The sequence below is a fragment of the Fundulus heteroclitus genome, unplaced genomic scaffold (genome assembly GCF_011125445.2).
Source record: "Fundulus heteroclitus isolate FHET01 unplaced genomic scaffold, MU-UCD_Fhet_4.1 scaffold_656, whole genome shotgun sequence".
NCBI lineage: Eukaryota > Metazoa > Chordata > Actinopteri > Cyprinodontiformes > Fundulidae > Fundulus > Fundulus heteroclitus.
The window spans coordinates 4,425-66,398 of record NW_023397095.1 but is presented as its reverse complement, the minus strand read 5'-3'; the positions used below and the strand labels follow the sequence as shown (position 1 = coordinate 66,398).

The 61,974-nt window shown below is 40.6% G+C and overlaps 1 protein-coding gene and 2 long non-coding RNA genes across 3 annotated transcripts; all 3 read left to right on the top strand.

Moving 5' to 3' along the window:
• The first annotated feature begins 3,094 nt into the window (after positions 1 to 3,094).
• LOC118561529 (polyunsaturated fatty acid lipoxygenase ALOX12-like) lies at positions 3,095 to 32,529 on the top strand. The gene is made up of 4 exons (XM_036133657.1): positions 3,095 to 3,259; positions 14,185 to 14,285; positions 14,426 to 14,596; positions 31,295 to 32,529. The coding sequence occupies exons 1-4, from the start codon at positions 3,112 to 3,114 to the stop codon at positions 31,472 to 31,474; spliced, it is 600 nt and encodes a 199-aa protein (XP_035989550.1). The 5' UTR covers positions 3,095 to 3,111; the 3' UTR covers positions 31,475 to 32,529.
• A 5,930-nt stretch (positions 32,530 to 38,459) lies between these two features.
• On the top strand, positions 38,460 to 38,870 carry LOC118561530. The gene is made up of 2 exons (XR_004930109.1): positions 38,460 to 38,522; positions 38,771 to 38,870. It is a non-coding gene; the product is annotated as an uncharacterized LOC118561530 (long non-coding RNA).
• Positions 38,871 to 57,849: 18,979 nt separating this feature from the next.
• Positions 57,850 to 59,033, top strand: LOC110367205. The gene is made up of 3 exons (XR_002427306.2): positions 57,850 to 57,941; positions 58,043 to 58,091; positions 58,200 to 59,033. It is a non-coding gene; the product is annotated as an uncharacterized LOC110367205 (long non-coding RNA).
• The last annotated feature ends 2,941 nt before the right edge of the window (positions 59,034 to 61,974 follow it).

Here is a 61,974-nt window from a genome sequence, read left to right as displayed (position 1 = left end):
GTCCAGATGGATTTTCCAGCTGAGTTTTACAAAATTCTGGAATATTCTGGCACCAACCTTCCACAAATGTTGCAGGAAAATCAATGCCCGGCTAATATGAATTCTACTACCATTAGTCTCCTGCTTAAGCCAGGCAAAGATCTTGTGTTTTCTACCTACATCCCTTATTAATGCTGATATTAAAATAATCTGTAAAGCTCTTGCAAAGCGATGAGATAAAGTCACTCCTCTCATGATACACCCTGATCTACTTCTCTCCTGATCGACTTCTCCAAATTGACTGGTTAATAGTTTTCAGCTTGTTAAACTAAAAAGACTCAATTTATATCAGATTTAAATGGGAGAAGTTAGAGCATTCACAAGGTTCCCAATCCAATAGTGATTCACAAAAACAGCAAACAGCACAGGGAAGCCAACAGTGTTGACTGTTCAAACGCAGCTCCATTAATGTGGCTTTCAGAGAGTCTTTTAAAGGGTTGAAGAAGGTCTTTATTGGTCCGTGGCTTTTGAAAATGGTCCACACAAGAGCTCATTATGTTGGAGGCGGGTCCAGTGTCCTTACAGCCAATCCCCAGGCACATGCTGCCACAGTCATTTCTGCATGATTAAAGTAGAGCCCGGTCTGCACTACTTGCTGAAAATCGACAGCCGTAACAGTCACACACAATCTCTCTATATTGTTTTCCAGTCTCTTGTTTCACATAGCCTGGCAGGCTGCGCATGCACATATGTGCACGTGAATAGCTGCCACTCAGGGCTTAGCCCCTCCCTGCCCATAAAATGCCACCGGCCGGGCACAAATGGTGGAGAGCACGCCCAGCGGATAAAATTGTTCTCTTGCTAACAGCGTTAAAAAGTTATGAGTTACTTACTACTTCATCAATCAATCAATCCATCAATTTTATTAGTCAACTGCAATTGCATTACAATCGAAATTTCAGTTCCAGTACAACCGTCCATCACATACACTTAACAAACATTTTGGGGGAACGATTGACTGAGGCCTTGCGTTGCCAGGAACACACCCAGTAGGCCGCTGCTAAATAGCGCAGCCGTGAGGTGCGTTCCCCAAACTGCCCAGACCCCGCTTTAACACGGGGTCCCTAGGCGCTGCCTTGAGATCTGTTGAAAAAAGATTTACACTGGGCGAGTGGAGGGAAAGAAAAAAGACAGGTGCTGCACAATTTGTGTTTCCACACAAAATGTGAAGCATCCGACAAAAAAAACTCATTTGCACAAAAAGCACAATCAATGACGAGACACATAAGGCCCGTTTACACTACACTTTTTTAACCGAGCCGAGACCAGTCCGAGCTCGGTAACCGAGATAACTCTTGTGTGTAAATGGTCAGCAAACTGAACCAGACCGCGCTAACGATAACCGGACCGCGCTAACTGCAGACCAGTTCATCAGTAGGTCTCGGACTGGTTTTTTTTATCCCGGTTCCCTGAGAACGAGGAGCGCATGAGCAGACCGCGTCATGCCCTTACAGTCAGCTGACTGTCCGCGGGTTTCCCGGCGTGTCTGGCAGCACGTCCCGATTCACACTCCATTCAGACAAATTTCAGACATTCATAATAATACTAGCTTCCTTACCGTGCCACACGGTTTCCAGAGATGATTCTGCTTATGAACCTCAGCGTCTGTTGTTGTTTCCCGCGTCTGTAAATCCTTATTAGACGTTAATTTGTCTTATCCACGTCCCAAAAGCCGAATCTGTCTAACAATAACATCCTGAATGTGAAGGGTGCCGCCATTTTTGATTTGCTCGGTCCCGCCTTCAATCCCAGAGAGCGGTAGTAACGCAGATCGCCACTAGGAGGCGAGGAGCAACCAAGGAACCATAACCGAGATAACTCCTGTGTGTGTAAACGGCTGCATTTATCTCAGTTAACTGGACCAAGCTAGGACCGGTCTCGGCATGGCTCGGTTTTTAGGTGTAGTGTAAACGGGCCTATATATGCAGAAGGTAAACATTTGAGTTCTGGTCGGGTAAAGTCATCTGTATTTGTGAGCATATGTGTGTCTGGGTGCATGTTGTGTGGAAATCTGTATGTCCATGAAGGCCGTCCTCCGGCAGGCAAGTGTCCTTGATGGAAAGTCTTATCACTCTGCCGCTCCGGCTTGAATCCTCCACTAGACATGTTCCTCCAAAAGGTGATGCTGTTCTGCTGTGTGTTTATCCTTTGCACATATGAGCCCTGCCCTGGGGACAACTGACAGAGGTCATACAAACAGCACCACTGGACCCTCTGACCACCGACAGCAGGCAATTCGGGAGAAGTGTCTTGTTCAAGGACACAACAATTGAGATGGTTAAAGCGCGGAATTGAACCAGCACCTGCCAATTGCAGGAAAAATTTCCTAACGTCTGTGTCACTGTCACCCTTATCTATACTTATAATCAATCACATGATTGTCATAAAGTTTATGTGCTGTTCAGGTGGTGGATCAACAAAACAGCTCTCTCTGTTTCCACCATCTTCCTTGCAAAAGACATTCTTAGACCCATTAAAAGTCCTCCTCACTACTCTTAAACATTTTTTCACTTTCAGAGTTCTTTTAAGGTCACATGTGCTTTGTAAGTAAGGTTTATCTTACCAGAGGTAAAAGTCCGCGAAAAAAATTACATATTTTTCTTAAAATTATGTCGCCAAGAGTTACTTTTAGTCTTAGGATTCTTTGTGAATACGGGGCACTGATGTTTTTTTCTTGTGGAATTACTCAGGGGTTCAAGGGAGTTTAGGGTGTGTAACTTTCTTTCTGGATCTAGAGAAGGTCTATAACTGTATTTCATAACTCTTGAAGGCCTTCACGTGGAGCTGATCACAGCTGAGTGTGAAGTTGCCAGGATCAGAATCACTTCCTGAAATGACTCTATGGTCCTTTTGAAGGTCACAGTTTCTCAATAAGACAAGGGTTTAATGATCCATATGGGACACGGGGGTTGACTACACATAAAGATATTTAATTCCCTCTCATATTTATTTGATGTTGGGGTTTTGGTTAACTTCACCAGATTACCTCCAAATACTATGTTTTTTGAACCCTTGTGTATTATCATACAGAAAATATGTGTAAAGCAGTCTCCAGTTTATTATATCTCAATAATGAATAACTGTAGGGCTCTGTTCAGTTTTGTCTCAGATGTGGTGAGCCTGTACTATCACTCAGACCAAGATGTTCAGAAGGACCCAGAGCTACAAGCATGGACCAAAGATATATCACAGGAAGGTTTCGCTGAGCTTCCCGACTTTGGTAAGTAATTTGTAATTCATTTTAGAGGGAGACTTCTTTTTTTAAATTTACTTTTTCAGAGTATATAAATAAGGTTCATGTCCAGTTAATAGGTGTAAAAACAGCATGTTAATTACAATAGAAATAGCCATCCATAAATCCATTTTCCAACACGCTTATCCCTATTGGTGTCACGAGGGGTGCTGGTGCCTATCTCCAGCTGTCAATGGGCGAGAGGCAGGGTATAATAGCAATAGCACATTTTATATTAGATTTTAGGTGAGAAACTTTTAATTTTCTCGCCAAGATAGCGCTGCGGGAAGCCTGATGTTCATACTTTCACTGTGTTAGTCATTGTTTGTACTGACGTATTTTTAATTTTCGTGGCGTTCGCCTGTCTGCTAAGCTCAAAAACAACCGCGCCTGGCTTGACGGAGAAACCAGAACAGCTGAGCATCTTTATGGTCAGGGCACTTTTACCTTTGGCCCTCTGGGGGGAGCCTCGCTGGAAAATCAACCCCGGTTGCATAGTATACCTTTAAGGACTTGCATTGAAGACCCCTGCTATAGAGCATGGTATGCTTTTGTCTTTCAAATTCTTTTCCCACTGATTTATAAATATAATTATCTGTCACTGGTAGCTTTAAATAATATAAAAATACACATACTTTAATTTTTTTTTTTAATTAATTTCCCAAAGAATTGTGTAGTTAAGATGATGTCAGCACTTTGATATATGGTCACTTTTGACACAACCAGGACACTATTAGTCTTAATTATTACAAACCCAGTCACCTCTACCACACCTCCACCACCATTCCACTGACTACATATTCCTTCAAATACCCTAAAGGTAAGACCACCTTTGTGTCGAAAAGAATAAAGAGAATGAGTAGGTCCTCTGGATGGGTTCTTCTTAGTTGAAACATTTGTCTCATCTCTGACAGACTTCTTCAGTCTGAAGAGTTATAGGAAAAAAACTCAGCCTTATAAGCAGTACCTTTGCATAGTGGATCAAAAAGTTTAAGTAGGGGGCCACTCTTGCACACGGAAGGGATGTGTCATGAACCCAAAATTGACACCACACACACGGGGCAATTTACTGAGAGTTTATTGAAAGGTAGATGAGCAGTGAATGATGAAACCAGAGAGGCAGGACTGGACTGGAACAGGGGTGTAGATGTGAGCAGGAGCTGATGGGACCGGAGAGAGTTCTTGGGAGCAGGGCTGCTGGAGAACAGAGGCAGTAGGAGATCCGGGCGACGAGGCAGTGAGCAAACTAGGAGCTCAGAGGTGGCAGGATAATCAGCAGCTAGCAAAAGTCTGTTGAAACTCAGAGGTGACAGGAAAATCCACAGTTAAACAGGCCTTACTTGAAGCAGTGGGGTAGCAGTTAAATCCAGCAGCAAGCACAGATGAGGCAGGTAAATCCAGCAGCAAGCACAGATGAGGCAGGTAAACCCAACAGCAAGCACAGATGAGGCAGGTAAACCCAACAGCAAGCACAGATGAAGCAGGTAAATCCAACAGCAGGCAGAGGTCTGTTGAAGCTCAGAGGTGACAGGAAAATCCACAGTTAAAAAGGCCTTACTTGAAGCAGAGGGATGGCAGGTAAATCCAGCAGCAAGCACAGATGAGGCAGGTAAATCTAACAGCAGGCTAAGGTAGAGACACAAAGGTGGCAGAGTTACAGTAGCAAGCAGGGGCAAACCAGGCTGACAGGCGTGGAGAGAGTAGAGTCTGATGACGAACCGGCAGGGAAGAGAAGACTGAGGGGGGCTTTTGTAGGGAGGCTGGCAGGTGGAGTGAGTTCTGACTAATTAGTGACCAACAGGTGAGACTGATAGCTGGGGGAGTGGATGGTGAGCTGAATGGGAGGAGGAGGGACTCAAAACTAACAGGCAAAAAGCCAGACTAAAAACTAAACCATGACAGGATGTAGATGTGTTTTTGTCAGTGCTCCTCTCCGTGACCTACAAAATCATCTTTATACTGTGCTTGTTTGTTGAATACATCATGTGATGCTATACATACATCCACTCCCTAAAGTGACTGTGGGTGGCTTTTGGCCTGGAGCTGATGTCATCAGATGTTGCCCAACCTTCACGGGGTGTTTCTACCCTTAACCGCTACACTCTCCAGCTGGCGGGTCAGCAGTGGTGGCCAGGTCACTGCCCCATCATCTTGGTCATGCTGCCCACCTTTATCTCCCCTGAGCCAGAGCAATTTAGCACCCTGCTAGAATGTGGGCCAGTGTCTCCCTCTTCCCGCACAACTTGCAGAGCGGGTCCTCCCTCAAGCCCCACCTGGCTAGGTTCGATGGTGACAATCAGGGAGATTGGTTTTTCCTGATTGCAGGGATCTGCTCGCCTTGGACATGCAGTTTGAAAGCCTCTGTTAGTTTCCCCTGCCTTATCACCATGCTCCGTGACCTCTTGGCCTTAAAGCCATTCTCGCCCATGATGCTAAAGCCCCGAGAGTCTTCAGGATCCACCTTGCCTGCACATGTGCTGTGGTTGTTATGGTGAGGTCATCCATGAATCTTTTCAGTGGGGGTTGTCTGCTCCCTGCTGCTGTAACTGGTGCTGCTGTAATCAGGAGGTTCATCCCCATGATGAACAGAATGGGGGATACTGTGCGTCCTGTTTGACTATAGACCACAAAGGTGTGAGTAGATATCGCCCTAAGAACTTTATCAACTTGAAAATTCCAAAATGCTGAAGCCAACATCTCCAGCAAAGACAAATCCACCTACAGCCAAGCTACTGAAGCTGGAGCTAGTACCACAGATAGTTGCGGTCCTTGTAGCGACCCTCCCTCTAGGCAAGCCTCCAGATAAAACTTACGAAATGTTTAAGGAACTGTGCAAAGAAGTGTTATAGTTAATCTTGCGCTGCATTAATGAGCATTTCGAGTTTCAGTAACTCCCAGACTCACAGACTGAATTACAGACTATTGTGGCAAACCAGGATCAAGCTACTAGTGACCTAGACATCTGCGTGCTTGAAGGTAAATGCACTGAGCTGGCAGGACGCAACACTGAACTTCATACCAGATACTTGACCAGGAGGCATGCTCTCAAAGTGGTGTTTCGGGCTATAAGGTGAATTTGGAAAAGAGCAAAATTATTTAATTGACAAATTTTGATCACTCTGAACTCCAGCACACAACTCGATTTAGGTGGCCTATGACTTGGTATAAAATTATTTGGGGAATTTGTGGACAACAACCTCAAAAACCTGTACCTGTCCACTGCTCAGTAAGATTGAGGATGATTTGCGTACATGGATGGGCTTGCCTCTCATCTTGATGGGAAGAGTTAATTGTATAAAAATTGATATACAACCAAGGTTGCGATATTTGTTTCAATCCAAGCCCATTCCATCACCACAGTCGTTCTTCAAAGCTCTCAATTGATATGTCAAACAATTTTATGGAATTGTAAGGTACCCCCCGGATATCCATGGTAAAGCTAACATGGGATTATGGTTTAGGGAGACTTCGACAACCAAGGTCTAAAAACTCATCCCTTTTTGAGGGCAGGGATGCTTCCTCCTAGATACAAAACAGATTGCAACCTACTGGAAGAAAGGGTCCACAGTGACTTTATTTATAAGCATAATCCTTTGATTGTAAACAGATAATCCCATATTGAGGCATCTGATAAAAATCTGGTATGAGATTCACAAAAGTCTTAGATTGAAGGTGCGAATGTCACCTAAAACACCTTTAAAAAGCAAAATTAACTCATACCCATGACTCTTGATAATAAGATTCTGGACTTATGTCATCATAAGGGAAACCAACATTTGGAGGATTGCTTCGATAAAGGACTTATCTCGTCATTTGAACACCTGAAGAGGAAATATAAATTGCTTAATCAAACCTTTTTTCTGTTATCTCCAATAAGATCCTTTTTGAGAGCTAGTTGGTGTCCTGAAATGACTCTGTCTATCATGAATGAAGTTGAAAGGGTTCTTTATGTTGGGACCACACACATATTTATTTCTAAATGTATTTCCTGTTGTTGGATGAAGGCCCCCAAACCAGGTTTGCCTAAGTTTGAAATTAAATAGGAGTTAGACCTCAACGTTAAAATTGATAAGCAAATTTGGACAGAATTTTGTAAAAACAGCCTTTCAGGTATTATCAACCGGTATAGATTTGTTACTGTTTGTTGACCATGCTGCGGTCACCCCTGGTCCTTTATTGAATAATGTGGTGTTTCTACTGTATACTTCTGTAGCAGTAAATGAAACCATAATTATAATTACCATATTTAATCTAAAATGCAGAGAAAGGCTTCGGTTCACTACTGATCTTTTACACAACAATGCTGACATTAGTTAAGAGAGAGAGAGAGAGAGTGTGTCCTGATTGATTCCCCACAGGCCTTTTAAAGGATCAGATGTGTTCGCCCATTCAGGGGCATGATAACAGTCTTTCTTTCATCACATTGGTGGAGAGGACTTATAATGCATACATGTCCCAGCCGACACGTTTATCCAATCAGTCATTCCGTCCAATCTAAGTATGTCAACTTCTGGCCTCCAGAGTTCGTTTATCTGTGATCTCCATGGTAACCGATAGTGCAGTCCAGTCTCTGGAGTCACATAATCTCTTACCATTCCCCCTGTTGATGTGTCCCAAAAACATATCATAAAAAACTGTCCAAATGTTCGTTTGAGAAAGAACTGACGCCCTCCTCCTGGTCTCGGCTCCTTAAGTAGGTGCCTTAATCAGCCAAGACGCAAAACACCTGCACGTCACACACCCTGTAGCAGAGAGAGAGGGAGAGAGACCCACACTTAGACAAGCAGCATGACAGCACCTCCCCTCTAACGAACGCCCCCTGGCGACCGTCCCAAGGACGATGCCTCGAAGGCCGAGATGAGGTCGGGATCTAAAATGAAGGAGCGCGGAACCCAGGAACGTTCCTCAGGGCCGTAACCAGCCCAGTCGACCAGATACTGGAGGCCACGACCCCGTGGTCTGGACGCCACAATACGGTCCACCGTAAAGGCGGGATGCCCGTCCACGATCCGGGCGGGTGGAGGGGGTCTGGACAGTGGGCACAACGGGCTAGAAGTGACAGGTTTAATCTGGGACACATGGAAGGTTGGGTGAACACGGAGGTGAGGCGGGGAGCTTGAGCCTGACTGCAGTGGGACTGATGATACGGTCGATCTGTAAGGGACCGAGGAACTTGGGACCAAGTTTCTTCGTCACAGCTTTCAATGGGAAGTCACGGGACGACAGCCATACCTGCTGTCCGGGAGTGTAAGCAGGTGCCGGTAAGCGTTTGCGATCGGCATATCTTTTGTTTTGGGCTGAGGTGTGTTCGAGGGTGGCTTTGGTCCGGTCCCAAGCCTTACGGCAGTGATGGAGGTGTGACCTGACTGAGGGGAGGACTGAATCCGGGAAAGAGGAGGGTAGGAGGGAGGGCTGGTAGCCAAGGGAGGCTTCGAAAGGGGACAATCCAGTGGCGGCAGAGATCCAGGACATGGGAACGATGGGTTCTGGACCTATGGGTTCGGAGATGGTGGAGAACTGTCGGGACAAGGCATTGGTTTGACATTCTTGGAGCCCGGGCGGTAGGTAATAGTAAAATGAAAGCGTGAGAAAATAATGCCCAGCGGCTTGCCGGGAATTGAATCATTTGGCTGACTGAATGTAAGAAAGGTTTTTATGGTCAGTCCAGATTATGATGGGCAACTCCGTTCCCTCTAGCCAATGACGCCATTCTTCTAGGGCCAGCTTGATGGCGAGAAGTTCTCGGTCTCCACATCATAGTTTCTCTTAGCTGGGGAAAAACGCCTAGAAAAGAAGGCACAAGGGTGGAGCTTCCCATCAGAAGAAGACATCTGCGACAGAATTGGCCCCGGTTCCGGAATCCGTGGCGTCGACCTCCAAGTGAATTGGGCCGTAGGGTCGGGGTAGGTGAGAATGGGAGCCTGAGTGAACCTCTTCTTGAGGAGTTGGAAAGCTTGATCAGCAGCTGGTGTCCAGGTAAAAGCTAGCTTAGTGGAGGTGAGGGCAGAAAGGGGTGATGCAATGACATTGAAGTTCTTAATAAACACCCGGTAAAAGTTGGCGAACCCCAGGAAGCGTTGGAGATCCTTCCGGGACTTGGGTGTGGGCCAGTCCTCCACTGCCTTAACCTTGGCCGGGTCGGTCTTCACCTGTCCACCCTCGAAGATGTAGCCAGGAAACCGATGGACTTGCGGTGGAACTCACATTTCTCAGCCTTGATGAACAGGTGATTCTCGAGGAGTCGTTGGAGGACCTGACGGACGTGCTGTAGGTGTTGGCTGGGATCTTTTGAGAAAATAAGAATGTCATCAAGGTAAACGAAAACAAAGTGGTTGATGAAGTCCCTGAGAACATCATTTATAAGGGCCTGGAAAACGACGGGTGCATTGGTAAGGCCGAAGGACATGACTAGATACTCAAAATGGCCCGAGCGGGGTCTTGAAGGCTGTCTTCCATTCGTCTCCTTCACGAAAACGGACGAGATGTTAGGCATTGCGGAGATCCAGTTTAGTGAAGACAGTTGCGCCCCTAACCGTCTCAAAGGCGGAAGCCAACAGGGGTAAGGAATACTTGTTTTTGACTGTTATCTGGTTTAGGCCTCGGTAATCTATACAGGGACACAATTATAAATCTCCATGGGGCCCTGTTCAGACTGAGAAAGTTTATACAGGCATGCAGATGGTAAAGGAGCTCCAGGGAGAAGGTTTATTGAACAATTATAAGGACGGTGAGGCGGTAGGCTGAGGGCCAGATCCTTACTGAATACCCACTGGAGGTCATGATACTCGGGGGGGGGGACCTGGGATAGATCAGGAGAAGCCTCAAGACAGGCAGAGCCAGCCGAAGAACGAGGAAGGGCTGACTGTAAACATGAGGCCAGGCAACTGGTGCTCCATGTCTCAAATCGTGACTCCCTCCAATTAATATGGGGGTTGTGCACAGCCAACCATGGATGCCCTAAAACTACAGGCCAGTGTTTAGTGGGGAAGACAAGAAACGAGATGTTCTCGTGATGATTACCGGAAGAAATAAATTTCAGTGGAACGGTCTGGTGCGTAATAGTGGATAAGGGCCTGCCATCCAAGGCAGCGACCGAAATGGGGGAAGGTAGTAAACGAACAGGGACGCGCAATTTATTACTAAGCTAGGATCTATTAGACTTTGCTCAGAACCAGAATCAACAAGGGCTGTGACTAGATGTTGAGCGTCTAGGAAGCAGATAACGGCTTGTAACGCTAACCAGGGGGCCGGGTTTTTAGAGCATACGCCCGCCAGTATCCCCTGGATTACTGGCGGACGGGATCTTTTGGGCGAACAGGACAGTTTAACCTAAAATGCCCTAAAGCGCCACAGTAAAGGTATAGTCTTGCCCTCATACGCCTATCCTTTTCTTGGGGGGTTAAATTGGCGTTTCCTAATTGCATAGGCTCTTCCAACCGGCGTCATCAGGAAAAGACTGAGGTGACCCATTAAACACCAAGGAGCACTGCAGGTAGAAAACCCCTGGATTTATTTAACTCACCGAAGAAGGGTTCGGGGGTAGGGGTGGAAACCCCGACACCGGGGACTGTAAGCGACGCGGGATCAGCGGGAGGCTGGGCTGCCGGTGGAGGAGTGGAGGTAGGCTGAATCACGCTTAAATGGTTTCTTAGGTCCTGAAAACCATGGGTCAAAACATTCATCATCTGCACGAGTTGGTTCTGTTGTTGGCTCATAGACTGAAGAAGGGTCTCATGTTGCCCTAACAATTGTCCTTGATGAGTGACCGCGCTCCGTAGTTGCTCCCCAGAGTCGGGATAGTAAGTTCTTTCTGTCATATTTGAAAGAAACAACTCTGAATCAGGCAACAACGGAGTCAGTCAGTTCCAATAAGAAAATGATTCTTTATTGAGCAAAGGGGGTAATGCTTCTGGCCGGATTGTTTCTTGGTTCTGCTGGGAAGATGAGGGCAGTGGTAAATGACAGGGCTGAGATTGATGGGAAGGTGGAGAGGGCTGAACTCACGGAGGCTGGTGCTTGGCAGGGGTCCGGGGGGAAGTGTGTCTTTGGTCCAGGTGTTATCCAGTGACTCTCTCCAGTGTTGTTAGAGATGGAGGGTGGTCAGGCAGGTGAGTGCAAAGAGGAGGACCCAAGCAGACTGACAGTCAGAGGGCTCCAGGCCTCGAAGAGAGTCCAGGCTTGGAAGCTTCTAGGATTCTTGGTCGATTTTCTGGAAGAGATCGAAAGCACAGGGTTAGGGTTGGCTTGGAAGAACTCGGGACGGAGTTTAAAGTCGGTCATGTACCACGCTGGTAGCAAGAAAGAACTGACGCCCTCCTCCTGGTCTCGGCTCCTTAAGTAGGTGCCTTAATCAGCCGAGACGCAAAACACCTGCACGTCACACAATGTAGCAGAGAGAGAGGGAGAGAGACCCACACCTAGACCAGCAGCATGACATGATTGCTCAAAAGAATGTTCCAGTGGACCCTGAACTTTGTTTATTGGGGAACTTTACAAGTATACGCCTTTTTCTAAACAAAGCACAACTCAAATTCATTGAAGTTATTCTATGTGTGGCTAAGAAGTACATTGCAGCATCATGGAAACCTGACTCCCCTCTTCCCATTGGCAGGTGGTCTGTTGAGATGAAGAGTTGCATCCCTCTGGAAAAAAACTTACAAATTGTCTCAAAAAACGATATAAAACGTTTTGTTTTTTTTTAATTTGGCAGACATATTTAGACCATATTGGTACATCTCTCACACAAAGTACCTAATGTAATTACTTGTATTAATCTTATACACTGACCTTTTTTTCCTCATGAGTGCTTTTTCCTTTCTTGCATTATGTTATGTTAGTATACTGATGTGTTTATATACATTGAATATATTAAAAAAAGTGAAAATAAAATATAAAAAACAAGTTTAAGTGTGACAATCAAAACTAGTTGATCGTATCCAGAAGAGCACAATCGGTTTACCAACCGATCGTTAGTGCTACGATAGCCGCTAATTGTTCCTAGGGCGCTGAGTCATGCAATAACAGCATTGTAAGAGGGGGAAAGTTGGACCCGGAGGCCACCCCTCCTGTTTAACAACAGGTGGTTTCTCTTCACAAAAATGGCTCCCTTTACTCCTCTTTAAAACCAATGTTCCTCTCTATCCAAGATGTGAACATCTTCATCCCTACCCGTACTTGCGGTTTGACTTCCATCACCCCTAGAGCACAAGTTAAACACAGATTACTGGATAAATGTGTGCTTCTGTGCTTTTTGTCTGTCTTGTTGTGTCTCTGCTCTATCTTCTGTAACCCCCAGTCGGTCGAGGCAGATGACCGTTCATATTGAGCCTGGTTCTGCTGGAGGTTTTTCCTTTCCGTTGATGGGGAGTTTTTCTTTCCGCTATCATTTCATGCTTGCTCAGTATGAGGGATTGCAGCAAAGCCATGGGCAATGCAGACGACTCTCCCTGTACGCTTCTCCAGGAGTGAATGCTGCTTGTTGGGACTTTGATGCAATCAACTGGTTCCATTATATAGGAAATTTTTGACCAATCTGAATAATATGATTGAATTTGACTTTGTAAAGTGCCTTAAGATGACATGAATTGGCGCTATATAAATAAAATTGAATTGAATTTAATCGAATTGAAAGTTAGGAGGAGAAACTGAGTAGGACCTACTGTATTTTTTGGACTATAAGACTCACCTAAAATCCTTAAATTTTATAATCCGGTGCATTTCATATATGATTACCGTACTTGTTGAGATGCATCAGGACATCTTTGTGTCATTTTACATCTTTTACTTAAAGGAGCAATAAGAATTTCATTATTTTAGATAGAAAGAATTAAAAAATTGTTTTGTGAAGAACTAAAGGTGTGTTTTTAGATGGACTATGGAATGACATCACACACACTCTCTCTGTGTTCTCCAGTCTCTAGTTTACATATCCGGGCCAGCCGTGCGAGCATGTACGTGCATGTGAACAGCTGCGCAGGGCTTAGTGCTCCCTGCTCATAAAATACTATAGCACCCTCAGAGCAGAGAGCACATCCAGGGGACTCAAATTTTCACTCAAAACAGCATTATAACGTTTTGAGTTACTTACTTCTTCACTAGACATATTCCTCTGAAATTCTGTGCATTTATCCTTTGCAAATATGTCCATACGAAGTGACGGATCAGAAGGGGAAGTGGGAGTGGTTTGCAGCTGGAGTGAAGATAGAGAAAGGCGTGACTTATCACACATCTTGTTTTGGTCTACAGTCAGTGCCAAAGCCCCACCTAGTGGTGAAATATCACTTAATGACACAACAACAGTCATGGACTTTCACCTTACCAATCTTGTAAATTTTCCATTTTCATTTCTCAGATTTTGTAATTCAAGCTGAAGGATGCCGAAGCTATAAGTAAATAAATCATCGGTTGTTCATCACACCGTGCCCCAGCATGATACAAAAATGGCCAAACAGGGTGAAGTTGAACAAGCTGGTCTGATGTGCCTTCTTAATAATTAAAGAGACCGGACCAAAGCGAGTTGCTCTCCGAAACACCTTAACACAGAGTTGAAAAAGGGGGAACTTAAACTCTTGCCATTATTTGTATATTAACAAGGAATTTAGACTAATCCACTTTATATGTAGCATAGCTGAATGATTTGTCCCCTTTATATCATCGTCTTACATTCTACCTGAATACATGTTTTGGAAAGACTACACTTTTCACTAATATTGCTGTATTTTGGATGAAACCTAAAATATTAACTGGATTTTTTTTTCAATTTACCATTAGCCTATGTAATCTGAAGCTTATCTGATCTCACTTAAGCAATATAATAACTCCCCTCTTCAGTGGAGGAGCAAAAGAAGAGAGGAGGATCATAGTAACATAGAATTTTCTTTCTTCTGTGTTATGTGTTATGGTTACATTTTTAGGTATGCCAAATAAGCTCAGCACCAAAGAGGAACTCTCCACTCTGTTGACTGTGGCCATCTTCACCAGCACAGCTCAGCATGCTGCAACTAACAATGGACAGGTAACGAAAATTAACTCAACACAACAAGCTCTGTATTTTCCAAACCTAAGACACAGCTTTAAACCATTTAATGATGTATTGGAACTGAAATGCTGCTCCATCTACAGTCTCCACTACAACCAGTGTTTTGTTGTCTTTAGTTTGATTGGTGTGCCTGGGTACCCAATACCCCATGCACCATGAGACTACCGCCGCCATCAAACAAAGATGCTGTGACTATGGAAATGATCATGGCCACGCTTCCTGATGTGGGTCAATCTTGTGTGCAGATGGCTATCACATGGCACCTGGGACGAGCACAACCAGATGCAGTGAGTTTTCAACCATGTTATACAATTACACCTGAAGATTATTATTAATTATAATTGGCAATTATAATTCAATAATATATCATTCAAAATCAAAGGATAGCTATAACGAAAGTTAATTCAAATGGTTGTGATCAAGGTTTATGAGCCTGTAATGAATAGCACTAACAATTGGTTTATTAATTAGCAGTTATGAACTTATTTATGTCATGATTTTGTCTTGGATGAACCCGAGCACAGCACACACACATACACAGAGCTGGTTTCCAGAGTTTATTGAAGCAGCAGGAAGTGGACGATGAAAGCCAGATTCATTTTACCAGACGGAGGTTGCAGGGGTACAGGAAATGGCAGACGAGAACAGACTGGAGCAGACAGGAACAGGACCAGGAGACGAGCAGGAACAGGACAGGCATGGTGTTCAGGAGTCTGCAGACGAACCGGTGATCAGGGAGAGACTAAGGTGAGTATATATACTGGTGAGAGCAGGTGGAGTGAGTCCAAGATGATTGCAGCCTGCCTGGTGCTCCCAATCAGGGCTGCACTGGGGAAGGAGCCAGAAAATTTTCAGAATGCAGCCTTCAAGCTGCATCGTGACATCCCCCCCCCCTCAAGTTCGGCTTCCAGACGACCAATAACCACCTTGCCTGGGCGGGAGGAGGGGGTATCCAGATGGGGGCAAAAACAAAACAAAAAGCTGGAACCTTTCAGGCCCAGGTACCTCTCGGGCGCAGTAACCTCGGGAGCGCAGGATCCCTTGTCGCCGCAGGAACCAAGTGGACGCGGGGAAGGCGTCGGAACCCATGAGTGCAGGACCCTTGAGAGCGCCGGAACCCTTGAGAGCGCCGGAACCAGACGAACCATAGGCGGGCGTCGCAGCAACGACCCCGGCAAGACGAACCAGAGGCGGGGCATCGTGGACTACAATCCCAGCGAGACGAACCAGAAGCGAGACGTCGCAGAACAGTGACCCAGGTGAGACGAAACCAGAGGCGAGGCGTTGCGGCACAGCGACCCAGGCGAGACGAACCAAAGGCGGGGCATCGTGGACTACGATCCCGGCGAGACGAACCAGAGGCGAAGGCACCCATGGAGATCTTGGGCTGAAGCGGAGACAAATACAGAGTCCTGCCAGCTCCTGAAACAAGCTCTGTGTGTGACGGGGTTCATCCTTTGACCGGTTCGTTCTGTCATGATTTTGTCTTGGATGAACCCGGACACAGCACACACACACACACAGACCTGGTTTCCAGAGTTTATTGAAGCAGCAGGAAGTGGACGATGAAAGCCAGAGTCATTTTACCAGACGGAGGTTGCAGGGGTACAGGAACTGGCAGACGAGAACAGACCGGAGCAGACAGGAACAGGACCAGGAGATGAGCAGAAACAGGACAGGCATGGTGTTCAGGAGACTGCAGACAAACCGGTGATCAGGGAAAGACTAAGGTGAGTATATATAGTGGTGAGAGCAGGTGGAGTGAGTCCAAGATGATTGCATGCTGCCAGGTGTTCCCAATCAGGGCTGCACTGGGGAAGGAGCCAGAAAATGTTCAGAATGCAGCCTTCAGGTTGCATCATGACAATTTATAGCAGAAAAGTGTTATATAATCAGTTGTTGACTGGTTAGACAACGTTGATAACTTTAATTAGGCCCGAGCAGCGAAGCGCTGCGAAGGCCTATTGTTTCTGTGTTGTTTCTTATTAGGCCCGAGCAGCGAAGCGCTGCGAAGGCCTATTGTTTCTGTGTTGTTTCTTATTATTAGGCCCGAGCAGCGAAGCGCTGCGAAGGCCTATTGTTTTTTCTGTGTTGTTTCTTATTATTATTTTTATTCTGCCCCCCTAAAGAGGGGCCTTTTTGGGGGCTTTATCATACTCAAAAACTCACCAAACTTTGCAGATGCATGGTGACTGTTTAAAAATTTTGTATTTTAAGGTCGTCACAAAAATCAAAAGAAAAATGCCTCAACGGCGCCACCTAGCAATTTTCAAAGGACCCTTTGCTATTCACTTACTTCATCGTAGAGACATGTGATTTGGTACAGTGGTAGAGCTCACCAAGACGCTCAGAATTTACAATTAATGTCATTGTGCAAATATCACAGGAAGTCGGCCATTTTAGATTGAATGTCTGATTTTGACCCCATTTTTGACGTGTACAGCAGTGGTATTTGATCGAACTCCTCCTAGAGATTTTGAGCGAGTGGCTTGAAACTCGGTCAGTCTGATCATAAGGCATGGCCAATTAAAAGTTATCAAAAAGGTGAGTTTTTGAGCTTGTTGAAGGGGCATTAGCAGGGGTCAAAGTTCACCTACTCGCCACAAAAAATAAAACTATTATATCTCCTACACAGAAACACACAGAGGCACCAAACGTTCTGTGATTGATCATCATCGGGTCTTCTTTAATATCCAATGGTCAAATGATGACATCACTTAGGCCACGCCCCCTGACAACAGGAAGTGTCATGTTTTGCTGTAAACTGTCGCTATGTTACCCCTCTGAGCGACACCTAGCAATTTTCAAAGGACCCTTTGCTATTCACTTACTTCATCGTAGAGACATGAGATTTGGTACAGTGGTAGAGCTCACCAAGACGCTCAGAATTTACAATTAATGTCATAGTGTAAATATCACAGGAAGTCGGCCATTTTAGATTGAAGGTCTGATTTTGACCCCATTTCTGACGTTTACAGCATTGGTATTTGATCAAACTCCTCCTAGAGATTTTGAGCGAGCGGCTTGAAACTCGGGCAGTCTGATCATAAGGCATCGCCAATTAAAAGTTATCAAAATGGTGAGTTTTTGAGCATGCTGAAGGGGCGTGAGCAGGGGTCAAAGTTCACCTACTCGCCATGAAACACAAAACTGTTATATTTCATACACAAAAACTCACAAAGCCACCAAACTTTCAGTAGTTGATCACCACTAGGTCTCCTACAATATCCAATGGTCAAATGATGACATTGCGTAGGCCACGCCCCCTGACAACAGGAAGTGTCATGTTTTATTGTTAACAGTCGCTATGTTACCCCTCTGAGCTAATCAACATGAAACTGTGTCCACAGACAGAAGACATGTTGCTGTGTTGTAGATTGCAGGTCCAACTGGATTCCATGTAGCAGTGCGGCGTGGCGGTGTGGCGAAGTCACCTGAAACACCGCTGCCATATGTCCAGACTTCCATAGGATATTGACAAATTTAATAAAAAGTAACTTAAAATTACCTTAAAAGGACAACATTTTTAAAAGTCAAAAGGCTTATTTAATGCTTTGAGAACATCTCTTCTATTCGGCTACAAAATCAACCAAAACAGGATGATCTTTTAAGCTATAAGACCATTTTTAAGATGTCAATACATAGATTTTAAGATGGTGGGTCGCCACTGCCTCCGGTGGCCAAATGCATCGCTGCATCAACTGATCTGCACCAGTTTAATCTCGTCATGGCAAAATTATTTTTTCTCTTCATGTGTGGCCCTAATACTCCATCGTAAGAACACCGCTGTCGTTACCGCGGGTCCTGGGGGGAATTTTTTAATAATGCTCACGCATAGATGTGTAATACTTCTCATTGCAATTCAGACAGGCGCAGACTGCACCGTGCAGTTCATTTTAAAGAGGCAGTTTTGGCGCATATTCCGATAGAAATGGGCTGCGGGGAGCCTAAGTGTGTTGTCGTGGGTGTGTTTACCCGCTGCAGGTAACCGCTGTGAAACAATCAGAAAGATTTCCTTGATTAATAACATCTTTATGGAGCGCTGGACTTATTGTTACTATGTGCTGCTTTACCAGTTCTCTCTCTCTCTCTCTCGCTCGCTCGTCATCGGACAAAAATCAAACTGCTTCGTGTTTGTATTTGAAATTGTGCGTCAGACTCAGATTTAGAAGTGTTGTTACGACGTTTGAGCTGTAACTGCAACTGTTATATATATCTTGTAACTTTACTGAATTTTCAGCTTAAGAAGATTGGGTTTGACAGACAACACCAACTGTCCCCTGAATCCAGTGCACACAATACCACAACAGACCTCATCACGCTCTACAGTACATCAAGAAAACTAAATCAACTAAAACAAGTTCACGAGTGCACTTGTAATTAAGTTAATCCATATTTGTGTGTCAGGGTGTCTAAGCACTCTCCAGAATTTGACATCTCAGCAGAACCTGTAATAATTATAGAAAGTAACGTTATAGTTGTTCTGCCTTTTGTTAAGACAGCAAGGAATTCATGTCGTGAATACATTACATAAATAAGATATTAATTAATTCTTAGTCAGAGGAAATCCATGGTAAAAACTGTTAGAAACGTTTTGGGTTCATATTTAATCAGAGTGAGACAACACAACTTTGTTAGATCTCTATGTGAATTACATGAGATAGTGAGTGCTCTCACCTTAAATCAGTGCTTCTCAATTATTTTCTGTTACGCCCCCCCTAGCAAGAAGAAAACTGTTCGCGCCCCCCCACTCCCCACCGTGACTATCCATCGCTGCATAACATTTTATCCTTATTAACATTAAAGAAAAACAGAAAGACATATGGTCAAACTTACAAAGAATAACTTTATTAAATTGTGTTTTAAGAAATTAAAAATAAATAAATCCTCGTTTAAACTGTAAACATGTTTGACCAACTAATTGCACCATTGCAAAATTAAATCAGATCAATAAATATTTAATTATTATAATAACTAATAAACTACAAAAACGATATACTATATATATATACTATATATAGTATATACTATATACTATAAACTATAAAAATAATAACTAATATATATTCAGTTCAGCAACATTAACTCAGGAGCACAATATATAAAACAGTTGAACCTACAAAACCAAAATGAATTAAACAATTTGTGCTCATTTTTTCTTTCTTTTTTTGATCAAAATGAGGAGGCAGTATCAGCTCCTCTGCTATGGTGTGGGGCTTTTTGCACTGCGCAATTTGGTACGCCACCTTATATGATGCTAACAGCGCTCGATTGTTTACTGAAGTAGCCTTCACAAAGCGGGATGACTGTTGGCAATATTCAGCACGTTTTCGCTGAAAAAACTCTAGTGGCTTATCGGCGTGATTGGGGTGTAACGTACTTAGGTGACGCGCTAATTTATTTGGCCTCATGCTGTCCGCTGCGAGCATTTTTAGACACACCAAACACAGCGGTCTTTCCTCTTCTCCAACTGTAGTCACCGTGAAGCCAAGCGCTAAATACGCTTCGTCGTATTTCCTCGTCTTAGCTTTCGGGTGACTTTCTTTTGTCTCATTATCTTTGTCTCTCTCCGCTTTCCCTTTCATCCCTGTTAAAAACTTTTTCATGTTGGGGGTTGTTATGTTGAATAACGGAGGCTGTAGACAGAACGCAGACGGAGCTTTCTGTTGACTCAACATTGGTAACCAAGGCAAACCTGTAAGTCGTAAAATGTTGCACTGTCGCAAACGTGACAAAGTAACAATGAGAGCGCCACTGCCCCTACTGTAGTGGATGCGTAATTACACTTTATGGCCAAAAAAAAAAAAAAAAAAAAAAAAAAAAAAAAGCCTGTTCCCCAGGGTCACACGCGCCCCCCCAGGTATTGCACCGCGCCCCCCCTAGGGGGCGCGCCCCACCATTTGAGAAGCACTGCCTTAAATAAAAGATCTTTGACGTATTTTGCTCTGGTAAAAGCTGCTTTTCAGCGATGAAGCTAGGGAAACTGCTAATGTTGAAGTTGAATTTGTTCTACACGCTTCTGCCTTGGAAAATATTCGTCTTTTTACAAAAAGAATGTTTAAAGCCAGATTTGTGAATAAAGGTTATTCAGAGAACGCAAGAAAAGGAAGCTTTGTGTGGGGAACTTTTGTCCCAGCTGTCTAGCTGCATATGGCCCCAGGACAGCACAATAGTTTTCTTGAGGTATAATTTTGGAGAAGTAGAAACAAGTATTAATTTCAAAAGGTAGGTAAAAGAGGAAAAAGGTTTTTACAAAATCTTAAAATGTTGGATAGTTGTTATTTCCATCTTGCTGTGAAAATTGGTGAAATCATTTTTAATGCTTAGATATAAAATTGCAAGGTAATTACTAAAATTGCAGTTTCTTGAAAATGTTTTTTGGCATGCCATACTTTATATTTATAGGTAGCCTAGATGTGCATAATAAAAGAGTGGAACTAAAAGCTGGTCTAAAATTTTTATGGAGCTTTAACTTGCTAAGAGTAATAACGTTAGATGATTATATCTTTAAAATGAGATAACTGTCTCATAAAATGTGATAGTTTACTTGGTCTAAAGAGATGATTCAATTCAATGTTATTTATATAGCGCCAATTCATGAAATATATCATCTCAAGGCACTTTACAAAGTCAAAATCAATCAGATTATACAGATTGGGTCAGATTATACACATTGGTCAAAAAAATTCCTATACAAGGGAACCAGTTCATTGCATCAAAGTCTTGACAAGTAGCATTCTCTCTTGAAGAAGCGTAGAGCCACAGGGAGAGTCATCTACATTCTCCATGGCTTTGCAGCAATCCTACCTACTTAACAAGCATGAAGCAACAGCGGGGAAAAAAACTCCCCATTAACGTGATAGAAAAACCTCCAGCAGAACCGGGCTCAGTATGAACGGTCATCTGCCTCGACAGACTGGGGGTTACAGAAGACAGAGCAGAGACACAACAAGAGAGACAAAAAAGCACAGAAGTTCTACATTAGATGGTAGTAGCGGGTGATCTGTCTTCCCTGGATGATGCCACAGCTAACAGAACGCCGGACCAGGTGTACCTACTATGAAGAAAAAACAAAAATCAAAAAGTTAAAAGCTGAAATGACAACAGTCATTCAAAATTGAAGAACAATAGATCCTGATGTCCTGCAGTAGCCTAAACGTATAGCAGCATAACTATAGAGGTAGCTCAGGGTAACATGAGCCACTCTAACTATAAGCTTTTTAAAAAAGGAAAGTCCAAAGAGCCAGCTTCTAGTGGAGAAGATCAAGTATCTTGGGGTCTTTTTCATGAATGAGGGGAAGATGGAGCGGGAGATCGACAGGCGGATTGGTGCAGCATCTGCTGTGAAGCGGGCGCTGTACCGGTTCGTTGTGGTGAAGAGAGAGCTGAGCCAAAAGGCGAAGCTCTCGATTTACCGGTCGATCTACGTTCCTACCTTCATCTATGGTCACGAGCTTTGGGTCGTGACCGAAAGAACGAGATCCTGGATACAAGATCCCGAAATGAGTTTTCTCCATAGTGTGTGTGAGCTCTCCCTTAGAGATAAGGTGAGTAGCTCAGTCATCCGGGGAGGACTCAGAGTAGAGCCACTGCTTCTTCACGCCCAGAGGAGCCAGTTTAGGTGGCTCGGGCATCTGGTCAGGATGCCTCCTGGACGCCTCCCTGGTGAGGTGTTCCGGGCACGTCCCACCGGGAGGAGGCCCAGGGGAAGCCCCAGGACACGCTGGAGGGACTATGTCTCTCGGCTGGCCTGGGAACGCCTTGGGATTCCCCCAGAGAAGCTGGCCCAAGTGGCTGGGGAGAGGGACGTCTGGGCCTCCTTTATAAAGCTGCTACCCCCGCGATATTGCTAAAGTGTTCCTTTGGCAATAGTCCAATTGCTAAAGTGTTACTTTTACATTACTTTTGGGTGTGTATCCACCAATTTAGATGTTAAACTTTCATAAAAGCTGTCTTAATGCAAGAAACAAAACCCTTAGACACATGAAATAGCAAGTAACTTTAAAAAACTAAAATGGTTTTGTTAACTTTTCACATTAAGATGGATTAACAGCTAGTAAGATACCTTTGATTAAATTGGTATACTAATGTTTAAACCAGGGGTGTCAAAGCTACGGCCCGCGGGCCGAATTTGGCCCGCCGAATGATTTAGTCCGGTCCGGTGGCCAAATGCATTATCATTATTCAACGGCTGTATCTCCTCGCTGCATCGAGCGATCTGCACCAGATTTTTTGTGAGTCGTGGGGGAGCGCTGCCGAACACGTTCGTGTGAATCGCCCAGTGGACGGGCGGGCAAAATGCGTGACAGCATCTGCGGTGGCGGCCGGCCGGCGGTGCGCAAATCCTAGCTGTGGCCAATAGGCCAGAGCGGCGCTTTGCTGCGAGGGCCGCTCATCACCGCTTGCGGTTTTAATTGTAATTGTAATTTAATCCTTACCCCTTCACCACAAGCCAATGAAAATGTCTGTTTCTTTGGTTATTAACTCGAAAGGAGAAAAATTGGTAACTCTTAGCGCCCATTCAGTTTCTGACTCAAAATAATCACAAACACCTACGATTTCACAACTGTTATTTATTACACTGATGATTCCCTGTTACAGCAATTATTCTGCTTAATAAAAACACTACAAAACACTACTCTCTACTTGATAGAACATGCAAAGAAAACAAATGAGCTAAAGGTCTTTTCAACAAGCAACGAGGCAAACTGCCAGAAAAGAAGACCAAGAATGGGACATCTTCACCTTTTTATAGTCAGTCTCCATGGTGACCAGATAAGGCTTCCATTAGGGCGGCCATATCAACTGTGTTGCATGCTGGAGTTGCAGTTTGTCACGTCATAATGGCATAACAACCATTAAAATCAAGTGAAAAAAACACCCTTATATTGCTTCAAACATATTTGGACATATAAAATAAATGTTAACAATACTGAAGAATATAAATGCTGTACATTTAACTGAATAAAAGACCTTGTAAATATTTGCAATGTAAAATGCAATTTTAAAACCTCAATTTCTGGTGAGGAATAAATTAGGACATACCCACATTTAATCCTATTTACAATTGCATATCACAATAAGACACATGAAAACAGTCTTATTAAAAAAAAGGTTTGCACCATTTAAACTTTAGATACCAGTTTGATATGCTCTTCACTGTTGGAAGGAGGAGCAATGTTAAAATCGAAAGGGCTGGGAGTTACTTAACTTGGGATGTGGCCAGCTCCAAAACACATAACCCACCATGAGTTATATCATGTATAATAAGTGTGACCAAGAAAAAATTGAGACAATCTGTAAAAAAAAGAATAAAAGTTGAAGAAGAACTGGGCCCAGCAACATGGCAATTGCCCAGAAAAACCCAATGAAAATCCACTAATGGTTGGGTGAGAATGAGGAAATTAAAAGTGTGTAAGTAGCCCCTATGAAATTTTAAGGCTGTACATGAAAGAAATACTCAAAACATCTCACAGCTGAAAGTGACAAGTGAGGCAAACTCGAGAGCTATTAGGTGGCTGGCTGTCCTAACATTAGACATCAATTAGATGTAATGGGATGCTCATGACTATACAGTTCAGTACAAACCGATTCACACCCCGTTTAGATCTCAGTTTTTTTTAATCATCAAAGAACTTTGTGCATGACCAGACATCTCCAAAAATTTTGCCCCAACATTGGATGAACCTCTTTGTCTAAATTTCCCTCCACAAGCATTAGATTAAAATTGGGACTCCAGCTGACGCACGCCAAATGTTGGTCAGATTTAGAACAAATTTAAATCTAAATCTTCCAGCAATATGGATAATTATGAGCTTAACTGTATATATAAATTGCTTGGCAGAGATTGATTCATACTACTTGCAAATATGTCTGACCTTTTTAAATGGCTGATTTATTCATAATTCATTATTCATAAGCAAAATAATGATTATTTTTCACATAGAGGCATTTGAATCCCTCATTATTGAAACATTGTATACTTTTATCTGCTGGAAAAGCCTGCAGGTGACCAAAGATAAAGTGTAAGTGTAAGCAGAACCTGAAGCTATGACTTTTAGAGCATGTAGGAAACCAGTTTTTTCAGTGCTTTTCTCTTTTTTCAGAGAGAAAAAGGTAAACTCTGGACATCAAATCCTAGACTGGGATTTGAAAAAAATAACCTTTTTATTGTTTGGCAAGAACTTTTAATTTGGCAAGAACTAAAATTTTAGCTTCATCTAAACCTTCTACCTGTATGTTAAACCCAATCCCAACCAAGTTGTTTAAGGAGATTTTCCCTTTGATCAGTGGCCCTATTTTAGACATGATTAATCTATCGTTGGTAAATGGATGTGTACAACAGGTTTTTAAAGTAGCTGTTATTAAACCCTTACTTAAGAAACTATCTCTTCATCAAGATGAGTTAGTAAATTATAGACCTATATCTAATCTTCCTTTCTTATCTACAATTCTTGAGAAAGTACAGGGGTTGGACAATGAAACTGAAACACCTCTCATTTTAGTGTGGGAGCTTTCATGGCTAAATTGGACCAGCCTGGTGGCCAATCTTCATTAATTGCACATTGAACCAATAAGAGCAGAGTGTGAAGGTCCAATTAGCAGGGTAAGAGCACAGCTTTGCTCAAAATATTGCAATGCACACAACATTATGGGTAACATACCAGAGTTCAAAAGAGGACAAATTGTTGGTGCACGTCTTGCTGGCGCATCTGTGACCAAGACAGCAAGTCTTTCTGATGTATCAAGAGCCACGGTATCCAGGGTAAAGTCAGCATACCACCAAGAAGGACGAACCACATTCAACAGGATTAACTGTGGACGCAAGAGGAATCTGTCTGAAAGGGATGTTTGGGTGCTAACAAGGATTGTATCCAAAAAACATAAAACCTTAACGACTCCCCAAATCACGGCAGAATTAAATGTGCACCTTAACTCTCCTGTTTCCACCAAAACTGCCCGTTTAGAGGGTCAAAAGCCACAGCCAGGCTGCTATAGCCAAACCTTTGGTCACTCGTGCCAATGCCAAACGTCGGTTTCAATGGTGCAAGGAGCGCAAATCTTGGGCTGTGGACAATTTGAAACGTGTATTGTTCTCTGATGAGTCCACCTTTACTGTTTTCCCCACATCCGGGAGAGTTATGGTGTGGAGAAGCCCCAAAGAAGCATACCACCCAGACTGTTGCATGCCCAGAGTGAAGCATGGGGGTGGATCAGTGATGGTTTAGGCTGCCATGTAATTTCATTCCCTTGGCCCCATACTTGTGCTAGATGGGCACGTCACTGCCAAGGACTACCGAACCATTCTGGAGGACCATGTGCATCCAATGGTTCAAACATTGTATCCTGAAGGAGGTGCCGTGTATCAGGATGACAATGCACCAATACACACAGCAAGACTGGTGAAAGATTGGTTTGATGAACATGAAAGTGAAGTTAAACATCTCCCATGGCCTGCACAGTCACCAGATCTAAATATTATTGAGCCACTTTGGGGTGTTTTGGAGGAGCCAGTCAGGAAACATTTTCCTCCACCAGCATCACGTCGTGACCTGGCAACTATCCTGCAAGAAGAATGGCTTAAAATCCCTCTGACCACTGTGAAGGACTTGTATATGTAATTCCGAAGACGAATTGACACTGTATTGGCCGCAAAAGGAGGCCCCCCACCATACTAATAAATTATTGTGGTCTAAAACCAGGTGTTTCAATTTCATTGTTCAACCCCTGTAGTTGCTAATCAACTTTGTGAACATTTACAAAGTAATGACCTACTTGAAGAGTTTCAGTCAGGCTTCAGAGCTCATCATAGCACTGAAACAGCTCTAGTGAAGGTCACTAATGATATTCTCATGGCCTCAGAAAATTGACTTTTGCCTGTACTTGTCCTGTTAGATCTCAGTGCTGCATTTGATACAGTTTATCAAAATATTCTCCTAAAAGACTTGAGCATACTGTAGGTGTGGGACCCGAGTGGTAAAATTAAGATTATTATCAATACCAAAACTAATGAGTCCAAACAAATTAAACTAAGAATAAAACTGGTTTGATATCGCAGGGGTGAGCAGTGCATTTAAAACCAACAAGAACCAACAAATTTTAAATACTTTATTACAATAAAAGTAAAGCCTAAAAACTGTACAGCAAATAACCCTAAAAGCTTTACTTAAAAATGCAAACACCCTAAAAAATAATAAAAAGTCCAGAACCAAACAATCCTGCAATCCTGTAGGTAGAGTGAGTCAGCTACTTATGCTCAGCGTCCTTCTGCAGTCCACCCCCCAAGTTATTGACCCAGCGGTTGAGCCGAGGGGGCCAGCGTCTCCCCTGAGCCTCTCCTCCATTTTCACTGTTACGCTGATGACACTCAGCTATATTTATCCATAAAACCGGAAGAATCCAACCAATTACTTCGACTGCAGTTATGTTTTGATGACATCAAAAGCTGGATGACTTTAAATTTCCTGCATTTAAATTCTGACAAGACAGAAGTTGTAATCTTTGGACCAGAGTCCTCAAAAAATAAACTTCTTAATCAATCACTTAATCTGGTTGGCATTACCTTGACCTCTGGTATTAAAGTAAAAAATCTTGGTGTTACTTTTGACCAAGACATGTAATTTAAATCCCATTTTAATCTGAAAAAACTCACATGGAAAAAAGAGACAATTAGAAATATTTATTGATACAATATTTTAAGACTTTGGCGCTCAGACCTCGGCAGGAAACATTCACGCTGAATTATACTTCAGTATGCATAAGTAGGTGTATGAGAATAGGAATGATCCCCCAGGCCTGAAACTGGTGGGGGAGTAGAGATAAAAGAAGTTTTGTTCAGTCCATAATATGATCTGTTTAAGGTAGATGTTCAACTTGATAAATGGGTTTGCATGACTGTCCATGATGAGCAAGCTTGAATTGACTGTGGAGAGGAAAAACTCCCCTTTGGGAAGAAATCTCTAGCAGAACCAGGCTCAACATGGCGGTCTTCTGCCAGATCGATTAAGATGTGACAGCGAATTCTGTAAGAGTCCAGGAGGAATTACACTCTAGGAACAAGGTTGTAGGAGCACATAGGAAAGCTAGATGGAGCTGCTATGATGGTGGAGAAGGGGATGGAGGTGGGTTGAATCCAGTCATCAGAGTCCAGATCAGACATCGCAAAGCTACTGCTTGCCTGCTGGGTAGAAGCTGAGCTGGATTTAAAGTTCTTTTAAGATGGATCCAGGATGCTGATTGGCTTTGTGGAGGAGCAGTTCAAAGCTGATTGGCTTGCGTCGGAGGCGAATGAGTCCCTGATTGATGGGGGTAGGCAATGAGTTTCTTCAGTCTGAATTTCCGCTTTAAACTCCATTTCAATCTGAAAAACTCACACGGAAAGAAGAGACAATTAGAAAAATTTATTGATACAGTATTTTAAGACTTTGGCGCGCAGACCTCGGCAGGAAACATTCACGCTGAATTATACTTCAATATGCATAAGCAGGTGTATGAGAATAGGAATGATCCCCCAAAAATTGCAGAGGTAGAGGTCAGAGCATCTGTATGCTCATGAGGCAGTGAAGCCTTACCCAGAGTACAGCAAGATGAATGAGAGATGATGATTAGGTGAATGATAGGGTAAAAGGTGAAGTGATCAGGGATGCTTTGATGAATGATTTCTTGCGGAAGATGTGTTGCGGATGCTTTCTTGCGGAAGATGTCTTGTGAATGCTTTCTTGCGGATGCTTTCTTGCGGAAGATGTATTGCAGATGCTTTCTTGCGGGTGATGCACATAGATAAATGAGTGATCATGAAGAGATACAAGACAGGTGACAGGACACATGACAGGATGCAATGGAATGCATAACAGGATGCATGTCGGTATGCATGAAAGGTACACGACAGGGTGCATGGTAGGAAGAACACAGGTCTGCAAATATGAATGAGTTTTGAACCACCACCAGTATTTGTAGTTGAATTACCTTAAAGCTGATAGGGCATTGAGCATGAAAACACGCATGACAAGACACAGGATCAGACACGACAAGAGGCACGAGAGAATGCATGACAGGATACATAAAGAATGCATGACAGATGCATGAAAGGATACATAACAGAATAAGTGACAGAATGCGTGACAGGATAAAGTGACAATATGAGTAGCGATACGAATGGAAGTATACATGTGATGAATGATGAGATGAAAGAAGCATGGAATATCAACCATGTAGAGAGGAGAGTTGCAGGAGTGTGATGATGATGAGTTATAAACTCAATTGAAAGAGTGAAACATAAGGGGTCTAGCGAGACATGTGAATAGTTGCAAATCCACCACCAGTATTTGCAGTTAGATTACCTTAAAGCTGAGAGGGCATTGAGCAGCTAAAATGAATGGATGCTCAGAACGATATGTGAGGCATGATGATGATGACCATTGGCCCATTTGTCGGAGTGATCAGGAATCTGCGAACCAACAATTTATAGAGAACCCCCCCCAAAACCTACGGATGGCAGCATCCGTAAAATGTTTAAACATGTCTACGACAGAAAGACATTATAGAATATATTTCCGATCCAGGCGAGAAGCAGACCAAACCAGAAGGTCAGAACAGCAGCTCTCAACTAGAGTATCCTGTTCAAGAAGGAAAGAAACGAAACTAGTGAACTCGAGCTGCCTGGAAATAAAGCGTGACTCTGGCAGTGATGCACCTGCGAGATTGAAGTGACCGAGCGAGGAGGGCAGCTCAAATGGAATGAGACTGATATCTCGTGAATTCGAGAGCTTAATTACAGGCAGGAAGCCATCACGGAACTAGGTTGAGATCAATACCTAGAACTCAATTTGCAGGAAAGGACAAATTGGGAATAGTGAAAGGAAGATCTATGAGAAGAAAGTGACCATAAGATGAAGAATGGATGAAGACGGATGAAGATGGGTAACACTTCTTTAGACATAATTTATCAAATAATGTTTGCTTAACTCATGAATGCATAGAATGCTGAACGCATACTAAATGCTGTCATAATTCGATTAAGCTTATTTAGCTTAGTCCATGATGTTTGAAATTAATTTAATACTTTAACTCAGATTCTGCACTGCATTCTGATAAAACTGATGATCTTCATTGCTTAGTAGCTTAATTAGCCTCACCAGCCTGCAGACAGGATCTGTAATTGAAAATACTATCAACCATACACAGCACCAACACTGATGCTCTCCGGATGTTCATCTTAAAATGGATTCTTGAACCTGAAAAATGAAAAATTGTCAATCCCTAAAATACATGAGCAAAATTGCTGTTAAAAGATTGCCAATACTCAAATCATTCCCCAACAGCCATCCCAACATCAGCTCCCAGCTGACAATCAGACAATACCTACAAACAAGAACATTAAATAACTTTAACATGTATAATTTCACAACACCTGAAGTCATTGATTGGCAAAACATTAAAATGACAGCTGAAATGACGAGTGACAAAAGTGGCCTGGTCAGCATGAATAAGAGGTCTGAATTCAGTACTGACCAGTCCAAGCGGACGCCGAATTGCACCAGAGTTGCAGCGGTTTTAATAACAATTGGTATTAATTGTACCCAGAGTACAAATTCAGTGCCTTGACATGACATGAGTACTGGGTACTCCGGCTTCCTCCCACAGACCAAAAACATGACTGTTAGGTTAATTGGCTTCTCCAAATTGTCCTTAGGTGTGAATGGTTGTTTGTCCTGTTTGTCTCTGTGTTGCCCTGCGACAGACTGGCGACCTGTCCAGGGTGTACCCCGCCTCTCGCCCAGTGAATGCTGGAGACAGGCACCAGCACCCCCCGTGACCCCATGAGGGATAAAGCGGTTCGGAAAATGGATGGATGGATGGATGGTATTAATTGCTGGATTTAAAATACACTTCTGAAATAAAATGGGGTAAGTATCAACTCAACCCTACAGTCCGGTTAAACTGAACATTTGAAGGTGCTTAATGTGGAAAGGACTGCCAATAGTTAGACTTTGAATGACAAACCAGAGATTTGAAATTGCTGAGACATTTGCTAATACAGCCTGCAGGTTGATGATAAAGGGGAGACGTGAAGAACGTTGCCATATCAAAGATAGTAAGAGAACACAGAATCTTAAAACTTTCCTTTTTGACAAAGCTTATAGTTAAAGTGGCTCATGTTACCCTGAGCTACCTCTATAGTTATGCTACTATAGGCTTTGGCTACTGGAGGACATCAGGGCCTACTTTTCTCACTCTACTGAGTTCTACTGTTCTCCAGTTTTGCATTGCTTGTCGTCATTTCAGCTTTTAACTTTTTGCTCTCTCTCATTTTTTTCTTTATAGTAGGCACACCTGGTCTGCCGTTCTGTTAGCTGTGACATCATCCAGGGAAGAAAGCTCACCTGCTATTACCACATAATCTAGAACAGATTCCTGGATCAATGTGTGCTTCTGTGCTTGTTGTGTCTTTTGTTGTGTCTCTCTGCTCTGTCTTCACTAACGCCCAGTCGGTCGAGGCAGATGACCGTTCACACTGAGCCTGGTTCTGCTGGAGGTTTTCCTTCCCATTAAAGGGGAGTTTTTCTTTCCACTGTTGCTTCATGTGTACTCAATATGAGAGATTGCTGCAAAGCCATCAACAATGCAGACGACTGTCCCCTGTGGCTCTACGCTCCTTCAGGAGGAGTCAATGCTGCTTGTCAAGACTTGATGCAATCTATTGGGTTTCCTTAGATAGGATATTTTTTTGACCAGTTTGTATAATCTGCACCAGTCTTTGTAATCTGACTGAATTTGACTTTGGAAAGTGCCTTGACATGACATGTTTCATGAATTGGCACTATATAAATAAAACTGAATTGAATTGAACTGAATTGAATTGATAATTAACTACTTCCTTCTTGCGAAAAACATTCAGAAGCTTTGAAACATCTGAGTTATTTTGCTATCAGTTTTTTCAATATATAAAACCACTCTTTAAACGCTTGCTTTTCCATTTTACCTAGATTCCTTTGGGTGAATATACAGAAGGGCACTTCACTGAGTTACCGGCCCTGAAGCTGATTGAAAAGTTCAGAATGAAGCTAAAGGAGATTGAGAACCAAATCCTGGATCAGAATGCAGGACTGGACCTTCAGTACCTTTTTCTTCTGCCCAGCCGCATAGAAAACAGCATCACCATATAGCATCACCATATAGAAACGTTTATATAATCATACTGTTTTCCTTTATCGATCTTGAACAGTGCTTGTAGTGAAAACCTGGTTAGGTTATGCAACTGTTTCTTATAGTCTTTGAAGAAAAAACTTTTTTTTTTTTACTATTTATCAAAACAGGTAAAATATATATTTCGTATAAGTATAAGTTTGTAAGCAACATGGACCCCACACAAGGTGTGGTGACAGTTTTCAGTAAAAAACTGAAATAAGTTTTTGTTCAGCTGACTGTGCTTTAAGTTCATTTCAATAATATTATTAGGTTAGTGATTTCACAGCATGCTATATTTGTCGATTGTCTATTTGTCTATTCTTACAAAAACACCATATGTCTTTGTAAGAATACAAAATTCTGTACCCAGAAGCTATGATATGATTAATTCATAACTGAGCAATGACTAGATGAATGATTTAATTAGCAATTGGCTGGTATATCCAAAAGCAACAGAGGTTGCATCATAAGTCAATTAGTTACAGGTACTCATCCCAGGATCTGACCATCTGGATTAGATTTGATTTAATTTATTTTTGTATATAAATCCTCACAGAATAAAATAAAGGACTACTTTGCATTGTTTCTTTGCTTAAGCAACTAAAGAATCTTATGCTATCATTACATTTTTACTTTTCTCACACATAGAAAGTACCTCTGGATCAGTGCTTCATGCTCTTTAGTGTGTATTTTCTGTCTTGTCAAACCCCCGGTCAGTCCTGGCGGATGGCGGTTCACGCCGAGAATGGTTCTGCTGGTGGTTTCTTCCTACTAAAGTGGAGTATTCCTTTCCACTGTCACTACATGCACGCTTGGTAAGAGGAATTGCTGCAAAGTCAATGACACAATATAACTGAATGCCCACCTTCACAACAAGCTCATCCAGGAGGAGAGAATGCTGCAAGTCAGTAACTTGATGCAATGTGCTCAGATTCCTTCAGTAGAAAACGTTTTAACTAGTCTGTCTGTATGATTCAATTGAATTGACTTTCTAAAGTGCCTTGAGATGACATGTGTTGTAAATTGGCGCTATATCAATAAACTGAATAAAATATGAAAACTATGTAAATTATGTGTTTCAGTGGTCCTTGTTTGTGAGAATAAACTTACCTTTTGAAAAATACAATTAAGTAAGTATTAAGTATAGTTTTGCTTACGCCCAAATTCCTATTTCTTATTCTTGTAGGAGGAGTGTGAGTGAACGTGCGGTGAGCGCATGAGACAAATCTGAGTGATTTTTTTTTTTTACTTTTTTCTTTTTCACTGGGTGTATGTAAATATTGTATATATAGTTGTGTGTTGTGCTTGATTTTATTTTTATTCAGGTTTTTGGTGTTTTTTGTGGGATGTCTTGCCATCAGCGGGTATCCTTGAATGCCATGGTTGTGGTTCTAGCACCTTCTCCACGCTGACACGGAAGAACGGCATCAAGTTGGGTGCTGGATCTCCATGCAGTGTGGAGGACGTGTGTTTTGGCAGCAGGTGAGGTGATTGAGCACAGTGCCATCAAATCCACAGACTGTATGAACGGAGCTGCGGTGTTGTTTGTGGAAAATAATGAGCAAGCGCACCTGTTGATCGAGTCGGGCATCTCGGTCAGGCAAGAAACTATTTACACACAAAAAGAAACAAAAGACAAAACAAAGTGGTTGATCATTAGCATCATCAGAATAATTCAGTGAATCCTGGTTCACTGCAGCTCTGAGTTAAAGAACCAAAGTTAATCTTAAAGAATGTGAATTGAGGTTAAATTAGCTTAACTAATTCAGAACAACATTTGGTATGTGTTTCAACCCATTCACAATGGAAATCTTGAGTTAAACAAAACAATATTTGATGAAATAATTTTATCGAAGAATTTTCTCTGTAAACTTTAGGGACGCTTGATTTTATTATTGCAATTATACCCCTGGGATGCGATTGGTCGCTAAAATCGGTTACTTCTAATGCTATACAAAATGTCTTTAAATCGACATTAATATTCCATATTAATGTGGTAATAATGTCCATAGCACTGCCGAACGATGGTGGAGGAAAACAAAACAAACCTTATGCTTGAAACGAACCATAGTCGCGTCCGAGAAAAGTGAATGTTGCCGGAAGCTAATAGCATTAGGCTAGCGGACATTCGACACTAATTTTAAAAAGCTTCGGCTTTACTTGCTGTACATGGGTCGGGTAGCGCGACCCATGTACAGAGGCCTTTGTCCTCAATGCGGTCGACCCGGGTTTGACTCCGACCACCAATCCTTTTTTCGTTTTTGGTATAACCATAAGAAACAAAAAATAAAATAACCAGTCCATTTTTTATTTTTTTTGTTTTGTTTTTTGATTTGCAATTAAAAATAGAAAGAACGAATGATACACGGATTGTTTTTCATATTTCAATTCTTAGCTCAGATCAAAAACACCAAATGGAAAAACGGACAGCAAGGCAGAATTTGATTTTAATATTTAATCGGCACAGTTTACGTGACCCGGAAATAGCTGTTTGCGACTTCAGTAAAGTTAGAAAGATATTCACAGATTCGGCTTTTCCGGATCAATAACTCATCGGCGGATGATTTATTCTGCAAAACAGACACCTCTCTCTAACCACAGCAAGGCAGACAGTGAGCTACAACTGTAGTTTCCTCAAAACGAGTCTCCCACCACGCTGGTAGAATTACATTGGACCCTATGCAGAGCTCGCTGCTCCGCAAATGCTTAGGAACCGTCTGCAAGTTGCAACCTAAGAAAAATAATCATAGAGAAATAATAATAATTGAACTTTATTGATCTCACAATGAAATTCACTTCTGCATCTTAACCCATCCCCTTGGGGAGCAGTGGGCTGCCATGTGCGGCACCTGGGGAGCAATCGTGGGTTAAGGGTCTTGCTCAGGGAATCAGAATGCAGGTACTGGGGATCGAACCAGGTACTTGCAACCTTCTCAGAGCGCAAGCGCGCTGCTCTAACCACTAGGCCACCACTCAAATATTCAACAGCGTCACCAAGGAGAGGTGGATTATTATCAAATTCATTTCATATGTATCTGGTCTCATGTATATCATACCACATTTATTGCATTTGAAAATAATAAATTTTTTGAGGAATTTTCCAAAGCCTAAATGGCAAATGGCACCTCTATTTTATTATTAGAATAATTATAAAATGGGCAATGACTACACCATAGATCATTGTAGTGCCATCAAACTTGTAGAATACATAGATAACCTCATCTAGTTTATACTACAACTCTTACTTTGGGAAAATGTGCTAAACTTAATTTTTAATAGATAATATGCTTATCATTGTTATTATAAGCATAATATAGCCAACAAGTACACTATAGATCATTGCAGTGCCACCAAACTTGTAGTATACATAGATAACCTCATCTAGTTCATACTACAACTCTTACTTTGGGAAGATGGGCCACAGATATTTCAAATATTCTCCATGTAACATAAAGGGCATAAACTATTATTCATTGTTGAAGCCGCTTGCTTCCCCGGGTCCGTTGAGTCATGTGCAGGACTTAGTCTAAGAGTGCAACAAAAACTTAGCCAAGGAAACAGAATTGAAGTTTCACCTTTGCAAAGGGAGAGAAGTTGCACCAGCCGACACCTGCGAGCAACAACTCTGTCCTCTTCCTTGTGCAGGCTCTTATTGTTTATTAACTTCAAAGGGGAGGGTCTCACAGAGTTACATGAGCGAATGACACACCGTTACATGAGCAAATGACACACCTTAACAATACTTCTACCCTATATGGGGTTGCTTCTTTGGCGGCCTTGTTCTGGTTCTTCTGGTCATTGCTTGCAGGCTGCTACGCTACACTGGTTCTTCCGGTCATCGCCTGCAAGCCGCTGACCACAACCCCGGACCTTGTGCTACCAACAAAAGGTTTTGCAAGACAGAAACCCGTCTTGCAAATTCCAAGAATTCCAAATTCTTTTACCAACAGGCCCGGTTTTGAAGCTTTCTGCCAGCTATCTTAAAAGCATATTAAAGCATATAAACACATGTTAAACCTTCATAAAAGTGTAAGAAACGGATCAAAGTTAATACATTCCACACCATGCATCCATCCATTTTCTAATCTGCTTAATCCCTCATGGGGTCGCGGGGGTTGCTGGTGCCTATCTCCAGCGTTCACTGGGCCAGAGACGGGGTACACCCTGGACAGGTCGCCAGTCTGTCGCAGATAAAGTATTATTATCATTCACAAAGTAACTTTTATAAGTTGTAGGGTGACAAAAATCACATCCACCTCATATCAGATTTATTTAAACAGCAACACTTGGCCCATGAATTTTGACTCTGAATTCTGAGGAATAATTTCACATACAAAATACAAATCCTTCTCCATCATTTTTATTAGCAGTACTGAGTTTGAACTGCAGGGATCTCTAAGACAACACTCTTGCCCTGGAAACCATTTTCACCATTTTTTTTTCTTTACAGGTACAGGACTGTCTCAGAAAATTAGAATATTGTGATAAAGTTCTTTATTTTCTGTAATGCAATTAAAAAACATGAAATGTCATACATTCTAGATTCATTACAAATCAACTGAAATATCGCAAGCCTTTTATTGTTTTAATATCGCTGATTATGGCATACAGCTGAAGAAAACTCAAAAATCCTATCTCAAAATATTAGAATATTTCCTCAGACCAAGTAAAAAAAAATAATTATAACAGCAAAACAAAATCAAACATTTGAAAATGTCCATTAATGCACTCAGTACTTGGTTGGGAATCCTTTTGCACAGATTACTGCATCAATGCGGCGTGGCATGGAGGCAATCAGCCTGTGCCATTGCTGAGGTGTTATAGATGCCCAGGATGCTTCAATAGCGGCCTTTAGCTCATTTGCATTGTTGGGTCGGGTGTCTTTCAGCTTCTTCTTCACAATACCCCACAAATTCTCTTTGGGGTTCAGGTCAGGGGAATTGGCTGGCCAATCAAGGACAGTAATGCCATGGTCAGTACACCAGTTACTGGTGGTTTTGGCACTGTGGGCAGGTGCCGGATCATGCTGGAAAATGAAATCATCATCTCTATAGAGCTTTTCAGCAGATGGAAGCATGTAGTGCTCTAAAATCTCTTGGTACACAGCTGCATTTACTCTGGACTCGATGAAACACATTGGACCAACACTAGCAGCTGACATGGCTCCCCAAACCATCGTTGACTGTGGGAACTTCACACTGGATTTCAAGCAACTTGGATTTTGCGCCTCTCCAGCCTTTCTCCAGACTCTGGCGCCTTGACTACCAAATGACATACAAAACTTGCTTTCGTCTGAAAAGAGGACTTTGGACCACTCTGCAACTGTCCGGTGCTTCTTTTCCATAGCCCAAGTCAGACGCTTCTTTCGTTGTCTTGAGTTCAGAAGTGGCTTGACCATGGGAATACGGCTATTGTAGCCCATTTCCCGGACACGTCTGTGAACAGTGGCTTTTGATACCTGGATTCCAGCTTCAGTCTACTGTCTTTGAAGCTCCCCTAAATTCTGGAAGCGGCTCTTCTTCACAATGCTGTTAAGGCTGCGGTCACCTCTCTTGGTTGTGCAGCGTTTCCTGCCACATTTCCCCCTTCCAACACACTTTTTGTGAATGTGCTTTGAAACTGCACTCTGTGAACAGCCTGCTCTTTGAGAAATTTCTTTTTGTGTCTTACCCTCCTGATGGAGGGTGTCAATGATGGTCTTCTGGACAGCAGTCAGATCAGCAGTCTTCCCCATAGTTGTGATTTAGTTTACTGAACCAAGCTGAGTGTTTTTCAAGGCTCAGGAAACCCTTGCAGGTGTTTCGAGTTAATTAGACGATTTAAGTGATTAGTTGAATAGCCTACTAGTATACTTTTTCACAATATTCTAATATTTTGAGATAGAATATTTGGGTTTCTTAAGCTGTAAGCCATAATCAGCGATATTAAAACAATAAAAGGCTTGCGATATTTCAGTTGATTTGTAAGGAATCTAGAATGTATGACATTTCATGTTTTTTAATTGCATTACAGAAAATAAAGAACTTTATCACAATATTCTAATTTTCTGAGACAGTCCTGTATAACATTAATTAAAACATGGCCTCTAAAAACATGACATTTTCATGTGTTGTCATTGATTTTTACTTTAATTCAAAGATGTTTGAGCTTTGGTTAGTTATTTAATTTGATTAAATGTGCTCGTATTGAGTTTTTATCTCATGGCCACTGCCTTGCAACCACACCACCAGACACAATCAGACCAATTACATGCTTAGTGTAATGAAGTCCAAGCCAATAATGATCAGCCATCAATTAAGGTCAGTAGAGCAATAATCTTTTACAGTTTAGCGGAAAAAGAGATTATAAGGAAGTTGAAATATGATCAGAATTTCCACGGTAAGTCAAACAATTTTTCTTTTCCTTGTCATTTTGATAGTTGTAATGAATGAGTAATGTTTACATGCCAGATTAAATTCAGTTTTGATTGTGATCTGAAGCTTGTGACCTGACTCAATGCTACATTAATTTAACGTCTCTAGATTTCGACTTCAACAAGCTCTTTTTTATTTCACTTGTATTAGGTAAAATTTGGATAATACTTTTAGTAATATATATTTAGTAAAATATTTAAGTACTTTATAACTTTAAAATTAAAAAAAAAAATGTAGTTTAGCACATTTTTCCAAAGTAAGAGTTGTAGTATGTTACAGGTCTGAGAGTTAATGCTTATGGTGGCTGTGACCAAAAGGGAAACATAACCAAAAGAACGTTAATTTTACCAAGCTTTATTGTATATAAATAAGGTACATGTTCTGCCCAAGGTTAAAAGTCGGAGGTGTCTCTTAATAATTTGGTTTGAGAAGAAGGACTTTTACAGTATTGGTTTATCTGTATTTTATTTTGAAGGCGAATTTTGAGGCAGCATTGCATTGTGGGTATCAGAGGTAGCGGTAGTAAGGAAGTGATATTTGCAGAGTGCTATTACCGTACAAACTTCGCCTCCTGTGTTGTAAATCTTTTCCAACACCTCCGAAAGCAATGGCTGTAAGTTCAATCTGTGTTATGTTGGCACTATATGTTTTATTATAATTTATTTAGAGATCGTTTTTCCTAAATGCGTTTTCCAGGAATTAGCCATGTCCCAATAGTTTTTTCTTGGATGGTAGTAATCGCTGGCGCAACTGTTTTCTTAGCAACAGCTGGGGTTAATTCTAATTTATGTTTTCTAATGCTGGAAGTTTGTTCTGTGCATTTAGAGCTGATGCACATTTTATTTTTGTTTCTGTTTGTAGTTTCACTCAGTGCTTTCATTGAGCTTCCTGCACAATTGTACTACATTGTGAGAAGACCGTAATAAAGGAGCAAGACGCTCAGCTTCCTGGCTCATGAAAATTGAGTTTGGCTTGCTGTTAATCTGCGTTAACATACAAAGTGTATCCAACACGTAGTGATAACAGTATAGTACAGGTGCCAATATCTAAAATTTTGCAGGAATATAAACATACAGGGAGTGAAAAGAAAACAAAATAAATGCAAAGTTGTTAGTCCACCCACACAAGTACTCAAACAAAAAAACAATCCAAACCGGGCAGACTAACAGAAAAGAAAATCAAACTCTAAAGGACAGCAGGAAGCAGTGACAACCCTGTCAAAACAAAAATACAAAATTACTAAATACTCATTAAAACACTTTAATCAAATCAATCTAACCACATTAAAACACTGCTTACCTGCGTCACTTAAAACAGCATATATAAAAGCCTACCTGCAGCATCAAACACGCCCAGGTGACACAAAAACAGTAAATGTAAAAGCCTACCTGTGGCGTCGAACAACCACACGCCCAGGTAACGCTACCACTGGAATACTGATAATGCGGCCCTGTATAAAAAACACCAAATCAGCAAAAAAACATATTGAGAAAGATAAACTTAAAAACCATTTTCCTCCCAACCTACCCCAGCCAGCCAACAGCATGGATCCACCACACCCCTGGTCCCAGACACAGGAAGTGAACTCCTGGCTACCACCCTTCTAGCTTCCCCTTTTATAGAGGCTCAGCCTATGGAGAGTGACACCTACTGGTGCCACCTGTTACAAGTATAAACTAGATGAGGTTATCTATGTATAACCCTTCTAGCTTTGTTTCAGATGTGAAAAGAGTGGGCGTATTGCCAGAAATTGTACAGCTGCTGTTAGTACTGATCTGAAACGAGCTAGTCCTTCCGAGCAAACGGAAAACTAGAACCCGCCAGTGTGCAGAGCCAAACATTGGTGGGCAGTTTTCGTGGCTCCGTTGTCAATAACTCAAGTGTATGTAATCTAGTTGGTGAGTGTCTGCAGGGGGAGGTGAATTTTGCTGGAGTGAGGATAAACTGTTTGTTGGACAGTGGCTCTATGGTAACCACTGTAACAGAGACTTTTTTCAAGAATAATTTTGCCCATTTGTCTGAAAAAGAGTTAAAGGACTGTGGTTGGTTGGGTTTAAAGGCAGAAAATGGGTTAAAAATTCCTTACCTTGGCTATGTGGAGCTTGATGTTGTTGTGCTGGGGGTGTTACTTCCTCGTCGAGGTGTATTGATAGTCAAGGATCCAATGGACAGTTACATGAGACAAAAGAAATTGGATGTACCGGGTGTTTTGGGGATGAATGTGTTTGACCCTCTTTACCGTGAGCTGTATAGGCAATGTGTCTCTGACCTTTGGGAAGCACCGGTACTCAAGGAGGCGCCACAGGGATGGAGAAGAATGTTGAGAAACTGTCAAATGATGGAAGCGATGGTCAACTCTCCCAGCCCTCATCAGGTCAGGGTGCAGGGTAAGAAACCTTTCCGTGTTCCGGCTGGTAGTCTCTGTTATGTACCAGTGACATGCCCACAGATGCCTTTACACCAACCAATTGAGTTGGTTGTTGAACCTCTCAGTCCTGAGGAGGGCAGTCTCTCAGAGGGATTATTGGTTTCACCTGCTTTAGTGAAAGCAGAGAGGGGAGATACTTTCATTCCTATTACTAATGTAGGAAAATCTGATGTGTGGTTAACACCCTGTAGAGTTGTAGCCACTGTTCAAACTGCTACTCTGGTGACAGATGATTCAAAAATTCAGGTTTCAGTTGACTCCCATGGTTGTATGGCATTTATTGCTAGCCATGAAACTATTGTACCTAACATAGACTTGAACTTGCCGGAGTTTGAAAATCTGCAGGGCGAAGAGAAACAACAAGTCTTTGCAAGAAGTGAGCTGGATGTAGGTAGTACAAATTTAGTAACCCATGAGATCCCCCTGCTGGATGAGACACCAGTGCGACAACCTTATCGACGCATTCTCCTTTCTCAGTATGATTTGGTTCGCAATCATATTCAACAGTTACTACAAAGTCATGTTATTAGGGAAAGCAGTAGTCCATATGCTTCACCAATAGTTTTAGTGCAGAAGAAGGATGGAATATTGCGTATGTGTGTGGATTATAGGCAATTAAACTCTAAAACCAGGAAGGATGCATTTCCTTTACCCAGAATTGATGAGTCTTTGGATGCTTTGGTGGGGGCACAATGGTTTACGACATTAGATTTGGCAAGTGGTACACACTTGCCAAATCTCAGCCATCTCAGGTTGAGATGGCTGAGAAGGACAAGGAAAAAACAGCTTTTTGCACTCCATTTGGGCTTTTTGAGTTTAATCGCATGCCTTTTGGATTGTGTAACGCACCCAGTACTTTTCAGCGCCTTATGGAGCGTCTGTTTGGGGATTGTCGTTACCAGTCACTACTGTTGTATTTAGATGACGTAATAGTTTTTTCATCATCTGTTGAACAACACTTGGAAAGATTAGATCAGGTATTTTCCAGGTTAGAAGCCCAGGGGCTAAAGGTCAAGTTGTCAAAATGTCATTTTTTCCAGAAGAAAGTTAAATATTTGGGTCACGTAGTATCAGAAGAGGGGGTCTCTACTGACCCAGACAAGGTAGCGGCAGTATGAGATTGGAGGCAACCTACTACTTTGGCAGAACTTCGTTCATTTTTGGGGTTTGCCAGTTACTATCGGATGTTTATTTGTGGTTTTTCAAACATGGCTTCCCCTTTAAACCGTCTTGTTGCAAGGTTGCTACCTCCTGGGAAAAAGGGCAAAACCCCTAAGAAGCCCTTGAGTGGCTTCTGGGATGAGGAGTGTGAGCAGAGTTTTTGCAAGCTCAAGGCTGCATTAGTAACAGCTCCTGTTCTTGCTTACGCAGACTTCCAGAAGCCATTTGTTTTGGAGGTAGATGCCAGTCATGCAGGGTTGGGAGCAGTACTCTCTCAAGATCATGGGGGCAAATTGCGCCCTATAGTGTTCGCAAGTCGCAGTCTGAAGCCCACCGAGCGGAACATGAATAATTATAGCTCTATGAAGTTAGAGTTGGTTGGTCTTAAGTGGGCTGTTACGGAAAAATTCAGAGAGTATCTGTTGGGTAATAAATGCACGGTCTTCACAGATAACAACCCACTAAGTCATCTGGCTACAGCAAAGCTTGGAGCAACATTCCGATCAAGGACGAAATTTTGAAAGTAAATTGGTTCAACAGCTCTGTAAATTGTACGGAATCGAGAAAAGTCGCACTACCCCTTATCATCCTGAGGGGAATGGGCAGTGTGAGCGTTTTAATCGCACCTTGCATGACTTGCTTCCAACTCTTCCACCTGAACAGAAACGCAAGTGGCCCCAGCATATTTCCCAAGTCACCTTTGCATATAATACCACAGTCCATCAATCTACTGGCATGACTCCCTACTTTTTGATGTTTGGTCGGAAACCGCAGTTGCCTGTGGATTTGTTTGTGGGATTGAGTGCAAATGATGGGGGTCTTGACCTGCCCTTGGAAGAGTGGGTAGAGGAGCACCAAAAATCACTAGATTCTGCCTATGAGATGGTAAACAAAAAAGTAGAGAGCAGAACAGCTCAGAGAAATCAGGATGTGGATGTTGCCCCAGATTTTCAGGAAGGGGACCTGGTGTATACCAGAAATCATTCAGTAAGGGGTCGCAACAGAATTCAGGACTTTTATGACCCAATTCCATATAGAGTAGTTCACCCACCTTTGGATCGAGGGGTAGGAAGGTCAGGAAGGACAGCATTCCAACCTTTATAGACTGCCCTGTTCCGTACTGAAGAAATTAATTCTGTTTTTGGGTAACAGTTTTTTGTGTACATCGTCGGGTCGCCGATGCATTATGAGGGGGAGGAATGTAACAGGTGGCACCAGTAGGTGTCACTCTCCATAGGCTGAGCCTCTATAAGAGGGGAAGCTAGAAGGGTGGTAGCCCTTCTAGCTTTGCACATGCTTTGCACATGCGTTAAAGCACAGTGAATTCAACATTCAAAGTGAATATATATATATATATATATATATATATATATATATATATATTTATTGATAGACAGAGAGAGAGAGAGAGAGAGAGAGAGAGAGAGAGAGAGAGAGAGAGTAAGAGATCGATTGGCTGTTTTCCCAGATATATATCTAAAAAAATTCTCCCCCACAAAAATAAAGTTCCACACACAACACACGTTTCATAAAAGTTTCATTTATTGACTATGAGGTGTTAAAATATGCTGGATATGGTTGGTGATTAACTGTCACATTAATGAACAGCGACATCTGCTGGTCATTTAAAATACCTGTCCTGAGTGTCAAATTTGCCATGTCTGTCCTGTCGCAGTTAAATTTCTCTGACACTCAATAGATGACTTTATTCCGAGTAAACCCTGTAGCTATAAAAATTATAAATATATATTACATCTAAATATATGTATATATTTATATATGTATTAGACCTGCTTTAATTTAAAACACAGAAGTTTCGATGAGGGCAGAAAATACAACGAAAGTTTCTCCATGCCATGCCTTTATTTTGAAGGGCACCGGACCGGCGGGCTTGAAAGCCACGCCCACTTCTGAAATGAAAATTTAATGGTATTTTAGTTCTGGGGGCAAAAACAAAAAAACAAAATCAAGCCGTTTAATGGATTTTGGTTTTATGTGCAGAAACCACAAAACGGTAAAACGGCCGTTTTTCTGTTTTTTCTATGTTGAATTATACCGTTTAATCAAACTGATAAAAAGTACCTTGGTAATTCCTAATCCGTGTATCATTCGTTCTTTCTATTTTCAATTTCAAATCAAAAAACAAAAAATAAAAAATGGACTGGTTATTTTGTTTTTTGTTTCTTATGGTAAAACCAAAAACGAAAAAGGGCTTGGTTTTTCATATTTCAATTCTAAGCTCAGATCAAAAACACGAAATGGAAAAATTGTCAGCAAGGTTGGGGAGACATCCTTCTCCCCAGCCACTTGGGCCAGCTCCTCCGGGGGAATCCCATGGCGTTCCCAGGGCAGCAGAGAAACATAGTCCCTCCAGCGTGTCCTGGGTCTCCCTCTGGGCCTCCTCCCAGTGGGACGGGCGGTGTTTGAACCTGACTTTTAATTGGTCCTTCGAACCGATCCCAACATACCAGAGGATTCCTGTGGGTGAGGTGAACCAGGTAGTAAGACAGTGGCCACTGCATTTAGATCCTTTTTCAAGGGCCTAGTCCATCTCGCCTCCAGGTTTCTGACCGTTGACGGGAAGTCCGAGGGAGGATTGACAGCAGTGGTGAGTGAGTGAGTTTATTTAAAGGTATGAGTGAGTGACTGAGGGATATTGCGCATAGATGGGACAACGGAGTCCAGCAAAGTCCGTGATAACAAACCCTATCATCCTTGGCACTGATAGGTACGCAAAGGGGTAACAGAGCCCGAAAGGTCTGTGATTTAATCGAAGGGGTAACAATGCCCAAAAAGTCTGTGTAGAAATAAAAACAGGATATCAGCGTCCATATAAAGGGCTGTGTAATTCGAGGGAGGGCGGCAGAGTCCTACAAAATTAAAGTCTGCAGTGTGTGCTTGTGTGTATGGGGTGCCGAATGTAAAATTTCAGATAAAATTCTATAGCTGATACATTTTGATTATTTAGCTCACTTTTCTCACATTTAACTCCCTTTTCTCACATTTAAGACAGAAATTCACAATAAACAAGATCTTATATGCAATTGTCAACAATATGTTTATAAAGTAAAATAAATAGTTAAATGTTAAATCTAAATGTTAAATCTATATCTAAATGTTAAATGTTAAATCTAAATGCTAAATCTATATATAAATGTTAAATCTATATCTAAATGTTAAATCTATGTCTAAATGTTAAATTTAAATCTAAATGTTAAATCTATATCTAAATGTTAAATTTAAATCTAAATGCTAAATCTATATCTAAATGTTAAATTTAAATCTAAATGTTAAACCTATATCTAAATGTTAAATGTAAATGTTAAATCTATATCTAAATGTTAAATTTAAATCTAAATGTTAAATCTATATCTAAATGTTAAATGTATATCTAAATGTTAAATTTAAATCTAAATGTTAAATCTATATCTAAATGTTAAATGTAAATGTTAAATCTATATCTAAATGTTAAATCTATATCTAAATGTTAAATCTAAATGTTAAATCTATATCCAAATGTTAAATTTAAATCTAAATGTTAAATCTATATCTAAATGTTAAATTTAAATCTAAATGTTAAATATATATCTAAATGTTAAATCTATATCTAAATGTTAAATTTAAATCTAAATGTTAAATGTTAAATGTAAATGTTAAATCTATATCTAAATGTTAAATGTTATGGTTAATATAAAAACCGTAAAAAAACTAAAAAGACTCTTTTAAGCACATGATTATTAATCTTTACAGCAGAATTTATGATTAAATGCATGACATGTTAAAAATATTAAGCTGCTTATCCTTATCTCTATCTCATTAACATCCATGTAGAACATTTGCAGTCACAGGCCCTGTTTACAGAGTACTTAAACGGTGTAATTCCCATGCCGCACCACTAGTAGCGCTGTGATTTTTGAAGCTCCGCGTCAAATTGCCCAGAAGAAGAAAACAGCGGCTGGCGGAGGACTGTTTCGGCTGCAAACTGTTGTAAATAAACCCACAGCTATAGCTGAAAGTCCCCCAAAGCAACAGTTAAACCTTGTAGTGTGTAAATGGAGAGTACAAAGGCAACGCAAACCTGTTTTCACCGTGTAAACAGAGCCAGAGACTGTACTACAGTAATGCAAGGGAATCCAAAGCAGAGTTGTTAACTATAAATAACTGCTGAATTGGTCAAATTTCAAGTAGAGGACTTGCTGTATATTTATGACTTACCTTGTCACTCCTCAGTCCAGAAATACATTCCTCCGACAAATGACGACTTCTTAAAAAGTAATAAAAGGCGCCCCTCCGTCTCTCCTCTTCTCCATGACACTCAAATATCCCGCGAGCTGATGCCGGGTTATGTTGCGTTGTTATGAGACGAAAATTATGTTGTTTGAGCAAGATTCAATTCAATTCAATTTTATTTATATAGCGCCAAATCATGAAACATGTCATCTCAAGGCACTTTACAAAGTCAAGTTCAATCATATTATACAGATTGGGTCAGATTATACAGATTGGTCAAAAATGTCCTATATAAGGAAACCAGTTGATTGCATCAAAGTCCCGACAAGCAGCATTCACTCCTGGGGAACCGTAGAGCCACAGGAAGAGTCATCTGCATTGTACATGGCTTTGCTGCAATCCCTCATACTGAGCAAGCATGAAGCGACAGTGGGAAGAAAAACCACCCATTAACGGGAAGGAAAAACCTCCGGCAGAACCGGGCTCAGTATGAACGGTCATCTGCCTCGACCGACTGGGGTTACAGAAGACAGAGCAGAGACACAACAAGAGAGACAAAAAAGCACAGAAGCACACATTGATCCAGTAATCTGTTCTACATTAGATGGTAGTAGCGGGTGAGCCGTCTTCTCTGGATGATGTCACAGTTAACAGAACGCCAGACCAGGTGTACCTACTATGAAGAGAAAAGAGAGAGAACAGAAAGTTAAAGCAGAAATGACAACACATAATGCATAATTGAAGAACAGTAGAACTCAATAGAGTGAGAAAATTAGATCCTGATATACTCCAGTAGCCTAAGCCTATAGCAGTAAAACTATAAAGGTAGCTGAGAGTAACATGAGCCACTAGTTATAATTTTTGTCAAAAAGAAAAGTTTTAAGCCTAGTCTTAAAAGTAGACAGGGTGTCTGCCTCACGGACCAAAACTGGGAGTTGGTTCCACAGGAGAGGAGCCTGATAGCTAAAGGATCTGCCTCCCATTCTACTTTTAGAGACTCTAGGAACCACCAGCAGACCTGCAGTCTGAGAGCGAAGTGCTCTGTTAGGAACATACGGGGTAATCAGAGCTCTGATATATGATGGAGCTTGATTATTAAGGGCTTTATACGTTAGAAGAAGAATTTTAAATTCTATTCTTGATTTAACAGGAAGCCAATGAAGGGAAGCTAAAATTGGAGAAATATGATCCCTCTTGTTGATTTTCATCAGAACTCTTGCTGCAGCATTTTGGATCAGCTGAAGGCTTTGAACTGCATTTTGTGGACTTCCTGATAGTAAAGAATTACAATAGTCCAGCCTTGAAGTAACAAATGCATGGACCAGTTTTTCAGCATCGCTCCTGGACAGAATGTTTCTAATTTTGGCGATATTCCGGAGGTGAAAAAAGGAAACTCTGGAAACCTGTTTAATATGGGATTTAAATGACATGTCTTGGTCAAAAATAACACCAAGATTTTTTACTTTATTACCAGGGGCCAGGTTAATGCCACCCAGATTAAGTGATTGGTTAAGAAGTTTATTTTTTGAGGACTCTGGCCCAAAGATTACAACTTCGGTCTTGTCAGAATTTAGATGCAGGAAATTTAAAGTCATCCAGCTTTTGATGTCATCAAGACATGACTGCAGTCGAAGTAATTGATTGGATTCATCAGGATTTATGGATAAATATAGCTGTGTATCATCAGCATAACAGTGGAAATTAATCCCATGCTGTCTGATAATTTTGCCAATCGGAAGCATATATATAGTAAATAGAATTGGTCCAAGGACTGAACCCTATGGTACTCCACAAGTGACCCTAGAGTTTGAGGAAGATTTATTATTAACATGAACAAATTGGAATCTGTCTGACAGATAAGATTTAAACCAGCCTAATGCTTTCCCCTTAATCCCTACAGTATGTTCAAGTCTTTGTAGGAGAATATTGTGATCAACTGTATCAAACGCAGCACTGAGATCTAACAGGACAAGTATAGACACAAGTCCATTATCTGAGGCCATGAGAATATCATTAGTGACCTTCACCAGAGCTGTTTCAGTGCTATGATGAGCTCTGAAGCCTGACTGAAACTCCTCAAGTAGGTCATTACTTTGTAAATGTTCACAAAGTTGATTAGCAACTACTTTCTCAAGAATTTTAGATAAGTAAAGAAGATTAGATATAGGTCTGTAATTTACTAACTCATCTTGATCAAGAGAAGGTTTCTTAAGTAAAGGTTTAATAACAGCTACTTTCAAAACCTGTGGTACATATCCATTTACTAAGGATAGATTAATCATGTCTACAATAGTGCCACTGATCAAAGGGAATATGTCCTTAAACAACTTGGTTGGGATTGGGTCTAACATACAGGTAGAAGGTTTAGATGAAGCTAAAATTTTAGATAGCTCAGAAAGCTCTACTGCTTCTAAACAGTTCAAACACTGCGCAGATTCTAAAGATTCCTCCAATGCTGCCTCACTTACTGAGGACGAGGTAATCATGTTTGGGAGGATGCCAATTATTTTATTTTTAATGGCATCAATTTTATTTATGAAGAATCCCATAAAATCATTACTACTAAGAGCTAAGGGAATGGATGGATCAACAGAGCTGTGGCTCTGGGTAAGTTTGGCAACTGTACTAAAGAGAAATCTAGGATTATTTTTACTCTCTTCAATTAATGATGAAAAATATGCTGCTCTAACTCTGCGGAGGGTCTTGTTATACAACAATAGTCTGTCTCTCCAGATTAAGTAGGATTCCTCTTGGTGTGTAGAGCGCCATTTTCTTTCCAATTTCCTAACATTGTGCTTCAAGGAACGCAGCTCTGAATTAAACCAAGGAGCCAGCTTCCTGTGAATAATCACCTTCTTTTTCAAGGGAGCTACATTGTCTAATGCAGAACGCAATGAGGAAGTCAGATTGTTAGCAAAGGTATCGATTTGTGAATGGGAAGAAACAGCAATGCTGCCATCTACAGGGCATTTCTGCAATACTGAGGATATTAAAAAGGGGACAGAGTCTTTAAGTTTTGATACAGCATTATCCGATAAAAATCTACTATAATGGAACCCTCTTTTGGGGGTGGAGAACTCAGTTAGATTAAACTCAAATGTTATTAAAAAATGATCAGACAGGACAGGGTTGTGAGAGAATACTGTTAATTCTTCACAATCAATGCCATATGTCAGAACAAGGTCTAAAGTATGGAGCCGAGAGTGCGTCGGTTTATGCACATTTTGAGCAAAACCAATTGAATCTAGGATAGTTTTAAAGGCTACACTAAGGTTATCACATTCAGTGTCAACATGGATGTTAAAATCACCCACTATAATAACCTTATCAGTATTTAACACCAAATCAGATAAGAAATCTGACAACTCATCCAAAAACTGAGTGTAAGGGCCTGGTGGACGATACAAAACAACAAACAGAAGAGGTTTTATTGCTTTGCAGTTTGGATGAGGGAAACTGAGGGTTAAATGTTCAAAAGAACTGTAATTATTAGTTGGCCTGGGACTAATTAATAAATCAGACTGAAAGATAGTTGCCACTCCTCCTCCTCTTCCCACAGATCTGGAAATGTGGAAATTTGAATAACTGGAGGGGGTTGACTCATTTATACTAACGTAGTCCTCTTGTAGCCAGGTTTCTGTGAGACAAAACAAATCAATCTGATTATCAGAAATCAATTCATTAACTAACAAAGTCTTTAGAGGGAGAGACCTTATATTTAATAGACCACATTTTATTGTTTTATTTTTAGGTTCAAGGTGAACCGTATTGATTTTTATTAGGTTTTTATGATTTGTTCCTTTTAGATCAGTTTTTGATCTGTTAAGTTTTGGCCGTGGGAAAGACACCGTCTCAATAGGATAATGGGTGGGTAACAGTACAGAAGCCGCAGAGAGGTGTGTTAAACTACGGCTCTGCTTCCTGGTCTGGACCCTGGGTTGTCAGCATTTAGGAGAACTAATAAATCCGGCCAGGTTCCTAGAAAGAAGAGCTGCACCCTCCAAAGTAGGATGGATGCCGTCTCTCCGGATCAGACCAGGTTTTCCCCAGAAAGTTCTCCAGTTATCAATGTAGCCCAGGTCGTTTTCTGGACACCACCTAGACAACCAGCGGTTGAATGATGACATGCGGCTAAACATGTCATCACTGGTCAGATCAGGCAGGGGACCAGAGAAAATTACAGAGTCCGACATAGTTTTAGCAAACTCACAAACCGAAGCAACACCAACTTTGGTGACCTCTGATCGGCGTGACCGGGTGTCATTACCGCCAGCGTGAATAACAATTTTGCGGTATTTACGCTTATCCTTAGCCAGTAGTTTTAAGTAGGATTCTATGTCGCCTGTTCTGGCCCCTGGTAGGCATTTAACTATGGTCCCTGGTTTCTTTAGTGCCACATTTCTCATTATGGAGCTGCCAATAATTAAGGTCGGCTCCTCGGCGAGATTGTCGCTCAGAGGGGAAAATTTATTAGAAACGCAGATGGGTTGGTGGTGATCTGGGGTCTGTAATCTAGAGCTATGCTTCCTACGAACTGTCACCTAGCCAGCCTGGTTACCAGGCTGCTCGGGTGCTACTGCTTTAGGTTCGCTACGTGAAGTTACTCTATGCGGCTCCGCGCTAGCAAAAGAGCGGCTATCAGCTGGTTTTTCAACAGCACGGAGCCGGGTCTCCAATTCTGACACCCTCGCCTCCAAAGCTACAAAAACACTACATTTATTACATGTACCATCATCACTAAAGGAGGCAGAGGAATAACTGAACATCTGACACAGAGAGCAGCAGATAGGAGACTTAGTCAGGGACGGAGAAGCCATTATGAGGCTAAGGCTTGGCTAGCGCTAGGCTAACGCTAGGCTAACGCCCTATTATCACGCCAAAGAACAAACCGTGTGAAACACGAGGAGTTCCCAAACGTGATGAGCAGCCACAGACAATGTTTTAAAAGTGCTTATGTTTGGAAACAGATGTTACAGCAAAGAGGTTTAAAGATAAAAAGCGAGAGAGCCTGGAGCAAAGCTCCGTCGTTCACACAGCAACAACAGGAAGTGACACAATACGCCTTACCGCAAACAGGAAGTCCGCGAGCCAATCAAAATCTTGTAAGTCTCTCATTAAAACAAGAAACTTTGCCGTTAAAGGGAGAAAGTTATATAGTTATAGGAAGTTGCCTTGTCAGCCGTCTGTACGGCATGTTTACAGTGTCCTCCACAGATGGATCTCATGGCTGATCCAAGGTCGGTGGTGTGGGCGAGAACCCGATAGGGGGCGTGGTCAATTTGCATATTTTCGAAACATTTAGATATAACATTTAAATATAGATTTAACATTTAGATATAGATTTAACATTTACGTTTAACATTTAACATTTAGATATAGATTTAACATTTAGATTTAAATGTAACATTTAGATATAGATTTAGCATTTAGATGTAAATTTAACATTTAGATATAGATTTTGTCATGATTTTGTCTTGGATGAACCCGGACACAGCACACACACACACACAGAGCTGGTTTCCAAAGGTTTATTGAGACAGCAGGTAGTGGATGATGAAGCCAAAGTCATTTACCAGACGGAGGTTGCAGGGGTACGGGAAACTGGCAGGTGAGAACAGACCGGAGCAAACAGGACCAGGACCAGGACCAGGACCAGGACCAGGAGACGAGCATGAACGAGACAGGCATGGTGTTCAGGAGACTGAGACGAATCGGCAACGAGGACAAACTGAAGGTGAGTCTTATAGTGGTGAGAGCAGGTGGAGCGAGTCCGTGGCTGATTGCAGTCCTGTCAGGTGTTCCCAATCAGGGCTGCACTGAGGAAGGAACGAGGAGTGTTCAGAATGCAGCCTTCAGGCTGCATCATGACAGATTTAACATTTAGAATTAAATTTAACATTTAGATATAGATTTAACATTTAGATATAAATTTAACATTTACATTTAACATTTAACATTTAGATATAGATTTAACATTTAGATTTAAATTTAACATTTAAATATAGATTTAACATTTAGATATAGATTTAACATTTAGATTTAAATTTAACATTTCGTATATAGATTTAACATTTACATTTAGATATAGATTTAACATTTAGATATAGATTTAGCATTTAGATATAGATTTAACATTTACATTTAACATTTAGATTTAAATTTAACATTTAGATATAGATTTAACATTTAGATATAGATTTAACATTTACATTTAACATTTAACATTTAGATATAGATTTAATATTTAGATATAGATTTAACATTTAGATTTAAATTTAAGATTTAGATATAGATTTAACATTTAGATTTAAATTTAAGATTTAGATATAGATTTAACATTTAGATTTAACATTTAGATATAGATTTAACATTTAGATTTAACATTTAACATTTAGATATAGATTTAACATTTAGATATAGATTTAGCATTTAGATTTAACATTTAACATTTAGATATAGATTTAACATTTAGATATAGATTTAACATTTAGATTTAAATTTAACATTTAGATATAGATTTAACATTTAGATTTAAATTTAACATTTATATATAGATTTAACATTTAGATATAGATTTAACATTTAGATTTAAATTTAACATTTATATATAGATTTAACATTTAGATTTAACATTTAACATTTAGATATAGATTTAACATTTAGATATAGATTTAACATTTACATTTAACATTTAGATATAGATTTAACATTTACATTTAACATTTAACATTTAGATATACATTTAACATTTAGATATAGATTTAACATTTAGATTTAAATTTAACATTTAGATATAGATTTAACATTTACATTTAACATTTAGATATAGATTTAACATTTAGATTTAAATTTAACATTTAGATATAGATTTAACATTTAGATATAGATTTAACATTTAGATATAGATTTAGCATTTAGATTTAACATTTAACATTTAGATATAGATTTAACATTTAGATTTAAATTTAACATTTAGATATAGATTTAAGCATTTAGATTTAACATTTAACATTTAGATATAGATTTAACATTTAGATTATAATTTAACATTTAGATATAGATTTAACATTTACATTTAACATTTAGATATAGATTTAACATTTACATTTAACATTTAGATATACATTTAACATTTAGATATAGATTTAACATTTAGATTTAAATTTAACATTTAGATATAGATTTAACATTTAGATTTAAATTTAACATTTGGATATAGATTTAACATTTAGATTTAACATTTAACATTTACATATAGATTTAACATTTAGATATAGATTTAACATTTACATTTAACATTTAGATATAGATTTAACATTTAGATGTAAATTTAACATTTAGATATACATTTAACATTTAAATATAGATTTAACATTTAGATTTAAATTTAACATTTAGATATAGATTTAACATTTACATTTAACATTTAACATTTAGATATAGATTTAACATTTAGATATAGATTTAGCATTTAGATATAGATTTAACATTTACATTTAACATTTAGATTTAAATTTAACATTTAGATATAGATTTAACACTTTATAAACATATTGTTGACAATTGCATATAAGATCTTGTTTATTGTGAATTTCTGTCTTAAATGTGAGAAATGTTTATGTGTGTGTCTTTGGAAAATTAAGTACCACTAGGTATTTTCTTTTCATTTAAAAACAGTGGGATTGTGAGTAACAAGCCACTTGTGGATGTTGTAAGCAAGAATTCCCCACTCGAAAGAGTTGAAGTGAGAATTACAACAGGTATTTTTATTGTTACCCCACGGTGTGAAAATCCCAGCCTATAGAAAACCCTGTGTGTTACAGGACTGGACCAAATTTATAAAAATGGCAAAGGGACAAAGTAAAACATTAAAACAGCTCTAGAATAAGGACTGGAAATTCATTGAACAGCAGGACCCTGTTAAAATAAAACATTTAGCTACATGCGTAAAAGAATACATCGCAGGTTTAAGGGGTGATTTAACAAACAAAAAATAGCTAAAATTCCAGGAAGCTATTATCAATAAATGAAGAGATTTAACAGGGGATCCCAGAGAAACAAATTGGGAGTTTTTGAAAACACGGCGGTTAGACAAGGAGGTTCCATAGGAGAAAAAAAGTGTTGCAGAACACCCTTTGCTTGCAAGCTGTCTGATATGTTGTCTTTGTCATATCTTGTCCAACATAATGTGTCGTTTAAAATGGGATCATTGTGTTTGAATGAGTAAAGGAGAGACTGCTTGAATGCGGCTGTGAAGAGTGAGAGAGAGAGAGAGAGAGAGAGAGAGTGTGTGTGTGTGTGTGTGTGTGTGTGTGTGTGTGTGTGTGTGTGTGTGTGTGTGGAGGGGTTAAGGGGTTACATGGGGTGAGAGGTGTCATAAAATGGGGAGGGGGTCAGGAAGTGGAGGGGGGTGACATATGTCATAAATCAAGGGTCATAAATCAAGTTTTGACATAAGGTGCAGCCTATGTCTCTCTAATCAGGCATCAGAATGTGCACCGCTACTCAAACCCAGAAATTCAGACCCCTCCACAAGGGCGCTATAACAAAAAAAGGCATTTCGGCCTATAACCACCAAACTACTGGTCCCACACTAAAAAAAACTTCATATCACTTTGTTTAATGGATTATTCTGCATCATAAAGGGAATTGGCACACCTTTCGCTTCCCAGCTACTTTTCGCGCTACATAGCTACAAAGGTTAAACCTTTCTTGTTAAACTCCTCCTACATTTTTGTGCAATCCACGCAAAACTCCATATATAACCGTGTAATGGACAAATAAAAAAAGTTATCACGGCGGATTTTTTTAATTTTGACTTTTTCGAAAAGTAATGCTAAAGTGATTGTTAGCTAGCTAGCTCTAAATATAATTGCTTATTATTCTCAAACCATAACAGATTTGAACATGTCCTTCATAACCCACACTCCAAAAAAGATTTACCACACGTGTCCTGTGTTTGAGGATTGTCCATCACTAGGGGGCGCTGTGATGTCAAGAAATCTACTACGTAAGAATGGCTGTTTGGATTTTTACAAGACCTTCTTTATTCCCTTCTAGTCATAGCCCTGAACTAAAGTATTAAATATGGTAATGATTGAAACAAGTGGGCAAGGCCTATTTCCAAAAGTGTGAAAAAAACCCTGAAAACTATAAAAATTTACCTAAAATCAATGTTTTGGTGTAATCAGCTCAGATTTTAAGGATGTATTCTTCAAATAAGGTGTAACAATTCTCTCACAGCATGTATTGAAGTTTTTGAAAGTTGTACACTGTTTTTTTAAAAGTGAAAATGGAGAAATCAATGTATTTTCCACAAACTATTTGTACCCGGAGAGAATCCACGCATGCACAGGGAAAACATGCAAACATCACGCAGAAAGACCCATGGTTGGATTTGAACCCAGAACCTTCTTGCTGCAAGGAACCAGTGCTACTCCCTATGCCACTGTGCAGCCCAATGAGTAACTAATTTAATGCCTTTTCATGCTCTTTGAATGCTCTTAGAAATAATTTTAAAGCCATCAACAAGTACACATGACTCTCCTATATATACAGTCATATGAAAAAGTTTGGGCACCCCTATTAATCCTAATTATTTTTATTTCTAAATATATGGGTGCGTGCAACAGCTATTTCAGTTTAATATATCTGATAACTGATGGACACAGTAATATTTCAGTATTTAATTGAGGTTTATTGAACTAAAAGAAAATGTGAAATATGCATTAAAACAAACATTGACAGGTGCAAAAATTTGGGTACCCTAATCATTTTATTGATTTGAATACCCTTAACTACTTTTCACTGACTAACTGAAACACAAAATTGGTTTGGTAACTTCATTAAGATTTGAACTTCATAGCCAGGTGTATCCAATCATGAGAAAATGTATTTAAGGTGGCCAGTTGCAAGTTGTTCTCCTGTTTGAATCTCCTCTGAAGATTCATCATGGGCACCTCAAAACAACTCTCAAATGATCTGAAAACAAAGACTGTTCAACATAGTCGTTCAGGGGAAGGATACAAGAAGTTGTCTCAGATATTTAAACTGTCAGTTTCCACTGTGAGGAACATAGTAAGGAAATGGAAGACCACAGGGACAGTTCTTGTTAAGCCCAGAAATGGCAGGCCAAGAAAAATATCAGAGAGGCAGAGAAGAAGAATGGTGGGAACGGTCAAGGACAACCCACAGACCACCTCCACAGACCTGCAGCATCATCTTGCTGCAGATGGTGTCACTGTGCATCGTTCAACAATTCAGCGCACTTTGCACCAGGAGAGGCTGTATGGGAGAGTGATGCGACAGAAGCCTTTTCTGCAAGCACGCCACAAACAGAGTCGCTTGAGATATGCAAAAGTACATTTGGACAAGCCAGCTTCATTTTGGAATAAGGTTCTGTGGACTAATGAAACAATGATTGAGTTGTTTGGTCATAAAGAAAGGCATTATGCATGGCAGCAAAAAAAAACACAGTGTTCCAAGAAAAACACTTGCTACCCACTGTAAAATTTGGTGGCGGTTCCATCATGCTTTGGGGCTGCGTTGCCAATGCGGGCACTGGAAATCTTGTTAAAGTTGAGGGTCGCATGGATTCCATTCAATATCAGCAGATTCTTGAGAATAATGTTCAAGAATCAGTTACGAAGTTGAAGTTACGCCAGGGATGGATATTTCAGCAAGACAATGATCCAAAACACCACTCCAAATCTACTGTGGCATTCATGCAGAGGAACAATTACAATGTTCTGGAATGGCCATCCCAATCCCCAGACCTGAATATCATTGAACATCTGTGGGATGATTTGAAGCAGGCTGTCCATGCTCGATGACCATCAAATTTAACTGAGCTGGAATTGTTTTGCAAAGAAGAATGGTCAAAAATCCCTTCATCCAGGATCCAGGAACTCATTAAAATCTACAGTAAGTGACTAGAGGTTGTTGTTTTTGCAAAAGGAGGATCTACTAAATATTAATGTCACTTTTTTTGCTGGGGTGCCCATATTTTTGCACCTGTCAAATTTTGTTTTGTTTTCTGTTAGTACAATAAACCTCAATTCAGTACTGAAATATTACTGTGTCCATCAGTTATTACATATATCAAACTGAAATAGCTGTTGCACACACCCAAATATTTAGAAATAAAAATAATAAAGATTAATAGGGGTGCCCAAACTTTTTCATATGACTGTATATATATATATATATATATATATATATATATATATATATATATATATATATATATATATATATATATATCCCGCTCTGTCCCACAGAAAGAGGCTTAATAAGCTGGTGAGGAAGGCCATTTCTGTCCTGGGGCTGCACTCTGGACTCGGTGGAGGAAGTGGCTGAAAGGAGGGTGTTGTCCAAGCTCACATCATGGACAACATCTTTCACCCCCTGCACCAGACTGTAGAGGAGCTGAGAAGCTCCTTTAGTGACTCAGACACCCTGTCTGTAATAAGGAGCGCTACCACAGGTCAATTATACCTGCTGCTATCATACTATACAATGCTGCACTATAACTGTATTAACTTGTGCAATAACTAGTATGCAATTCTATTTTGCAATAACCTGTACAATAATCCTGTTAAATAATCCTGTTGATAAGTGACTTCAGCTATGTAGTCATCTCACTACCTCACTGTTGTTCTTTACCTGGTACACTTTAATGAATAGAGTCAATCCATTTGTATATAAGCCACCATGAATGTACATAAGTCACCTTAAATCTCTGCTTTATTTTCTTTATATATATATTTTTTTGATACACTGTATATATGAGGACACACTGTTTATACCTTAATGACCCTTTTCCTCCTTTTGGCACCTTCTTTTGATACAAGACCAGTTCCACATTGTTTTAATGTTGAGTGTGCATCAGTTTGTAATTGTATGTCTATAGAAGCTGGTCTTTAAAATTTCACTTAGTATTCAGCTGTGAGGATAGAGAGAAAGAAGAGAAGATGACAGAGGAAGAATCAGGTCAGACAGGGGAAAGGTTGGTCTAATATTAGGTGGAAGTGAGGGAACAGCTTAATCCCAAGCAATAATGTTAAAACATTATGTTTAAAAACTGTATTAAGATCTGCATTTTTTACAACTTTTCTATTTTTTTTGACCATATCACTCAGTTGAGAATGCCACAGACAAGGTGTGAAGGAGACAGACATGATAGAAGATAGAAGAGACAAGTGATGACATCAGGTAGGAATAATTACATTAGGGAGGAAACAAAAACCTTTATACCATGATGGTTTGAATTTCTGATCACCATCTTTCATTGTGTTTTTTTTTGGGTAAATTAGTGCAGGCAGACAGTGAGTCAATCACCACAAAGGAGAATGTTCTCTACGGGTACTCCGGCTTCCTCCCACAGTCCAAAAACATGACTGTTAATAAATGACACATGAATGGGAGCTTGATAAGAACACTAATTACACATTTGTTTCTGTTTTCGAACAGACAACAAAGCCTCATGTCTGCCGACCATCTCAATGCCCGAGCCAGAACTGAACACTCATTGCCATTCAGCTCAATTGTCTCCTGCAAGTGGAGGAACAAAAAAAGGACTTACGAAGTTTGGGAAGAAGAAGCCCGAGAACTATGATATTTTATTCTGAAACAGAGAACAGACACCTGAGAACCCTGAGCCAACGACATATGCGTGATTAGATTCACGTCTGCCATGTGCTCTGAATAGCGTTCTTAACATACTGGCTTTTTTCATATTGTGTTACTGTGTTTTTCAACTGCTCTGTTCCACTCACTTACATGACCCTTTTTGATTTCCTGTGTTATGACATTTATACAGTGATGTTGCATTATGTTGATCAATATTGTTTTATGATAAAGAATGGAAACTGTCTGCTTCAGACACACACCAAGACCTACATTTTATGCAATCTTTTTGCTTTGATATAAGGAGAACCAGGATCTGCATGGCACCAAAGATCCTTAAAATACTTGGTAATAGTAATTCTCAAATTCAATACTGGGACTTTTGGCTAATTTTGGCCAAGAGCAGGATTTCCCTGAGGGTCTTATCAGTTTTTACCTTCTCTTAGGTTCTTTAAAATATTTGAGGTGAGGTTTATCCAGCAAGCGTTGATAACTCAATTATAACTGCAATTAGAGTTTAATCCTTACTCCATTTACCACCAACCAATGATAATGTCTCTGTATTAATCTCAGGTGTTAACCTAAAAAGAGGTAACTCTGTATTCTGAAAAGCCATGCAACTCTGGATTAAAATAAACAAACATTCAAACATTATTATTCCACACGTTATTTATTGAACCAAAAGCAATTCCCTGTTACAGTAATTATTCTAATTCAACAACCTAGGAAACTCTACTCACTACTAAAATAAACATGCAAAATTAGATGAAAATAAACAAGCCAAAAATGGATTAAAATGAGAGGTAGCAAATCTTAGTTCAACTCAGTTGTTTAAACATCACATACAAGACGTCGGCACTTGACGTAGCAGCATTGAAAGACAAAACAGCTCTGAGAAACTGGATGGATGCTTTACTCTTTTCCAACAAGCTAGCTAACAGCTTAGCTACGCTGCACCTTCCCAAGATGGCGACTTTGATGACACACAACCTACGACCTTGCGTGATGCACGAGGAGGAGGTCCAAATGATGTCTTTAGTGCACAGCTAGTAGGGTGTGTTGACTAGGGAGGTAGTGCTGAATGAGGAATTCAAAGAAAATGCGAGAACTAGAAGAGGGGTGCATAAAGAGATTGAACTGAAAAGAGAAAGGGAAAAGATGGAGAAATCGGCTCTCAGCGGAGCCACTTATAAGAACCACAAACCAAAACACAGCCAAAATCACTTACAAAATGCATGCACATATATCTGAAATATCCAGCAGTTAAAACAAACTCCGTCTAGGAGTAATTAAGCATTAAACTAAACCCTAATACTTCTGCCCAGGCACAAGAATATATCACCTTATGGGTGAAAAGAGAAATAAAAGGGAAAAGGCCCCTTTTACTTGTGTTGTCTCACGGCGCTTCTGGTGCTTTGTTTGGCCAAAACTAAAGCGTGGTCCGATGATCACTGGGAGACAACGGCTCTCAGTTTTTGATCAAAGTGGATTCAAAGTACTTTTTAAAGTCGACCTCCTGCACATTAAGCAGGGATGAGTTGCTTCGGAAGATCTCGGTCCAGCGAGAAATTGAGCACGTGGCACGGGGGAGGGAGGGGGGAAATCCCAACGGAATGAACAGCTGTGGGTGTCTTCCCAGTCTGGCGGGGCGCCAAGTAAGAAGGATCAATGCAGCGCGTCCATTGCTTAACCCCCTCCATAGCAACGTTATCTCGTAGCTAGGGTCGGTGGCCATGATGGGAGGTATTGCATGATGGGAGTTGGTGTCCATTTTGACCACATTGCATCATGGGAAAGCAGTCTGTCACGTCCTGAACTGGCGTAACATTTTGGAGGATGCCAATTTTATATAGATTTTATAAAATGTTACATAAATTTTATATATGAAGAATCCCATAAAGTCATTACTGCTAAGAGCTAAGGGAATGGATGGATCAATGAAGCTGTGACTCTGAAAAAGTTTGGGAGCTGTACTGAAAATAAATCTAGAATTATTTTTATTCTCCTCATTTAATGATGAAAAATATGCTACTCTAACTCTGCGAAGGGTCTTTTTATACAACAATAGACTATCTTTACATATTAGGTAGGATTCCTCTTGGTGTGTAGACCTCAGACTTTAACTATTGCACTATTGAGTCCTGCCACCTTCAGAAGTTTTCTGATGACTCAGCAATAGTTGCCTGCATTGAAAAGGGGGATGAGAGTGAATAGGACTGTGGTGGGCAACTTTGTCACTTGGAGTGAGCTGAACCATCTGCAGCTCAACGTGACACAGACTAAGGAGGTAATAGTGGATCTGAGGAGTCCTCAGCTGTGACCCCTGTTTCCATCCAGGGGGTCCCTGATGGCATTAAAATTATTTCTACGAGCATTAAAAGCATTAAAAAAAAAATATATATATATATGTGTGTAGAGAGAGAGAGAGAGAGAGTTATATATGTATATATTTATATTATTTTGTGTGGATTGTTGTATACATATATAAAAATGTTTGTATATCTAGAGCGTGTAACAAAAGTAATTTCCCTGTGGGATTATTAAAGTATGTCTGAATCTGATACCAAGCAGAGTTTTTTGGGCAAACTGAGTTTTTCCTTTTTTTAGCTGAGATCTTCACAAGGTGTCACAATTTGGGCTTTGTCTTGGTTTATGTTATCAGATTTATAAGTTAAGTTTCTGCTTTTGGGTTCTTTCTTGTTTGGCTTTGATTTTGACGTGTTGTTCTGTTTAGGTTACCTTTTTTCCACCTGTCACTTTATCAGCTGTTTGGTCTCCCCTCAGCAATCTGTCAGCTCCCTTGCCCTGATTAGTTCCACCTGCCTTCTTGTAATTAGTTTCACTGTTTCACCTGTGCACTCCACTATATAGTTCTGCCTCAGTCTTCAGTTCTCCGTCAGATAATTTACGAGCCCATGGAGAGTTTTGTTACAGCGTTCTTTTTTCTGATTGACCTGTCGATGCAAACCCAATTGCCTCCTGATTCTAAGCCAGCCTGACCCCTGAACCCGGTTTTCCTGCCCTGTCTGACTGATTTACTGTTTCACCGACTTGAATCTGCCCTAGGATTATCTGAGCTTGCTTTATCCCTCTTTGTACTTCTGCCTGTTTTTGGACCGCTTTTCGTTGTACCGGGTTTTTGGACTGCCATTCTGATCATTGAGCCTGCCTGTCCCTGTCTTGCCAGTCTGAGAGCAAAAAAACATCTTTAACACATACATTCTGCTTGTTGGCCTGAATACTGAGTCCGCCTGTTCAGTTCCGTTCATTACACAGGGAAGTGTTGGGAAAGGCGTGTCCTTTTCTGGAGCAGATACTCCACATAAATCTCTGTTGAGAGAGGCTGATTAGACCTTTTGGTAAGCTTTTGTTACCATGAATGTCATTACTTGCAAATCTATCAGAGATTTACACACTTAACATGTGATTAAGAATCAAAGAATCTTAGAATGGTGTGCATAGAGTTAATTATCAGCTGAGAACTCATTATGATGAAAGTCTGAAGTTGCATGCTGTGGCTCGGTGAAAGTGTTTAAACGGACAGATGCTGCAGAATGCCTTTATTTTTGTTGCAATAGATTTTTCACACTGATGATACATAACAATGACAATAAACCTA

Coding starts and splice junctions, on each gene's coding strand:
- LOC118561529 (XM_036133657.1), top strand. CDS start 3,112: ATGAATAACTGTAGGGCTCTGTTCAGTTTTGTCTCAGATGTGGTGAGC. Junction 3,260..14,184: donor CGCTGAGCTTCCCGACTTTG/GTAAGTAATTTG, acceptor TTACATTTTTAG/GTATGCCAAATAAGCTCAGC. Junction 14,597..31,294: donor GACGAGCACAACCAGATGCA/GTGAGTTTTCAA, acceptor CATTTTACCTAG/ATTCCTTTGGGTGAATATAC.